This window comes from Pinus tabuliformis, chromosome J (genome assembly GCF_031772625.1).
Source record: "Pinus tabuliformis cultivar Carrire ecotype Pingquan chromosome J, CPIR1, whole genome shotgun sequence".
NCBI classification, from domain to species: Eukaryota; Viridiplantae; Streptophyta; class Pinopsida; order Pinales; family Pinaceae; genus Pinus; species Pinus tabuliformis.
Window position 1 is genome coordinate 531,978,615 of NC_142295.1, and position 72,089 is coordinate 532,050,703.

The 72,089-nt window shown below is 38.9% G+C and overlaps 1 protein-coding gene and 1 pseudogene across 2 annotated transcripts; one reads left to right on the plus strand and one right to left on the minus strand.

Moving 5' to 3' along the window:
* Positions 1–12,238: 12,238 nt before the first annotated feature.
* Positions 12,239–52,150, plus strand: LOC149228108 (kinetochore protein SPC25 homolog). Of its 2 annotated transcripts, none has more exons than XM_089378048.1 (7): positions 12,239–12,609; positions 12,879–12,944; positions 14,767–14,913; positions 34,725–34,838; positions 34,956–35,066; positions 35,243–35,365; positions 51,702–52,150. In XM_089378048.1, exons 1-7 carry the CDS (start codon positions 12,459–12,461, stop codon positions 51,785–51,787), a joined length of 798 nt encoding a protein of 265 aa, XP_089234174.1. In that variant the 5' UTR covers positions 12,239–12,458; the 3' UTR covers positions 51,788–52,150. The 2 variants fall into 2 exon arrangements, with proteins under 2 accessions (XP_089234174.1, XP_089234175.1); XM_089378049.1 differs by having other exon boundaries at positions 12,241–12,609; positions 34,971–35,066.
* LOC149228109 (uncharacterized) lies at positions 21,354–21,984 on the minus strand (annotated as a pseudogene).
* Positions 52,151–72,089: the final 19,939 nt, after the last annotated feature.

A 72,089-nucleotide genomic window follows, 5' to 3' on the forward strand; every position in this document is an offset into this window, starting at 1 on the left:
TCATTCCCTATTCAAACTCTTTGTCCATTTCCAAATTTCCAACCAAGCCACTAATATATGAGGGGAAATGTCAAAGTTAAAGCTCTACATGTTATAGAAGCCCCCAATACTAATTTTATTATAGATATGTTCTATTCTTCAAAAGGAAGTGGGGTGAATTTACTTCGATTTAATTACATCTTGCCATGAACATGGGCAATGTATGACACTCCAAAGCCTCTTGTCAGCAAGGGATTTCACAAAATGATGAATATTGTTTAATCCCTAACACATATAACTTTTGGTTTGGCAAGCCTTTGCTATTGTATTAAAAGAGAAGCCACCTTTATCTTTCTTCCCCTTCATGAGCAAATGAAATCTCTCTCTCTCTCTCTCTCTCTATATATATATATATATATATATATATATATATATATATATATATATGTGTGTGTGTGTGTGTGTGTGTGTGTGTGTTAATGATTGCCAATATACAAGTATTGTGTCTAACATTGTTTTTTTGTTTGCTAGTCTAAAACCAGTTTCATATCACACCTGGCTTGGGCCACACTAACCCTTAGCATGACTAGATTTTTTCCTATAGAGTTTCGAACTATTGACCTTTACACCAGATAGTGCCTGAACAGAACACCCTGTCACTATCTGCTCCATGCCTCGTGGGCTATGTATAACATTGATTTTACTAAGGTCAATTTGTCACTTAAAAATAATCACCTCATGCACCAACTCGAGGTATATTTAATAATTAATAATAATAATAATAAATCAATTATTATTATTATTTAGTTAATGATTAATTATAATTAATATTTTCATACACATTGCATATATGATTCCAACATGCTGTTAAAAACACCTTTAACTTGATGTCAAAAGCTTACACATGATGTGAATGTGACACTAACATGCTACATTATTTTATTGCTTTGACAATAATGATATAGGGTGATGTCAAATTGACATAACTTACAATGCCCCATATGCATTGTGTTTCTTTATCAGGAACATCTGAAAAAAATGTTGATTGACAATAATTTCGTCACAAGGGACCTATATTGAAGTTGCGCATCTTGTAGCACAATTATTTGTATTTTTGCAAGTCCATTGTCTTTTTAAGATCATTATTAGGAGTGCATATTGTGAATAATTTCATAAACAAAAAAACTTATGAGATGGAGATAACTTATAGGGTGTCAACTACCCCAAAAGATTTGTCAATTTAAAAGTTGGATTTGGAGTGCAAGTTGTTGAGTTGATATGATAACACCCCTGCCTACTTGGTTACTAACATCATCAACGTTTTAGCATCATACTTGTGGGTCACCTTTAGCTCATTATTGTTATCATTTTTTCTCCCAAAGACAACCTTGCAAGATCCCCCACTTTTTGCTAGCATATTTGGATGGAGGGTGAATCAACCACCAATTGGTAACCCAGTTAGACTTTAACCTTGATTGGACTAAAGCCAAAGACCTCATGATGAACTCCACTTTGAATCTATGATTTTTAAGTGATTGAGTTAAACCACTAGCCTACATCCGTCTTAAATTCAATCTACTAAGCATTGAGAGGGATTAAATTTCTTTTGACTCTAAAAGATGTTTGCACCTCAAGAGATTTGATCCCTCTCGGTGCTTGGTAGATTCAGAGTTAAGATGGATATAGGATGGTTTAATTATTATTAATTAATCATTATAATTATAATCTATTTTTATTTTATTTTTTATGCAATTCGAGTCATTCAAATTGTTTAAATTAATAATTACTATTAATAAATTTATTATTTTAATTTTAATTACATATTTATTTAATTTGACCATGTCAAAATGTTTACATAACATAACGTGATAGATCATTACAACATCTCTTCATCATGGGTTGGAGAGCGCTTCTCAATGCAACTAGACTAGTGGTTGTTATATGACATCCCCATGTTGAAATTTTATTCATATGTCGGTCATAGTTAGTGTGATAACGTCTTCCCACTTTCACATATAATAAGTTATTTTTAACTTCTTATTATTATTTATATATATTATCCATCTACACATTCAAATTTTATTACAAAATAATACTCTTATTTTCATAACAATATTAATAATAACTATAAACCCCCCATTTAATTGTAATAATGATGCTAACCATGAACCATGGTTAACCCCTCCTCCCCTCCCTCTTCCCCCCACTAACAACAAAAAACAACACACTATAAAAGGTAAAAAGAAAAACCAACTTATTTTTGGCATCTCAGTTTACAATTGTTGTGGATCTTCACAATTGAAGTCTAAAAACACATCTTACCCATTCTACCACTAGCATGAGTCTCCAAATACTTTGAGTTTTGCCACATTCTTTTCTTTTACCAACTCAAAGAGGAGTTTTAGGACATGCAATTCAGCCTATATAACAACCATTGATTTTCCATGTAATAAAAGGACATTATAAAGACAAAATAAGTCCAAGATCATGGGACACATATTCCAAGTTGAATGGAGGGAAAACATTAAAGTGGGTATCGCTTGTGGTTAATTAATGGCTATGGAAATTGACATTGGCTTGGCAAAGACAAAAGGGAAATAAATGCCAATTAATTGGAGGAACAAAGGAAAATAGGAGAAAAGGAAGATGAATAGACAAGAATATGCATGTAAGGGAAATTAGAGAGAAAATAAAGGAAAATGAAAGAAAAGAGGAAAAGGAAAGGAAGAGGCACTAGACATCAATGATAAACAGACATCTGAGAAACAATTGACAACTTTTGATCAGTTTCAGTTTTAGAAAACTTAGTTTTGCTAAGGAAGAAATCATACTCCAAGAGATAGAACAAGCAAGGGAGAAAGCAAACAAAGGAAAAGCAAAAGAAAGCAAGGGAGCACGAGGAGAAAATTGGAAGAACAACTACAACATGAAGATTTTGCAGATAACATGTTGCATGTGTGATTTCCCTACTAGGATTTGAATGCATGATGCATGCATTTGGTTTACATGATTACTTTGTAGAAATTTCTACAAATCAGCTAGCTCTGATACCATGTAGAAATTCTGATTGTAGATTAACTTGATTATGCAATATAACTAAAGAAAAATACTTAATCTACTTCTACAATCAAACTTGCAGAAGCTTAATAAATTTGAGAAAGATCAAGCAGAACACATATAACAGAGAATAAGAATCAATACACATGAAACACAGAAGAATACTCTAGGGAAAGCCTCAGCTAAAAACCCTGCTATCTGTATTATCATACAAGTGGAAATATCTCAGGATTACAAACAACTTTAGCTCTCAGTACAATCCCTCACACTGCTCATAGACATAATAGACTACTCATATGTCTTCTCCTCTGCCCTCCATGCCTCCTATTTCCTTGCGCAGTATTCCCTGGGCGATCCAGCTGTAACCTTGTGTGACACTGATCTCACACACTGCTCCAACACACTGTAAAACTGCGCAAATCTCAAGGAAATGAATTCCTTCGGCATGCAAGATATTTTCTTATAGGAAAATTCTTGCAACTGATAGTACACTATCCCTGCCTTTAATCTCAATTGGGTCTTTGTCTGAACTGACATGCATGAGTTATCGATGAGAGAATCTTCAGTTATCTGGAGCACACTAGTTTGATGCATGCATGCATTAACTGACTGAACTCACAATTAGTTCCTCAAACTGTTTGGAACTAATTTAACTAGACATAACTCAGTTAGCCGAGCTAATTAATTACAACTCAAATACAACTCATCCTTATCTCCTCAATTAAGGGATAATCTCCTTAATTTAAGGGATAATTGTTGCATGACTTCACAGAGACTTCTAGCTTGAATTTCTCCAACTAATTAACTCATGATGAATTAATTAATTATTTTTCAAGCAGCTGGAGAGACTAAATTCGAATTTCAATTCTCAACTTTATTTCAAGGACAAATTAAAATTGGAATATTCTTGTTGCCACATTTCAACACTCCCTCTCGACAAGAAAGGGATTATTTGCCACCCCAATCCTGTCTCTATGGAACTCGAATTTACACTTTGACAATGCCTTTGTCAAAATGTCAGCATCTTGCTCCTCGGTCAAAATATACTGCAACAACATGATCCTCCTTGCCACATAGTCTATGAGATGATGATACTGGATGTCGATGTGCTTGGACCGATCATGAAATACTAGATTCTCAGAGAGTTTGATACAACTCTGATTATCACAATAGATCAAAATTGGATCCATCCTCTGATTAAACAAACCAACTAGAATTTTCCGCATCCAGATGGCCTCACATGTTGCCTGACTTACAGCCATGTATTTAGCCTCTACCGAGCTGAGTGCAACTGACCTCCATTTCTTGCTGTACCAAGAAACTGCAGCTGACCTAAGGTTGAAAATTCCTCCTTATGTGCTCTTCCGATCTAATGGACTCCTTGCCCAATCTACATCAGTGAAGCCCTGTAGCTTCACTCCCTCTGTCCGTCTGTACCATAATCCATATTGAGATGTGACTCTGAGGTATCTCAAAACATGCTTAGCTGCCTTCCAAAACATCTTGGTAGGCTGAACCATAGCTTGACTCAGCTGGTTCACCGCATGGCACAAATCTGGTCGTGTGTTCACTAAGTACATCAGTGAACCCACAAGCCGCTGATACACAATAGCTTCTACTACTTCTCCTGAAGTAGCATCCTCCTTCCTCCAGTTACCTGCTAGAGGAGTCTGCATGGGCTTGCACTTATCCATGTGGAATCTCATGAGTATCTCACTGGCATACTTGCCCCGAGATACAAACAACTCCCCATCCTTCTGCCACACTTCCATGCCAAGGAAGTAGTGCATGAGACCCATGTCTCTCATGTCGAATTCTCTTGCAAGGTCCTCCTTGCAAGACATGATCAACTGATAATCACCTGTTAATATGAGATCGTCAACATAAAGAACAATGATCAACTGCTTACCTTTTACCATGATGTGGTACAGGTTTGCATCCACTTCACTCTTTGTGAATCCCAACCCTCCTTAGGAACCAAAAGTTCCTCCACAGCCTGTAGTTGGAGCTCCCTCTCAAGGGAAACTCGCATGGCCTTCTGCTCCTCAAACTTGAGATCTCTGTGAACCACTGTCTCCGACTGGTAAACAAGTACACCTGATAGTTGTGGGGTGTATCAGTGTACCCCAAAGTATCCCCAACTCTGCTGTCGGCTTAAGTTTCTTCCAGGCATCCTTGGTCACATGGAAATATATCGATGAGCTAAAGATCCTGAAGTGACCCACATCTGGTCTCTTCTCGGAGAAAGCTTCCTCTGGTGTCTTCATCCCAAGTATGCGATGCAGGCTTCTATTCTGCAAATAGATCGTTGTGTTGCATGCCTCAGCCCACAAATGAAGTGGCATGCCTTGGTCATGTAGCATCACCTGTGCTGCCCCTACAATCGTTCTGTTCTTCCTCTTGGCCACCCCATTCTGCTGTGGTTTATGAGGTGCCGTCAACTCCCGTTTAATTCCTTCTGCTGCACAAAAGTCCTTAAACTCTCGAGAGACATACTCTCCACCATTGTTGCTTCTCAAGGCCTTGATCTTCTTCCCTAACTCTTTCTCAACCAAAGCTTTGAACTCACAAAACTTTGAGAAGGTTTGGTCATTCTTCTGCATGAAATAAATCCAGCATTTATGAGAAAAAACATCAATGAAAATCACATAATACCTTTGCTTCGTGGTGGATGCTGTCGAGAATGGTCGACACAAATCAGTATGAACTTGCTCTAAGATCGCTTCAACTCAACTATCTCGAACACGAAAGGAAGACTTGGCGTACTTTCCCAAGGTACAGCCTTTGCATGTGTCCACTTGCTCAAGTTTAACTTTGGGAATTCTAATAGAGATCTGTTGCATTATCTTCAAGGCCCCATGATGCAAATGGCCCAACCGCCTGTGCCATAACACGCCAATGTCTTGGCTTTGCACCAATTCTGCTTTCAAACTTAATGCAACACAATCATCCACCTCTAGTTTATAGAGATTCTTCACTCAAATCCCAATCCTCTTGGTCTGACCCGTGGCTATGTGTCTCAGGAACACCTTTCCTTTCATCGTAGCCTTTGTCCTCCAACATCACGACCGGTACTAAGTTCTTCTTCAATCCAGGCACATACTTTACATCAGTCAAGGTGAGAGGAGCTCCATGCTCCCTCTGAAAAGCAACCGTGCCTTCTCGTAAAACACAATACTTTCCATCATCACCCATCTCTATGCGCATCTTGAGGCCTTTCTCCTCCAAGGTACTGAATAAACTTTTATCGTCGGTCATGTGGAATGAGGCTCCACTGTCTAGATACCAAACACAACCCACCATCGGTGAAACCATGCATGCGATGAGGGAAAAATCCAATTCGAACTGAGAGGCTAATGCCTCACCTTTTTATCCTTTCGAGGATCCCTTCTTGGATTTCTTCAATGGGCAATTAGTTGCATAATGGCCCATCTCATGACAATTAAAGCATTTCACTTTAGATTTGTCAATCTTCTTCCCTCCATGAGAAGAACTCGATTTGGAATGGGAAGCCTTCCCTTTCCCTTTCCTTGCCTTACTTGCTAAGGAAAAATTTTCTTCATCATCATGCTTAGATGAAGAACCACCTCTTGTGCTTCTCCTGCATCAGATCCGACCACAGTTGTTCCCAATCTGGCAGTTTCTCTCTTCCATTCACAAAGTCCTGGTAGCTATTCCAACTCTTTGGAAGACTGAGGAGAACAAGACTCACCATATCATCATCGGTTGTAGTTATTCCCATACTACCAAGCTCATCTCTACAGGTGGTGAGCTTGTTCATATATCTAGAAATAGTATCACCCTTCTCCATCTTGATTTTCCGAAGCTTATCCTTGAGCGCTAGTTTCCTCTGGTCGCTACTGTTCTGATATAGGTCCTTCAATGTCTTCCACATTGAAAACAGAGTCTCCTTCCCATGGAGACTCGAGATAATATGGTCTTGAACTCCCTCCAGAAGAATCCGTCTCGCCTTCGCCACACACTTCTTCCATTCAGCCAATTCTTGTGCATTAGTTGTAGCTGGCTTGGGGATTTCTTGATCAATGAAATCCTTCAAACCATTATCTTCTAATACCGCTTCCATGCGATCTTTCCATGCTATGTAATTTGAGTTTCCATCTAGAGCATACTCGAGTCTCAAGCCATTGAACACCATTGGTGAACTTTGAAGTATGATAAGAATTCGATTTTGTACCTGCAACCGAGAATGTCAAGCTTTGAATTTTCCCTTCTTAGTATACTATTCATAACTTCGATCACCTTTGCTCTGATACCATGTAGAAATTTCGACAAATCAGCTAGCTCTGATACCATGTAGAAATTCTGACTGTAGATTGACCTGATTATGCAATATAACTAAAGAAAAATACTTAATCTACTTCTACAATCAAACTTGCGGAAGCTTAATCAATTTGAGCAAGATCAAGCAAAACACATATAACAGAGAAGAAGAATCAATACACATGAAACACAAAAGAATACTCTGGGGAAAGCCTCAACTAAAAACCCCGCTATCTGTATTATCATACAAGTGGAAATATCTCAGGATTACACACAGCTTTAGCTCTCACAGCTATCCAACTCTTAGTACAATCCATCACACTGCTCATAGACAGAATAAACTACTCATATGCCTTCTCCTTTGCCCTCCAATCCTCCTATTTCCTTGCGCAGTTTTCTCTGATAATCCAACTGTAACCTTGTGTGACATTGATCTCACACACTACTCCAACACACTGTAAAACTGCGCAAATCTCAAGGAAATGAATTCCTTCGGCATGCAAGAGCTTTTCTTATAGGAAAATTCTTGCAACTGATAGTACACTATCCCTACCCTTAATCTCAACTGGGTCTTTGTCTGAATTGACATGCCTGAGTTATCAATGAGAGAATCTTCAATTATTTGGAGTACACTAGTTTGATGCATGCATGCATTAACTGACTGAACTCACAATTAGTTCCTCAAACTGTTTGGAACTAATTTAACTGGGCATAACTCAGTTAACTAAGCTAACTAATTACAACTCAAATACAACTCATCCTTATCTCCTTAATTAAGGGATAATCTCCTTAATTTAAGGGATAACTGCTGCATGACTTCACAAAGACTTCTAGTTTGAATTTCTCCAACTAATTAACTCAAGATGAATTAATTAATTATTTTTCAAGCAGCTGGTGAGACTAAATTCGAATTTTAATTCTCAATTTTAATTCAAGGACAAATTAAAATTGGAATATTCTTATTGCCACATTTCAACATACTTTGTTTCCATTTACATGTGGTTTGCCTGGATTGACAGTGGTTATAACCTTACCTCACCATTCCCTGGATAGCCATGGTGTGATGGGATTCATTATTGGTTGAGCTTTAGATTGTCGAAAGATTTTGGGTCCAAGTGAGGTGGTCTTAGGAAAATCCCAAGGGTTGGGGGTGGAGATGGTTTTCTCTGGGAAGCCTTTGACAGGTGGGTGGAGCCATGAAAATTCCTCTGGGTATGGTGAAGAAATATTGAGGCATCAAAGCTTGTGTTGGTTTGGTGATTTATATATCGGTTTGTGTGAAATCACTATGATTGAGGGTTGAGGTGGTTTGTCCTCTAGATGCCCTGGTTGGTTTTGTTTTGGTTTATCCCATGAGATCCCACATTCATGCTTGGAATATGGCACAGGGGTGATTGGATAAAATAAAGATTTGGTTCAGCCCAATTTATGTTCGGATGGTACGTGGAAGTCTTTGAATTGGTTGGCATTTGCATATATTATGTGTTATTTCTTATTGAGATCAATGAGCACATCCATTGGTTATTGTGCTGGTTTTATGACTGGTTTCTCATGGATTCATTCTGATTAAATGTTGGTTATAAGCACGGCATATTCCAGTTGTATAATGTGATTTTGTTATGGATCTCTCTTATGGCTTTATAAGTTATTGAATGGTTATGTGAATGCATGGGCTAACTAATGTTTGATGCAGCTAGCTTGAGAAGGCGTTGCGCCTTCTTGGCGATTCTTTGATGAAGCTAAGGAAACAATGAACATATGTGCATTCATGACCTATATTTACTATGTTTATCATGTGTTTGGAAAGTTTGGGAAAGATCTTAGCCTTAGTATAGATTATACAAACTTATTGTCACCATAGACTAGATTTTGGAAAGTTCTCGGTTGTTCTCGGTAGTTGGTCTGTAGCTAGACCTGAAAATCTGGAACAGGGCTTTTGGGTGCATTCTATTAACTAAGAAATCTTGGCTATAGCCACATAGAGGAAGGCCTGTGCATGTGCCTGGAGCCTTCAGGCTGGATGCACAACTTGGCATGTGTGTGATTGGCCTTTGAGGTCAAGTGAAAAGATAGTTCTAGCTCAAGGTAAGATCATCAGTGGATGTGGTCTGACATCTAGGTGATCTGGTGTCCCTGGGAGGTTGCAATAAGTTTTAGTATTGTAGACCCCACTTCCATAACTGTAACTTGGTTGTTGGGTCATGTCATAGTAACTCTCAGCTCATGTTTACCCTGAAGAGCTTATAAAAGCGGGTAAATGCAGGGTGAGGTGTTACAACCTAGTTATCATTATTTGAACCCAAATGCTATTTGAAATAGTAACTCACAGAAAGAGGAATAAACATAATTCCCTTCACATCAAATGGTCTTTGGTATCCTTGACTTTCCCCATTGAGAAAACCTTATGATAAGAATGATCTATCTCGATTTGCCCTGATGGTTTTGAACTAAGAATGTGCAAAAACCCTTCACATGAAGTGGGATTTTTTGAGATGCTTACAAGGAGTAGTAAGTCATGTTCTCAAAAAGAGTCTTATTTCTTATGTTTCACAATGGCCATTAGAGAGTAAGAAGGTGTGCTCCATGATCCATTAATAAGGGTTCCTCTACCTAGTTCTCAAAGGTGTCTACAAGGGTAAGACTTTCCAGAATTTGCATCTCTTACCTACGTTCAACCATGGTTTTAAAAATAGCCATTACAACTTACAAAAGCATTTGCTAATGTAACAATGTGTTTGAATACGAGGATATCGATTAATTCATTCAATGGCCTATGTTTTCCATTGCTACCTATCCATGGATCATCCCCTGTTCAAATTATTTGTCCATTTCCAATTTTCTAAGCAAGCCACTAACATATGAGGGGAAATGTCATAATTAGAGCCTTACATGTTATAGAAGCCCCTAGTACTAGTTTTATTACGGATATGATATATGCTTCAAATGAACGCATGGTGAGTTTACTTTGATTTAATTACATCTTATCATAAACATGGGCAATGTATGACACTCCAAAGTCTCTTGGTAGCGAGGATTTCACATAATGACGACTATTGTTTAATCCCAACACCTATAACTTTTGGCTTGGAAAGCCTTTGAGATTTTATTAGAGAGAAGTCACCTTTATCTTTCTCCCCCTTGAAGAGTAAATGGAAGCACCTTTTCCTTCCTTATGTGTGTGTGTGTGTTAATGAGTGCCAATATACAAGTATCATGTCTAACATTTTTTGTTTGTTTGCTAGTTTATGTCAGTCCTGAGATAACTGCATGACTAACCTGTGGCTTGAGTAGTTGCGATCGAGGGGCATCTAAGTAGTCAAAATCACTCGGGGATTGCACCCTACCTGGGCCAAACTAGCCATTAGCATGGTTGGATTTTTGCCCACGAAGTTTCGAACTGATGACCTTTACACCACAAAGTGCCTTAACAAAACACCCTGTCACCGTAAGCTCTACGCCCCATGGGTTGCGTCTAACATTGATTTTACCAAGGTCAATTTGTCACTTAAAAATAACCACCTCATGCACCAACTGGAGGCATATTTAATAATTAATATTATCAATAATAAATTAGTTATTATTATTAATTAGTTAATGATTAATTATAATTAATATTTTGATACACAATGCATATATGATTCCAACATGATGCTAAAAACACCTTTAACTCGATGTCAAAAGCTTACACACGATGCCAATGCGACTCTAACATGCTGTATTGTTTTATTGTAAGATGCCCCATTTGCATTGTGTTTCTTTGTCAGGAACATTTGAAAAAATTGCTGATTGTCAATAATCTCGTCACAAGGGACCTATATTGAAATTTTACACCCCATAACACAATTATTTGTATTTTTGCAAGGTTAATGTCTTTTTAAGATCACTATGGGGAGTACATGTTGTGAATAATCTCACAAACAAAAAACTTGTGAAATGGAAATGATTTATAGGTGTTAGTTGCCCCAAAAGCTTTGTCAATTTAAAAGTTGGATTTGGAGTGCAAGTTGTTGGGTTGATATGATAACACCCCTACTTAGTGTGGTACTAACACCATCCACGACTTTACTATCATACTTTGTGGGTCATCTTTGGCTTGTGATTGTTATCATTTTTCTCCCCAAGAGAACCTTGTGAGATCCCCCACTTTTTGCTAGCATATTTGGATGGAGGGTGAATTGATCACCAATTGGTAACCCAATTAGAGTTTAACCTTGATCGAACAAAACTAATGACCTCATGATGATCTCCACTTTGAATCTATGCTTTCTAAGTGGTTGAGTTAAATCATAAGCCCAAATCCATCTCAACTCTGGATCTACCAAGCACCAAGAGGGATCAAATCCCTTTTCACTCTAAAAAAAGTTTACACTTCAAGAGATTTGATCCCTCTCAATGCTTGGTAAATCTAGAATTAAGATATATCTAGTTTAATAATTAATGAATATAATTATATTTTTTTAATGTAATTTTAGCAATTCAAAATATTTTAGTTAATAATTTTATTGTTATTATTATTATTTTTTTGTCAAAATGTTTATAAGACAGTACAAAATCTTTTCATATTGAATTAGAAAACACCTCTAAATACAACCAAATTAAAAATTATTATATAACATTTCTATATTAAAATTTTATTTATCTTTAGAACCTTAATATAATAATGTTACCTCACTTTCATTCATATATATATATATTTTTAACTTCTTCCTATTATTATCTATATAAACTATCCACATATTAAATTTTTTATATTAATTTAATTAATTAAATCAATATTTAATTAACCATAATACTCTTATTTTCATAAGAGTATTAATAATAACGGTAAACCCCCTAACCGTGAATCATGTTAACCCCACCTCCCCGCTCCCCAACCAAAAAACAACCCACTATAAAAAATTAAAAAGAAAACCCAACTTATTTTTGGCATCTCGGTTTACAATTATTGTGGATCTTCACATTCTGAAATGCCCGCGGAAAACTATTGAATTCAGAACATTAACGTATTTCAAATTTATTTGTCATTTAGTATCCGAAACTGGGGGCTCGATCACCGCACCAGCAGCGATGTCACTGAAACAGAGGAACTAGTGAATGCCTCCTTTCGCTGTAGCGGTTCGGTCACTTATCCATGCGCAAAAATGCATCAAAGAGCAGAGAAGTTCAAACAGGCAGCGGAGAGCTGCAAGCAACTTGACGCAATCGAACGAAATATAGACTTATGGAAGAATTGTGTATTCCATTCTTTGAAACGCTCTGAAGCCACAGCAGGAGACATTGCTGACTACCAAGGTCTCTTATTCTACCCTTTTAATACTCTTCTTCTGCATTTCTGTGAGTAACTTTTTCACAGATCCGTTAGTTTTCGTTATATTTTGCCCCCAAATTTTGGGGTTTTGAGACCATTTGTTCTGCTGGTTTCGAGATTTATGCATGACCAATTGGCAGAGTGGCGGTCACTAGTTCAAACTTAGATTCCCATTGTCTCAGTATTAGATAACATGCGACGATCTCAGTTAATATTCTGTTTTTGTTGAGATTTTTTTCTTGGTTTCTTTCAGAAAAGGTTGGAGGACTTGAAGACCGTCTCAAGCTACTACAAGACACCTATCTTCACACTAAAACAGGTGAATGCTTTGCCACTAAGCTATCCGTGTGTTTTTTTTTGTTGGGTTGTGTTAAGAATTCTGTTCTGCTTTTGTTGAAGGCGAAAATTATATGTCCCAGTAAACCCTTTCTTAGGCTCCCCATGCAATTAAGGTCCAGGGTCCTATTGCATTTACAGCTCTGCACACAGAGCAGAGGCCAGTTGCAGTGCTGATTTTAAGGCCATGATTCTATCAGGTTCCTGTCACATTAAACCGTCGGATGATATCAGCATCATCAAGCGTTGTTTTTCCTTCCAGAATATTGTGAGTATAATTGGTTGTCATCTTGTCTAAGGATTTCCATGCTATTTGAGGTCATTTTACCAATTATGTATAGTGAGGTTTCGGTTGTCAGGCTGTCGATAAAAACACTTTCAGTGTTCAGATCTGGGTTCAAACTTCAAAGTCCCCAAGGGCATGTTGCCACTTTAATATGGCCAAGTTGATCTTCAATTGATTCTAAGAAAACAGGTCCCATATACCATGCTGCGATGTTGATATGGCCATTCGATCCACTCTGCCATGTTATTATGGCCAATTCGATCCACAATTTGATTCGAAGAAAACAGGCCCTATAAACGATGTTGCCATGTTAATATGGCCAAATGTGATCCTCAATTTGATTCTAGGGAAATAGGTCCCATAGACCAAGTAGGTCCGAAAGGATGATAAAAGATTTCTTATTATTATTATTCGAAGTTGTGTTTATACATGTTTCATTCCTCCTTACCTATGCTACTTAAGCATATCAGATCCTTTTATCTCTGTGCTGTGCTAGCCCACGGCTTTGGAGTTTAATTAGTGAATTTTTCTGCGGCACAAAGATTCAGTTTTCTGGGTGTACATTCCCTGGAACTTCCTATTCCTATATTTTATTATTAGATTATGTGGAAGTTCCAGAAATCTTTTTAGCATGTGCCCTTTTGATATGTTGTCCGTCATGTTAATCTGAGTAAGTTTTACTCATTCATTCCACACCAGCCTTACTTATTCATTTGTTGTTGACTGGTCAACCCTTCTCAGAGTTGTTAAGGTCTCACCTGAGTTAGCTATGCTTGGGTGGGTAAGGAGTTGCTTACCTTCCAGCTCAGACAAGGAACAATCTTTCACTTCTAGCTAAGTGGTGATCTCATATTCACTAAAAGCTAGTGAGAATAGTTGTATTAACTGCCTATCTTTGCATTATGCACTTTGTTAACTGCAAGACATTTACATTGAAGGCAACTTGATTTGGATAATGGTTTCAGATGAGTAAACGTTTTACTTGAACTTTCAGTGGTAAATCCCCAAAATTAAATTTGTTTACTCATTATTTGTTTTCTGAAAGGTCAATTTCTTTCATATTTTGGAATGTCCCCGTAAAGTGTTGTGAGTATCCACATTTGAAAAGCCCACTGCGCAAATCAATTAGGTTCAGATTCTCGAGTGCAATACAGATTGTCACTGGTTATCGTCATTTTATAATATGGCCTTTTGTATTTTAATTACCTTGAACCAAAGCATGGTTGATGGAGGGAACATTCACAAGTTAATTGTGATATTTGAAATTTAGACCCACTTCATTGCATATCTTTCATACACAGACACCAGTGAATGCATTTGATGATGATAAATAGAGAGCTCAATAAGTGCAAAAGCTTGGCTTTCTATTATTCCCTATTTACTATGTCAAAATTTGGGTCAAATCTCATTAATAGGCGAACTGCACCTGCATATTTGTAAAATGTTGAAGTAGAGACCTGTCTTTACGTTTGGTGAAAGCATATCAAGAAGCTTTTGGTTGCCATTTTTTTCTTTGCAGTGAAAGAAACCAAACATGAACAGTGGTTGAGCGATTCAGAGGCACTTTCATCTGCCAAATGCAGAACTAAAGATCTGAAGAGGACGATACAAGTACTGAGTGAACGGAGGCGTGAACGTGAAGATATAATTTCTGAACAGTCGAGTGGTATGCCTTCTAACTTTTGCAATATCTCTATTAATAAAACTAAGAAGCAAATAAAGTTTGCTATATCATGGTTGATCTACATCTATTACAAGTTTAATCATATTTTAATCTCCCCTATTATCTCCCCGTTTTACAATGATATTCTTTTCAACAGCAATCAGGAGAAGTGTGGGAACTAACTGTTGCTAGAAGCTATGAATTTATGTGCAGCACATATGCATATTTTGTCTTTTCAAGTTCAGTATATAGCTTTACCTTTATTTCTTGCTATTGCTAGTCTTTCAGTATTTGTTACTGACTACAATTGTGCCAATTTTATGAATTGCTTTCAAACACTTGTTTTTTCTTCTATTACTCTTGAAAGTTGTTTCTTTGGCCAATTTTTCCCCATTATAAAAGAAATTATATTGATCTTCTTACAACTTACAAGGGCATTTATGCTACTCATATTACAAGTCAGAAAACCAATAAGTGCTGGTTAACAGAGTAGCCATAGGTGAAGGGTATATGTTCTGTCAAAGGCATCTGTGAGCTTTTGACAGAAGTCGAAAATTAATCTCATAAACTAAGTAATGGTGAGATGTTGGGTACTCATTGATAAATTAGAATGCTTTGTGCAAATATATTTTGTTTCTCCATAGAATTTCCCGAGACTACATTTGAGCCATATTAAGCCCAAAAACGAAATCAGCACTTCTGAAGGCAGGTTTATTTGTTCAACATTTTGCATCTAATTTACAAAAATATGCCACAATCATGTTCTTGGTGTGCAGTGACAGAGGCTGCAAGGCTCTTCACACTGTAACAAAATAGAGGACAAAATTCACATAAATCATCTGTCTTGTGTTTAACAGCTTGAAATATGAAAATTCAAAATACTTCAAGGACAGGACTCATTGCCTCCCCCTTGTGATCCCAATGGCACTTTAGGAAAAGGGGACCCTTTCAGTAGTTTGGTGCCTGAAGTTGCTCCGAAGAATGTGAGAGTTGTCCTGAGTTTACTCGTTTTAATAACATCAATGACTTACCACCATCAACACAGAAACATGCTTCATTAGGCAATTATTAACCAAAAGAAAATAACATCATTATATGCCCTGGCTGAAGACATCTTGATGTTAATTGACTGCATAAGATGATGGTGGAGGGACCTGTTGAGATCAGTTCTCCTATGTCATTAACACATCTTTTGTTGTAGAGGGAAAACAGCTGCCCACAACTTTTTCTCTAGCAGCATGCCTTGCTCAACTTCTGTTTCCAACTAAACTCACCCATCAGGTGAGGCAAGGTGAAACGAGAAACTCCTGAATGGTTTCACCCAAGCTAGTGGTGGGGAAAACCCGCAGACCTAGGATATTCTTTGCTCAAGAGCTGTGCTATTTACATGATGCCTTCCGGTGGGGAATCCTGCATGTTACCCCCAACAAGGGATTGGTTAATTAGCAGAAGTACGAAATGTTGGAAACAATCCGAAAACTTGATAGCTAGAAGAAATCTGCAAAGAAACTATTTTTTTTTCTTGGGAGAGAAACTCCATATAACATCCTTGAGACTGCGCTACGGACAGTTGGCATGGTGGTGACATGGCTTGGTACAGTCATCTGGTATGGCTGATAAGCACAATGGTGCAGTAGTCAATGTAATATTATTGAATTCTATTTCTGGTTAAATAATTATTTGCATTGAATCTGAATGGATATTGCTTGGTTAACTCCATTATTGTTAAGTGGGTATTATCTATACTACTAGACGATGGATTATTAGTTCACATACAAATGGATGTGATAATTGGGGCCCACACTGACATAAGCGGACATTGGGAGCAGCTAGAAGCCATACATAAAACTTACTAGGAAGCTAAGTAATAGAACGTTTAGAGTCCTCAAGCTGGCCTTTTTATGTAGTGGTAGGAGGCGAGTGCATATCAATATAATTGTTCACCTTAAATCAATAGTTGCTTTCTCCTAAAGTTAGCCTAAATTAGCACAATTTGTGCCATTTCATTGGATATGCTATTTTGTTTGTAATTAGATTGCAAACCATATCTACAGGAGTAATTAAAGCTTAGAGATGAGTCTAGGACTTCAGGCCAATGGCCTCTATGAGTTATAATGTGGATTAATTATATGTTTTTGTTTAATATTCTCCCAAAGGAAAAAAACTGAATTTATTTCAACTTTTGGAAAAAGGAACAAAATTATATTTTCTAGATGCTATCTGCATTTAGTAAGAGTAGCCTCTCGTTTTATATGCGTAAGAAAATTTGAAAATATAAAAGAAACTTGAGAAGTCAAGAATGATAGTAATCACTCAACTTCTCTTTCTTTCCTTCCTTTCTCTGGACCTTCTACCATCCCCCTGAGTGGGGTTCAACTAGAACCTAAGTAATCGGATTCGTCCCCCCCCACGTGTCATGAATTGAGTGAATCAAAACGATTCTTGAGGGACATGTGTCTGATTCGAGGCAACTGCATGTCTAAAAATTGGGAGTCATGTCCCACGAGAATCAGATTTGCTCCCAAAATGAATCCGCGCTTGATAAAAGGCCAATTTGGGCCGATTTTCTTCACTTGCATTTGTGGTTTTGGAGTTGTGGGACTGTGGGAGCGACCAACAAAGGAGATTGGGGTGTTTTGGAGGTGGTTCAAGCAACATGCATGTGGATTTCTCTTCCTTTTTTTTCTTTCTATTTTTGCTACAACAATGTTCTTGTCATTTTGTTTACATTTATTTATTTATTTTTACAACAGTCATGGCTCAATCAAGGGCAGCAGGGAAGGGGCAAAACAAGGGGAGGAATATCCCCATTGGTGATGCCCCCCTCTTTCAATTTCATCAGGGTTTACTAGCATTCCATCTGTTGGAAGTGGGGCTACAACCACAACTTCAAATGTTGAAAGAAACATCAATTTAGCAGGACAACAAGCTCAAGAAAGTAAATATCCATTGTGGAAGTATGTTACAAGAGATCAAGGCCTAGGCAACAAGTTAAAGGGAGGAGGCAATGTTCTTTGGAGATGCAACTTTTGCAAACACCCAATTAAAGAGCACCTATGTCCATGTGAAATCACATTTGTTGGGCTTACCATCTTGTGGAATTGGAGCATGTTTAGGAGTGATTGCATCTAAGAGGAAAGAATTAGAAAGAGAGGCGAATGTTGGTGTGGCAATGGTGGCGACATCATTTAAGAAAACAAGGATGAGGATCCCCTTCCATTCTTGAGGAAAAGCAGTGCTAGTTATCCTTTTGGGAGTTTCGATGGGGGTGTAGGTCAAGCAACAAAAAGGAGGGTAGTGGGTCTAATGGACAAGATATTTCAACAAGAGAGGTGAGAAGAGATTGACCTCACCATTGCCTTCTTTTTATGTCTCAACTTCGTATCATTTAATGTTGCACGATCACCTTTATTTATTGAGATGTGCCAAACTCTAACTCAAGGGGCTCCAGTGGGGTATGTGCATGGGTTAGAGAAGCTTAGAACTACATTGTTTAGTAAGCCAAAGGAGGTGGGTAAAATGCTTGAGCCTATTAAATCAACATGACCAACATCTGAGGTTAGCATTGTTTTTGATGGATGGACAGATGCAGCACGCCATCCACTCACCAACTTCATGGTGTCTTCCTTGAGTGGACCAATTTTCTTGAAAGTAGTGGATGCATTTGGAAAATACAAGGATGCACAATATATGGGTGAATTGTTCGTTAAAGCTATTGAAGATGTAGGTGTTGATTCTTGTATGCCAATCCTTATAGACAATTCACTTGTTTACAAGTCTGCTGGCATGATTGTGGAAGCTAAATATCCCAAAGTATCTTGGAAACCTTGCATTGTCCATTCCTTGAATTTAGCTAAATATATTGCTTATGATGTACCTTAGATTGGAATTCTTATTGAGGATGCACATCATATCCGCAACTTTGTACAAAATCATACTGATTTCCTCAATATCTACAAAGAGTACACACATTTATCATTGTTGAGGATTGCAAATACACAGTTTGCCTTTGCATTCATCATGCTGAAGAGGTTGAGGGAGGTGAACACTGCTCTTGGGTCCATGGTTATTCCAGAGTTTTGGTCTTTTTGGAGAAAACACAGATCAAGCAACCTCAAAAAGAGTCAATGACACATTATTAGATGATGCTTGGTGGGATAGGGTAGATCTTACTATTAAGATCATTGACCCTATCATTGCTTTGATGCGATTTGCAAATATAGACCAAGCCATCCTAGGAGAGGTTTATGAGGGATGGGATTCCATGATTGAGTCTATGAGGACCATCATTTTTCAGAGTGAGTGCCTTGAGTATGAGACATCAGTAGAGGCCTTCTTCACCACCATACAGGATATTCTTGTCAGCAGGTGGGACAAGAATTGCACACCTTTGCATTGCTTGGCTCACGCATTGAATCTATAATACTATAGCCATGAGTGGCTGAATGGTGAAACTTCATGCAAATTCCCTTCTCACACGGATGGTGAGATTTCATAGGAGAGGAAGGATGCATTGAGACAAATATTTTAGGATATGAGGTGGAGGATGCCTTTGCAGAGTTTTCCACTGGCACTGGGTGATTTGCAGGCTATGATGTTATTAGAGACAGGGGGCTAAGAAGCCCTATTATTGATGGGCAACTCATGGGGAAACATGCCCTTTACAAGACTTAGCCATGAGGCTCCTCTCTAAGGTTACTTCATCCTCTTATTGCTAGAGGAATTGGAGCACATATTGGAATTTGTATAGTTTGAAGAAGAGTAGGCTTGACCAGTCTAAGGCAGAGACAATGGTGTATGTGCACACCAACCTTTGTCTTATTTATAGGCAGAGGGAGGAGTGGTTGAAGGGAAAGAGAAAGATGTGGGATGTCTTTCTTGATGACATGGGTTTGGACAACAATGTTGAGTTGGCATTGGCCAACTTGGATCTTAATGACCCAGTGCTAGAGCTTGTCACTTTTGATGATGGCAATACTCTTGAGGGGTCATCCTCCACACTGACAGATGCAAAGATTACATTGAATACAGAGGAGGAGGATGTAGAAGAGAGCAATGGTGGTACTAATGCTGATTTTGATGTTGATGACTTTGAGCTATAGGTAACACTGCAACAACCAACGGCTTATGGGATTCTTCGGTTTTGGGTTCTAGTGTTTACGTTGTTTTGTATTTGCTATTTTCTATTGGCATTCCTAGTCAGGAGTCCTTGAGACTCAGTACCCATGTAATACATTTTGATTTTGATGACTTAATAAGAAAGTTGCAGTGTATGGTTAATTTCTTGTGTTTATTGTTAATTTCTAATTGTAAACTTGTAACATTGATGAATCATGATTGTATGCATAATGTTACAAACTTACCATGTACATGTATGAATCTATGATTGAATTTGTTACTTGCATCATTATGAGAATTTGTGTAATATCATAATATTATGTATCTATTAATTTTTTTAACATATATATATATGTATATATATAAATAACGTGTCCTATGTGTCCTGTTTCGGGGGTCTCCATGTCCCTTTTTCTTTTTTTTGCATGCTTTTTCACCTAAGGGCATGTGTCCTGCAAGTGTCTTGTTTTGTAACATGGCAACATTTGAATTTTGTATTTTCATAATCCAGAATTTGGTCCACTTAATGAGCTGAATACGATCATGTAGACCCTTACTTAGGTCTATTTCCACAGAGATTTTGGTGAAGGTAAATAAGCTTTTCTCCATTCTTTTGGCATCCATCTTTTTAAATGACCCAAAAGTGTTTCCACTATCCTCGAGAACCTTGTGATGTCAAAAAGTAAGGGGAAGATTTGGCAGCCTCACCCATACTTGCATTTTTGAGACCACCATTATTGTGGAATCAAAATCAGGAAACAAAGGGGTGATGAAAAGTGTTGCTCTTCCCCAAAACTAGGGCCCTTCTTTCAATACTCTCTCCAAATCTTATTGAGTATCAAATTGAATTATGAAAAAACCTTTGAGCATAGGTATATGTCGCAGTTGTTGGTTCAGGTTGCAAAAACCCACTGATGCAAAGCATCGAACCTGGGCCAAAACCCATTGAATTCGCAAATCGCTGTTTTGGATTGAAGAGGAGAAAAAAAGTGATTTACATTTGTTAGGTTTACCTCCACGGTGGGCACTTGTTGCAATTGTTCAACAATGTAAGGTCCTAGATTGTATTGTGGCAGATTCAATGGGTTAGATCCCTTGCCTTGAGCCGCATCCTTATAGGAGATTGAACCTCTTAGGTTCCTAGATCCCAAAGCACCCATCTTGCTTCCCTTCGTGAAGAAGATGCTGCATATCTGCAAGAAAATCTAGCTGATTCTCTATTCTTGAGATTCATCACATAATCCAAACCATAGACCAGAAAAGGAAGGACTTCCCATTAAGGTTCTTGATAAAAATTTGAAAGCCCTTCCCTTGTTCCAACTCTTTCATATTTGAAGAAGAAGTGTTACTTTGAACCCGACATGCATCCGATCATATTACATATCATATGTCAACATCTCATATTGACATATCGTGCAAGAATAATGCTGCGCAAGTCATGGAAGAAAGCAATTTGAATGATACATATGATCATAATGCATTTGCTTTGCATATTTTCTTACTTTGAACTCATTCTTGCACACAACACATTGCATTGCCACATCCTTTCTGTTGACCGTCCCCTCCTCTAGAGCATCCACCAATGCTTTTGACGCTGAGGGCGGGCACTTCTATTGGGGTTTTCTCTTTGCCAATTCTTGCAACAACAAATCTAAACGGGGGTTGAGTAAACAATCCCATACGTTCCCTCGCATCATTCTCCTCAGGGCCACGAGGAGGAATTCATTGGTGTGCATGTTGCCGTGGCGAAGAAAGAAGGGTTGAAGGGTCGATGTGAAGCAAACCTAGCAAGGGATTGCAAGTCGTGGATTCATCTTCTTTCACTCCATGATTGCCATTCTCGAGTTCTCCCACGAAGCCACCATAACAGTGAGGGCAAATTGACTTGCTTGCACTACAGGGTTGCTTGATTGCCATGTTGCGTTGATGGCACCACCAGTTCCTGGTTAACGACATCGCTTCCAATTATATGTGTAGATGTTAATTATTCTTAATTGGAAATGAAAATGTCGCAATGAATAATAAAAGATCATAATTAAATAATTGTTGTAAAATCTAAGAGTTTCTACCCATAGCCCATATAGATTAAGTCAAGTTAAAGCTCAAGGGGCTAGTTAAGGGAATGTAGGTCTCATTTGTTCCATATGATTGTTCGATAAGGAGGAGTTTCCGATCTTAATGGAGGTGCTAATCCTTGAATCTTGCTTGCCCTTAGACAAGGAGGAGCACTTGATTGTAAGGGATGTGTTGATCTATGACTCTTGCATGCCCTTGGACAAGGAGGAGCACTTGATCGTAAGGGATGTGTTGATCTATGACTCTTGCCTACCCTTGGACAAGGAGGAGCACTTGATCTTGATGAAGTTGTTGATCTCTTAATATTGCTTGCTCTTGGATGGGAGGGGAGCACCTCATCTTGATGGAGGTGTTGATCCTTGATTCTTGCTTTATGTTCAACAAGAGAGGAGCACTTGATCTTGATGGAGGTGTCATCCTTGACTTTTGTTCCTTTCGAAGAATGCTGGGTTACTTGCCAAACAAATGGATCCATAGGAATGGTGCGAAGGTTGAGTGTTGAGATGTGCCATTAGTGGAGAAATATCATGGGCACTGTTTGTTCAATGAATTTTTGTGAGTCATAATATTTTTATAAGGGTTTGCTTGCCAAATCATGCATTTTGCTACAATGTTGCTATGTCTTGCGTATCTGTTGATTTTGCTACACATGCTTGGGTGTTATAATATTTGTGAAGACATTGTACTTTGTCACAAGGGCCAATCCACAATGTAATGGGAGTTTTTGACATTTGCGTTTCACAAAGGCTTGAGAATCTTAGTGAACTATTTATAAGTGATTTCAATTTATACACAGATATGTAGGTATAAACATGGAATTAGGGCCTCTAGTATCATGTAAGGCTCACATGGGTTAAAATTTTTATTTGGAGATTGTCATCTTGCTTGTGTTGTTCTGTGTACCTTGTTGCCTATTGTACGATCCCTTGCACTTGTTGTGTGAATGCATCGCTGTACGATTGCTTTTGTGGTAGCTCCTGTACCATCTTGTACAAATTTCCTTTGTTGTGTTCTACGTTAACCATATGCGCTCGACTTAGTGGCTGCGACCTTCTTACGTGTTGTCTTGCTGCTCCTCGTGGCTTCGTAGGATTGCGTACACTTTGCACGGTGGCAATTTTTTTCTTTGACAGTGGGTCGATCTGGCATCTGCAACTTTGTTTGCCGACCATGCATTGACAATCTCCTATGTGGTAGGATATTTCTCAGTGGTTGTTGGCTATGGCGAATGCTCTTTTATTGGGTCCTACACTCTACAACGTAGGACCCAATTAGGCTTCATTGTTTGCAGCTTCTGCCGTCTGCTGTACGTGATTATGTATGGCTGTCCTTGTACGACCGTGTTGTCTTAGCCTCCCACATGTGTTGCTCATATGTGCAAATTTTCAGAGATTGGTCTTGTTGCCACAAAATTTGGTAGGCCCGGTGCAAAGCTTCACTGTGCATGCACCAGACCTTATGACAACAAAGAGAAAGGGTTGCCATTGTCACTTCAACAACCTTTCTCCTACTCTTTAGTGGATTTAAATAAGGGAGGCTTACCTAAATCACCTAAAAGATACTTTAATACTAGGGCTCAAGGTGATGAGTTAATGGTCTATTATTGGGTAGAGTACTGACAAGGCCTAAGATGGCCTAGGTCTTCTATGCTATGGTTCAAATACTCTACACTAAGACCAAGAAGTAGGCTGCTATAAGTGCGGAATTGTAAGGTATGCAATAATACGGCATTCAATATCACATAACAACCCAAGGAAAGGGTCCAAAAATGATATTCAATAATAAGGAGCAAGACCTTCAAATAGAGGCTAGGTTTAGGCTAGAGGAAATGGTCCTATGGCCGTTAGATCTGCATAAACCAAAATAAATAGGGTGATGTTAGCCCTATTTAGGAGGTTTAGTTAATGCTCTATGCTAGATTTTGCTTGTAGACAATTTATTGATGCAAGCCCTAGAATATGAGTTGTCAACATGCATTCAAATGACACTTTTATGCATAAATCTACCGTAGAAACTCTATTAGGTGTTTCTAGCCCCCAAGGGGAAGTGATAGGTTCCAAGTTAGCCCATCAATCCATAGGTGTGTGTGAAGATGGTGGCAACAGAGTGGGCATGTTTAAATTTATTGTATGTTCTATGCTTAGAGTAGTTTACTTATTTTTCTTATTAGCATGCACAGATTAGCAATCACATGTACATTACGTAAAGTGCAGATAGAACATGAAACGATCGACAGAAAACAAGCGAAGACAAGAGACACAAGATGTGGCGGCTAGCCAAGGACAAACCCCAATATGGGGAAACCCTTTGATCAAATCTTCTTTTATCTTCAATAATTCATCAGAGAGAAATAGTACAAAAATCTAATTTACATCAGCAACAACAAACCCTAGATCAATCCTAAACTAGGGCAGTCAATATCTTGCAAACCGACCGTCGGATCACCTTGATTCCTTCACCAAAAAATGCAGCCTTCCAAGGAGAGTCAAGTTCACCTACTGCGTAGTCCAGAGAGAGAGAAAGATGGTCAACGCTGGTCAAACTTTCGATTTGCAGTTGCAACCCTAAAATCTATGTCCTTCCTTCCACACGTGTGAGAGAAGAGTCTTTTTTGCGCAGGAGAGAGAAGAGACTCTTTTCTGTGCAGGAGAGAGAGAGAGATGTGATGAGAGTGAAGTGTGCAAATGAGGAGAATACTCCTTGTATTTATATGCAAAACGTTGGGGTTGAATAGATGCGACTGTTGGGCTTTTGAGCCTACATAAGTTGCTGGCCGACTTTGACAATTAGTCCATAATCAAAATAAATTCATATCTCCATAAATACTTATCGGAATCGGATGATCTTTAGATCAATCCTACACCTCTCGACGAGAGGAATCTAGTAAAAATATTATCATCCATGAATAAGGTGACCCACATGAAGTTTGGCCCTAGTTGCCAATTTTAACACTCCCTCTCAACTAGGGAGAACTTCATCTGCAATCTGTTGGACTGTCACTACTGCCCACCCATCAAATGCACTGTCCAATATGGCTTGACCCTTCTTGCTCTGCTCTGCTTTGCTTTGCTTGGTTCTGCTCTGCTTTGCTCTGCTTGGTTCTGCTTTGCTTTGCTCTGCTTGGTTCTGCTCTGCTTTGCTCGAATTATGAAGAAGAAGAAATGATCGAGGATGTATCATACCATCCTCCATTGACCTGAAGCCAATCTCAGAGTGTGTACCACTCTCACTGGTCCCAGACCGGTATCATTGATCCCAGATCAATGAAGGTCATCCTAGCATAGGGAGTACGGTAGATACACCGATGCGTCCATCGGTACTACTATGGTCCCTATCCTCATTTCCCTGCTCATTGATCAGATGAGAGGTACTTCCCATGAGTCCCAGACTGCATGGGTAGGATGCCTCGACAGGAGAGCGAATCATCTTGTCCACAAGAGAGCGAATCATCCTGTCCCACAAGAGAGCGAATCATCCTGTCCATAGGAGAGCGAATCATCCTGTCCACAAGAGAGCGAATCATCCTATCCACAGGAGAGCGAATCATCCTTTCCCACAAGAGAGCGAATCATCTTGTCCATAGGAGAGCGAGTCATCTTGTCCACAGGAGAGCGAATCATCCTGTCCACAATCACCATGGAGAACACATCATTTAGGCCCACAGGAGAACTAATCATCCTGTTCCATAGTCGCCACGGGGTGTCACAGGGGAAGGTTGAACCTTTTACCCTGTACCAAGTGCACTAACAGGGGATGGTGAGTCACCCTGTGGTCATGTGTCGCTCCAAGAAGTACCTCGCGCCCCCTGGAGCTCCTAGAGCTTAGTCCATCATACTTGACCCTCATCGAAGGGTCTCTAAACGACACCAAGTCGTTCTCGGAAAGTCAGGAATTTGACCTTTCCTAGGGGTTTTGTCAGAATGTCGGCGACCTGTTCATCTATACCGATATGTTGGAGCCTTATTGCTCCTCGCTACACCATATCTCGAATAGAGTGGTACTTGATATCGATATGCTTGGAGCGATCATGAAATACGAGATTTTTTGATAAACGGAACCCGCTTTGGTTGTCACATAGAATCATGGTGGTATCCAATGTAAATCCAAATAGCTCACTGAAGAGCTTTCGCTACCAGACTGCCTCACAGGAGGCCATGCTAGCGGCTATATACTTTGCCTCGACAGTGCTCAAAGCCACCGACTTCTGCTTCCTGCTCATCCAAGATATCGAAACAGATCCCAAGGAGAAACAACACCCGGAAGTGCTCTTACGGTCCACCACACTGCTTGCCCAATTAGCATCAGTATATCCAAGTAGTCTCACATCTTCGACAGTGTATCTTAACCCATGAGTGATTGTGCCATGAAGATATCTCAACAGATTCTTGGCACCAATCCAATGTATGTGGTGAGGTTCAACCATATGTTGACTCAACGTGTTGACTGCAAAGCATATGTCTGGACGGGAGTTCACTAAGAACATTAATGCTCCAACGAGTTGACGATACTCGGTGGCATTTCGTAAAAGAAGTACAACAACACTACCTCTTAACTTTTTGAAGTGAAGCTCCATGGGGGTAGTTACGGGCTTGCAGTCCACCATACCGAATCTTTCCAATATCTTCACCAAATATTTTCCTTGAGATAGGAAAATTTCCCTTGGCTTTTGCCAAACTTCGAGTCCTAGGAAATAGTGCATCAGTCCTAGGTCCTTCATTTCAAATTCAGAAGCCAACTCCCTCTTACATTTGTGAATGAGAGGGTCTGCACCTGTTAGAAAGAGGTCGTCAACATACAACACCAGTATGAGAGGTTTGTCATCTTCAACCTTGAAGTAAAGGTTGGGATCGGCTTCACTCCTAGTGAATCCCAACTTCATCAAGTAGCTATCGATCCTCTCATACCATGCTTGGGGTGCTTGCTTCAGCCCATAGAGGGCCTTCTTCAACCTGCACACATGAGATTTTCGATCATAAATCTCAAATCCTTCGGGTTGCTCCATGTAGACCTCTTCTTTGATTGAACCATGCAAGAATGCAGTCTTAACATCCATCTGATGTAGTTTCCATCCTTGTGAAGCCGCAAGGGCTATGATCGAGCGGATGGTGGTATATTTGGCAACAGGTGCAAATATCTCGTCATAGTCTATACCTTCCTTCTGGGAGAAGCCATGAGCGACAAAACGAGCCTTATACTTTTTCGTACTTCCATCAGTTGCATGCTTTATCTTGTAAAGCCATTTAGAAGTGACCATTGTCTTATCCAGGGGTCTGGGAACCACTTCCCAGACATCATTCTTCATTATAGACTCATATTCTTGGGTCATTGCATCCTTTCATACTTGATGCTTGACGACATCTGAGAATGATGAAGGCTCATTTTGAATGATCGTTCTCATGATGGTCAGGTATCCCTGATACCTGTTTGGTTTCTTACTTTCACAAAAGGTTCCTTGGGGTGCAACATGTCCTTCAGCATCATCAAGTGTCCCCCTTAGCCATGAAGGCCTCTTCCTAGAAGAGGAAGGCTCAGGTGGAGGAGGATCAGTAGGATCCATGGGTTCTTCCACATTGGGCATTGTTTCATCATCTTTTTCTCTTGGTTCCTTGGTGTCAGCTTCTTGAGAGCTCCTCACAATAGGAAGATTGTTCACCTTGCTGAGAGCCATATCTTCGTCAAAGGTGACATCATGACTAATCACGACTTCCCTTTGACCGGCTACATAGATTCTATATCCCTTAGTATTTTCACTCCACGAAGGTTCCTTTCTTTCCAGATGCACCCAATTTGTTCCTTTTCTCTTTCCGCACATGAAAATATATAGGGCTTCCAAAAATTCTAAAATGAGATACGTCAGGTTTCTTATTAGTGAACATTTCTTCGGGAGTCTTGGAACCCAATGCTTGATGGGGGCATCGGTTTTGTACATATATGGCGGTGTTTGCAGCTGCAGCCCATAGAAACTTCAGAAGTCTTTGATCATGGAGCATAGCACGAACAACTTCCACAATCGTACGGTTCTTCCTTTCCACCACACCATTCTATTCAGGAGTGTACAATGTAGTAGTCTCCCTCTTAATGCTAGCCTCTTTACAAAAGTCATGAAACTCATTAGATTCATATTCAGTCCCATTATCAGTCCTTAAGATCTTGATCTTCTTTTCAGTTTGATTCTCGATCAAGGCTTTGAAGTGTCGAAATCAAGAGAACACTTCGTCCTTTTACAAGAAGTATATCCAAGTCGTCCGGATTTCCATTTGTTCCTGGCAGCAGCGGGTGCATTTGATGGAGGCACAACATTATTGCCTCTCACATGGTCCAACACTCCCTAATCTTCCAAAGTCAGATCGAGAGACATCTTCCATCCGTGATAGTCAGACTTCTCATGGAGCTTGTCTTCGACGGGGAAGAGTGTTGAGGACCCCATAGTTCTTTTAGGATAGCCTTGCCAATCTTCTCTTCGATGATTGCTCTTGCTCTTGCTCGGGCTTTGTCTTCACCTCAGCTCCGATACCATGTTAAGTTATGGTATGTTCTATGCTTAGAGCAGTTTACTTATTTTTCTTATTATTATCGACAAATTAGCAATCACATGTACATTAAGTAAAGTGTAGATAGAACATTAAACGATCGACATAAAACAAGCCAAGACAAGAGACACAAGATGTGGCGGCTAGCTAGGGACAAACCCCAATATGGGGAAACCCTTTGATCAAATCTTCTTTTATCTTCAATAATTCAGTAGAGAGAAATAGTACAAAAATCTGATTTACATCAGCAGCAACAAACCCTAGATTAGCCCTAAACTAGGGCAGTCAATATCTTGCAAACCGACCATCGGATCACCTTGATTCCTTCACCAAAAAATGCGCCTTCCAAGTAGAGTCAGGTTCACCTACTACGCAGTCCAGAGAGAGAGAAAGATGGTAAATGCTGGTCAAACTTTTGATCTGCAGTTGCAGCCCTAAAATCTGCGTCCTTCCTTCCACATGTGTGAGAGGAGTCTTTTCTGCGCAGGAGAGAGAAGAGACTATTTTCTGCGCAGGAGAGAGAGAGATGTGATGAGAGTGAAGTGTGCAAATGAGGAGAATACTCCTTGTATTTATATGCAAAACATTGGGGTTGAATAGATGCGACTGTTGGGCTTTTGAGCCTACATAAGTTGTTGGCCGACTTTGACAGTTAGTCCATAATCAAAATAAATTCATATCTCCATAAATACTTATCGGAATCGGGTGATATTTAGATCAATCCTACACCTCTCGATGAGAGGAATCTAGTAAAAATATTATCATCCATGCATAAGGTGACCCACATGAAGTTTGGCCCTAGTTGCCAATTTTAATAGCACGACTTCAAGGTAGAGTGCCATACTCAAGTGACCAACTAATGGTGGTCCAACATCCTGAGTGTATAGATGTAAGGAGGGAGTAGTTGTGGAGGCATGAGTTACCCCTTTCATCGACTTGCTTTTTTCACCCCTTTGGCATTCCTTTTACTTAATGATTATGCTTTACTTTGGTGCATGGCTTGGGAGCCTAAGCTTGCATTTTGAGATTTAACATTTAATACCCCTTAATGATGGGGTAGTTTATTGCTCATCTGGATTGGGACAATACAAGGGTTACTTTTATAAATAAAGGATCATGTGCTTGAGGAATTGGGTGATGACTAATGAGGGGTGTAGAGCTCATACTAGGCTTTTTCCCACGCTCTAATCAAATGTCCTCGTCATCTTTTGCATTTTATATTTTTCTTTCTTTGTTGTTTTCTTATGCTTTTAACTTCCTTTTAGTTGCATAAGCCTCTTGGGCTAAGTTTTCTGACCTAGACTCAAGGATGAGGATGAGAGGTTGCCAACCCATTGATCAATGACCCCTAGCTCGAAGAATGGAGATGAAATGATGGGAAAGATGGAAAGTGGTAAGTATGGGATACCATGGACATGTTACTTCAATCAAAGCCTCCCCAATAGTGTCCTTCTGAGAACCGTAGGCCTCAGAGGATTTCCCACTAGACTAGAGTCAAAGACTACCCTCCCAAGTGAAGTGAGGAAACAAGAATATTGTCAAGATTGGTTAATCATGCAGATCACCCCTTGATTCATATTAGTATGTTCGAAACATTAAGTGAAGGCACATGATTACAAAATGTTTAAAGTGCCTACAAATGGATGACTTACCTTCTTTCAAGAAGGAATGTTGCATGGGAGAGAAAAATATGACTGAAGTGAGAGGTGGAGGATCCTGACATCATGTCATCTATTGATCAATAGGGCTACTAGTTGGTTGGTTGCCTAAGGAGAAGAAATTTTTTCTCTTAGGGGTTGTTCACTTTTTGGTGGGTAATAGGTCCCTCAAAGATTGAGATATGATACCATGTTAATTTCTCTAACTTTAACAACCTAGCAGATTCCTTGCTATAAAATTTAATTATTACATAGATCTACTGAATAAAGGGAATTGTTACTACCCAAATTGTACATAAGTGATAAAAGCTCCAATCCACAAGCATAATTTGATGGGCACCTCCCAGAAAGATCACCCATTGTCAAGTAATCACAAGGTGATGTCGATGGTAACCTTAGCAAAATAGATATTTTGGATTTTAAGGGTTTTTTGTAAGAAAAGAAAAAAGGGTTTTTTTTGTAAGAAAAGAGAAAAGGTTCATGAGAGGATATGAAGATTAGTGCTGATAGCTTTAGGGCATGGAGTCAAGGTGAATTGATTGGCAAGATGAGATTGTGAAGAATGCCCTCTTAAGGTCGGTCACCCTACTTATATGGATTAAGGCAAGAGGCTAGAACCCGATAGTTTAAATTAACCCCTTGGCTAATCAAAGAATACCATGAAGTCATGACCCTAATAGGAAGGGCTTCTCCATGGCAAACAATGTTCCAACCACAAAAATCAACAATTACACAAAATAAGATTACGTACCCTCAAGAGGAGCGCTAAGTGTATCTTGAAAGAGAACAATAATACCTTGCTTGAATTAAGAGAAAAGTGTGAGTGCAACTCTAGAATTCCTCTTCCAAGTGACAAACTCGCCCTTCATGGATCAATTTTGTAGACTTATGGTAGTCATGAGCATTCACAATGATGCCTCTAATGATTACAAAAAAATGACCAAGAAAGAAACGTTTCAAGAGCCAAAAACATTCACCACATAGAAAGAACCCCTAACTCCAAAATTTCTCCGAAAAAAGATTACAGTGCAGGAGCCCTAGACTGTTGTATTATAGTTTGTTAATATAACAAAGTTGGGCAGTTAAATTGTAAAAATTTGTCTATATATGTGCACGTGTTGATTTATTGCTATTTATTGTTCGATGTGCAAAGTAGTTTGTTGTGAAATAGTCAAGGAAGGGGTCCAGGAGCAATGAAAGAGGGCTCTAACAATTTGCTATCAAACCCTCACCAGAACACCAGAACACAGAAGCTTCTTCGACAGTATTTGTCTTTTCTAGAATTGCATTTTTGGGACAACTATGTATATAAGGGCAGTGACATAGGATCTCCACATTGGCAAGTCATTTTGACTTTAAAGTATTGTACTCTCCCTCTGCTGAACATTTGATATTGATAATAAGAAGAATTGATCAAGGGTTTTCCCCATCTTGGGGTTTTTCCCTGGCTTGAGCCATATTATTGTGTCCTCTTGTCTTGTCTTCTGCATTTGTTGTATATGTTCTTTCTTTAGTTACTGTCAATATGATAATGATTCTTGTGTTTGCTAATGGATTAATGAATGGGCTAATATGGAATATTGAAGTAGCTGACCTAAGGAAAGAACATGTTAACTCAAAATTAACACGGAATAAGCTCTTCAACCATATATACAAACTTCACATTTTTTTCAGAATTTTAGGGTTGAGGGGATTGCAATGTTTCCATTGGATTTTGTCATGTATGAAGGTATCAAACTAGCATTTACTCAAGAGCACCAATCCCTCTATGTACCTTGATGTTAGTGGCATTGATTGTTGAGCTCCTCTATCATCACCCTATTAAAAATGTACCCATCATTCAAACAAAATCTTGAATTGAAATGCTAAGCATTTTTTATCTTATTTTAATGCTTAGAGGGTGATATTGATGACAAAGATCCCATTATAGGCAAAGATTTTGATGATATGTAGGTATTTGTTGTAGCATGATTTTTTAAGATGCTAGAGGCCATTTAGGTCTTGTTTTTTGATTGATTTTTGGCTCAAAGATGGATTCAATAAATGATAACTTACACTTATTTATGTATAAATTGTTTGGATTCAATGGATACACATGAATATATGTGGTTTTCATTAAAATTTGAATATTTTGTGTGTTTTTGGTTGACTTTTTTTTATTGGTTCTGGTCCAGTTCTGACCGGTTCCCGGTTTGGGGGGCTACCTGATGACTGGTCCGGTTCTGATAACATTCGTTTTAAATTTAAATACCATCCTTATTTAAGCATGGGTGATGTTCCATGAACTAATTTGATTATTTAATCATAGTATTCAAAACCATAACCGGTGACCGGATCAGTCCACCTATCAAATCGGGTTTCAAACCAGAACCGGTCAATTGGGACTTGTCAGATTTCAATGAACCAATCTTTAAAAAAATACATGAAATAATTAAATTTTATTGAAAAAACTATTTTAAGCTTTTAATCCTTGATTCCAAACCAATAGAGACAAAATATGCAAAGTTTGATCATCTATATACCATATAAAGGTGACTATATCAAAATGGCACTGATTGCAATACATATCAGCAAAAAAATACACAACCAATGAGGCTCTAAATGGCCTTTAGAGTCCAAAAAGAAGCTACAAGCTATGGGGCCATTGGCCTACTACAAGTCTACATATCAGTGATCAACATAATCACTGCTCATCATGATCAAACTCATCACCACTACTAGACATGCGGTCATCAACATGAACTATATAAACATCATTTGGCTCAAAGTCTAAGGACTCAAATTCCTTTGCAACCTTAGTAGTAGTAGTAGCGACAACAAAACCAGACATCAAAACTACAAATAATTGACCAACATGATCACTCAAAACTCATCATTGATTCAACACTATTAGAAATCGGACCATCAACAAGAGCTACATAAACATCATCTAGCTCAAAGTCTTCAGACTTGGATTGATCAACCTTGTAATATGGTAGAAATTGAAAAAGTTTAACATGCCTAACCAATGATTTTGGTTTGAGTGAAGGGTTCATCTCCTCAACCTTATGATATGGCTGAAAAAGCTTAGCATGCCTCACCAATTATTTTCCTTCTAGTGAAGGGTTCATTTTTGTTAAAGCCATGGTAGAGGAGTTCAACAAACAATACCACCAACATCACCAAAGGTCAGCAATCAATGCCACCAACATCAAGGTACTTAAAGGACTTCATGCTCTTGATCAAATGCGAATCTCATACCCTCACGCATGATAGAATCAAATTAAAACATTGCAATCCCCCAAATCCTGAAAACTATTAAGTCTTCTGAATTTTGAGTCAGAATTAAAATTCTAGTTTCTCCATATGAAATCCAATGAGGTCGAGACCAGTCTCAAACATCTCGAGTCATTTCATGGTAATGTTAAAAATTTAAGTAAAAGGATGAAATGTCACTTTATCCTTTTACTTTAATTGCCAACATTGCTAGGGTTGAGATGTGTGAGGAAAATGAGAGGGGAGGCATGTTTTTAAAGGCTTGGAGAGACTATTTTTGGAGGGAAACAGAGCCTAGTTTCCCTCAAAACCGCTTCAAAAAGCACAAAATTGCCTTCTGTGGGGTCTGCGGCCGACTTGACAATAAACTTGCTGGTTTATGGGAAAACCAGTCGGTTCCGTCATAAACCAGCTGGTTTATGGCCTGTTAGGCCCAGAAACCCTAGCCCACAAGGTTCAAAACTGATTTTTCTACCGGTTGGATGGCTCAGTCTAATGAACCAGCTGGTTTGACTGGTTTATGGTTCGAACTGGATGGTTTTGAATAGTATGCATTTAATACAATTTAAGGCTGAATATGCTGCTGTCTACTCTTATAAGTTTTCTGTAATGATAAATATATTTATACTTTTGCTTCCTAACTTCGATACAAACCATTTCTCCTCTTAAAATACATATACCTTGGATATTGTGTTTCATTTTGATATTTTGTTTTTTAAAAGGTTCATTTTGATATCTTATTTTTTTTTTAAAGTTCTTTTTGATATCTTGTTTTATAGTTAGTTGTTGTGTTAACTCATACAGTAGGTTGAGTTTTAGAATGATACAGACTGAGGTTCAACTAAGTTTTGGGCTTATGGAGGTGCTGAAGACTCAGTTTTTGTACATAACATTATATGTAGCATTAAAAGGATTTTGGTTCACGATCGTGTCAAACACAGTACTTGTTAATAGTTAGATCAATTTCATTTCATCTGAAAAGAAGACAATCCAATAATGACTATGGCTTTTAGTTTAGTCTTATTTATATTTCTTGTCCTTCCATGGAAAAAGCATTGGCAGCAGCAGATGAAATGAGTAACATTAATTTGATATTAAGGAGAAGGCAACATTATTTTAGACTTCTAGAAATGTTTTGATCTGTATTAATTTTTTTTTTCTTTTTGGTTGGAAAAAGCACTGGCAGTACTTGAGGAAAGAAGTAAGACTGATTTAAGATTGATAAGAGGGCAACAAGAGGCTGTGGCATGGTACAATAGAGCGCTTGGCTTTCGTATTGAATCTGGACAAGGTAAGTGACTCAGGACTAATTCCGAGAAGGATCTTTATGTGTTTCAGTATTATATATATATATATATTTTAGTAAGTATCAAATTTAAAACGTGTTGAATCTAACGTGGACCTTTAGTTTATTTGAATGTAGGCATCAAATTCATTTTTGTCAATATTGACTTAGCGTGCCCGGATCGTGAATTTTCATTTACTATACGTCACAGCAGGAGGAATGACCACTATACTTGTATGTTGATGCTAACCACTCCGAGTTACTTATGCATGAACTACTCTTTTAGAAACAAAGATAAAGGTTGATCACCATTGCAGATGATTTTTTGACTTTTCTCTGACGAGTCTTATGACTTATGATCTGAATACTAATGAACTGTAATGATACTGATTGCTTTTTTATGCTGGCAGTATTAGACTGTGATCCATACTTGGAAAGCAGCAGAGAGCTACTTGATGAGTTAAATCAGACCAATGATCTGTTCAAGTTTGTAAGGGTTATGCGGGAAATGTTCCAAACACTTTCTTTGAAAGGTATGGTTCTCTAGTTACTTTTTGGCAGTACATTTTTCATAGAAAATGCATATTTGTATTGAAAAAATCGTTGATTTTCCTTGGCAAAGTTGCATACTTGCTGCTTTATAGCTGTTGTGTAGATGTATGTATGTCTTTTATTTTTGTATTTTTGAGTATGTCTGTGAATTCTGTTGTTTGTTTAATTTTCTGGCTTGCTCACTTTGCAATTTAAATAGAAAAAATTTCCTCTGGATTCAACAAGATAAGCGTTAATTGCAGGAAAAGTAATGAATTATTTTAGTGTATGTTAGATGTGAGCATCCTGATAAGAGTGCAAAGCTAAGGTGATAAATTGGGTAAATGAGATTTTACCAAAGGCACTAAAATCATGGGTGTAGAAGAGGTTATGTTGTGAGTTAAGTGTGTGTGGCAAATTTCCAAACATCTAGAATTCGAGAATTAAAATGCGACTTTTCAAAATGAAGATGGTGAATTAAAAATTGTTTCCTTGGGTCTTGTCCTTCCCATCCATTGGTTTCCCATTATATTTTAGTGTCCTCCAATCTGGTATTGCTGTCGACCTTTTCCCTTTGAAAGATTGGTCCTCTCAACTTGTCATAAGTAGTGGCCTTACATCTCGGGCCAACAAAAACAATGATATCGAACATTGCTTGGTAGAATAAATTGTTCTTGGCAATGCTAAATGGTATTTATTGGGTCCTTGTGGAAGGTTCTGACTACCCTAGCGGCAGTTTCAAGTTTTATGCTACTTTTTCTTCCTCATTCTTTTCATCAATAACCCAATGAGCATGTCACATGATTTTGGGTTGATTTGCTACAAATATCAACTTCATCTCCTAGGATTCTTGCAAGGTGGTATTCAAGTGACTAATGTGTTCAAACATGTCCTTTTCACATAGCTTATGCTATCACTTGAAATTGGAAGTAATCAACTGAAACATATGGGCAAAGTGCTCATGTGTCGTCACACATTGCCTCTCAATTCAGACAAGTGCTTGCAAACCTCAAAGGGGCATCCCTTGTGATCTGAAGGCAAAAAGTCTTCAATTGTATTATGCAAAAGACATCAAGTCCACAATGTGCACTTGCTGAAACATCAGAAACTATTCATATTTCTGCCTTAAACACTTGAGAATAAGAAGTAAACTTTAGATTTATGAATTATAATGTAAAATCTATGTTTTCCCTTCATAAATGAACTCCAACAAAATAGTTGTAGGCCTGTCAGTGAAATACTCAAAATCTCTGAAATAATTTTTTCTTTGTGATTGGTGATCAAATCCAAAGGGCATAGCACCAAATAAATAAAAGAGAGTTGATTGGGAAGGCAGTATACCCTGGCGCCATTAAACTCAGAATGCTATCGATATACTTATAAAATTCAATGAACAATTGTGAAATTGGTTGCGAGGAGAGTGATCATCTTTATTACTGATGCTGAGAATACATGATTTATTACAATAAATTAAATGACAAATCTCAAGGGGACATAAAGTCATTGCACAAGATCTCTGTCCCACACTGAAGGATAGATACAATTGTGTAATTGACAATAGGAGGCACTGATACCAAGTTTCAATCAAAGTGTACACTTTGGCATGGAAGGAAGAAGAATGTAAAACACAGAAGCGGAATAGTGAAAAGAACTCAAGAATAACCAATCCCTTGTCCCATCGAATTTCCCATCTTGTATAGAATGACAATGGAAGTATATAAATGAATTTTCCAAGACTATCTCATACCCATAGAAACCTTAAAAGCATGCTAGATTAGTGCATAAGGGAGCACCTAGCTTCAGGTGGTCTGATCCTCACCCAGTGACTCTTATAGCAGCATAAAATCCTAAAAAGTATGCTCTAGCGCTGATCCATAATGCACTATAGAGATGAAAATACACAAGAGAGAAACTCTTGATATTTTCCTTGTAGTCTAAAGAAGAAATTGTTTTAATATTAGAAATACTTAATTTTCAAATGATTGTCGAGCGTGCATTGTTGAAGAAAAAAGTACCAAGGAGGCATTTCCTAGTGCATTTGCCTTTTTTTTGGCCTAGGAAAACACTTTATAACACCTTTTTAGCATGTGACTTTATGAGTTATATTAAAGTCATGTTATAAAGTCACCTTATGTGGTACTTTATGTACTAGGTACTTTTTAATGTTAAAGTCATTTTATAAATTTAAGTTGACTTATGTGGAAAAAAAGTACAGGGTACAAATATAAAGTTATAAAGTGACTAGGAGTCATTAATGAGGGGGATGACATGAAAAGGGGATCAAGTGATGGAATGATCTCCATCATTGATCTAGAGGGCTGAGATCTAGTCTCAGCCCTTGATTAAAAGGGTTAGGGTTCACCTATCTAATGAGAGCTAAGAAGGGAGGAAAAAGGTAGAGAGCTTATTGTATTCTTCATGAGCATTTTGGAGAAGAAGAGCAAGGAGGAAGAGGAGACTTTCAAGCAGAGATTGCAGGTTTGCTGTGAGAGAGCAATGGCTGCTAGAAGGAAAATATGCTACAGCTGTGAGAGAAATCACCCCAGGGCAGAGTTTCTAGGAAGCCCAGGTCTGCATTTCAAGGAGGTTCAGGTCTGCGAAGTCTGGAAATTTCAACTGAGTTTGACAGTGAGAAAACAGGCGGAAATGCTAGGAGATGCAGTCAGTTTGTGACTGGAAACTCAAGGCTGCAAGTGTGCTTCCAGTGGGACCATATCAGAGGTATTTAATGCTGTGCAGTGGCTAGATTTACAAGGAACTAGCAGAGATACACAACACTGAAATTAAGGGCAGAAATTTCAGTCTAGTGGCCCAAATTTCAAGGGAGATAAGTACCTCAGTTTTTGTATTTCATACTGTCCATATTTCCCTGAGAATTGAAGCAAATAAAATATTCCTTATCACTAGTTTTCCCCTTGTGGGTTTTTCCAGTGTCAAGTTTGACCAAAAACAAGCGTGTCTAAATTTCTGTGAATGCTTGTCTTTATTTTCTATCTGCTGAAAAATGAAAAGTGTAGAAGTAGCCTGAAGTGTTTCTTTTAAATTTGCAAATAGTTGTTTATCAACATTTATATGTGGGGCCCTGGGCATTAAACTACATGCAAAATAACTGAAACTGGGATGGGCTGCAGATCTCTAAATTTCTACATGCATTTCTTCACAACTCAAGAGATAGGGTACCCTCATCAAGAGGGGTTGTGGGCTCACATAGTAAACCCATGAATATAATAAAATAGTTTTGAATAGGTCAGCTTTAAGGCAAACACTAAACAACTAATACACATTAATAATGAGCTTGACCATGGTTGTTTACAAAAGAGTGTGTTTATGAATACCCAAATTGATACAAGGTTGACAAGGCTGAAATACAAAAGAGAGTGGGTTTATGTATACCTAACTCAATTACATTTTCAAAAGCTTGAATGCAGTTGAAAAAAATATGAAATATAGTTTGAGAGTTGGCTTATGGATACCCAACTCAAATATAGTCTCAAAATGGGTTTATGAATATGCAATTGGGATACTCCTGATTGAGCTTGAATACAATTGAGAGGGTGTGTATGCACTAGTCAGTAGGTGTATGAGTAGCCAGTGTGAATTTAGGTTGGCCTTGGCCAAGATACACAACCAAGTTGGGTGTTATGGATACCTAGTGCAAAATAGGGTTCGCCCTATTTACAACATCCATGTTACTATGAGCAAGTGGGCCCTGGATGTAGAAGTTTCCAGCCCTAGGTGACTGCTGTCCTCGTGATCTCAATTAAACAAATAAATTGCTCAATTCAGTTAATGCAGAAATTAATTTCAGAATATAGCATCAATCACACAATAATTGGAAAAGTAAATTGTCGAAGCATAAAATAGTCTCACAATACATAGGTAATTTCTCCTTCAAAATTATATTTTCATTCATCGTTCAAATATTACAAGGAAACCTTCACACTCTGCCACACTAATAGTTGCATGGATAATCAAAATCAGATCTACACAAAAAGCAAGAAGAACCAGCTCACATGGAAGATTGTATGACCTATTGTACTGCTCCACATGATGGTTCAGCTCTATTGTATGGCTTTATACAACTGTATAGATCTACCATACACCTTTGTATGATTTACTGTACGGATCCATACGGTTGTACCGATCTGCTGTGTGGATGGGTGTTGTACGGCCTGGTTTCCTTTGCTTTTGGCTCCTCTCTTGCTCTTCAGCTTTTCTCAACTAGTTGTTGTTCCTGTTTGACAAAAACTCTATCCAAACTCTCTATCTTGACTTGTCTTTATACTTTTAGCTGATGCCTTAATCTACCAAAACTCTAATGTCTTGGTGAGATGTACGATTGAGATTCATGCTAGTCTGAGACTTGAGTGATTAATGCATTATATACACTTTATTAGGGTCAACAATTAAATATAAAACTTTTCCATTTTCCCTAAAATGAATTACAAAATAGAGTTATGCTTCCAAATATCTCAAACCACTTCTATCTTTTCCACACTAAACTTGTGCGAAAGTTCCTATTCATGTTGTATTTCTCAGCATTGGGGTGAAGGCATTCACATCACAATAGAATTTCACTCCATAATGCTAAACATGGACCATATAGTGAAGATATAACCGTCGCCAAATGGCATATCTCCAACATCTTGATGTTGATTGCTTGGATGGGCGCTTCTGCATAGGTTAGGTGTCAAGCATGCAGAGGATGTCCAAAAGTTTCTTTAGGTACTTGCTTATGTTGAGTAAGTGACTTTTATGATTTATTTCCTAAGTTTATCTTAGGAAAAGAACATTAATTAATTAATGTTGGCAATTAAGCTAATGAAAAATGAATTTAATTCTTTTTAGTGAATTAGATCTAATGTCTATCGTTGATCTAAGTGGGCTAGGATTTAATCCTAGCCATCGATTGCTTTGGAGATTGAGGGTTAGGGATTTGGCTTAATGAAAAATGTAAAAGAAGTCTATGAGAGAGGAGGAATATACATCCATTCTTGGGAGAGTGATTTTCTCAAGCGATTGAGAGACTCAAGACTGAAGAGAGGTGAAAAGTGTGCAACTACAAGATTCATATGGGCATAGGTTTGCAGATTGAGTGCACAAGAGGAGGGTCAAGACTCATCTGTGGATAGGCTGAGGGTGTGTTGCGTGGAGGAGGTTGAAATTGTTGAGGCCAAGTTCTAGCAGGCAAGCCAAGAGTTTTGGGAGGTCGAGAGGGTTGACACTAGAGTTGGGAGGAGGCCAACTTGCTATAGGGGCATCGAAATTGTGAAGGACAACCAACACAGGTGCAAGTCGAATTTTTGAGGGGGCCAAATTTGTAGGCTCTAATGCTGTATTTTCTATGTATTCTCTGTGGGTCGATTTTCTTTTTAAAAGAGGCCCTAATTTCCCTGAATAATAGAAAAGTGAAGGAGAATTTATTCGGTGAATTTTTACTGTATTTTGTGACTGATTTACTAGTAATTTTTTTGTTGTAAATTATTTAAGTTAAATAGCAATGTCTTTTTTATTTAACAATTAAAAAAATATTGCTGGGGTGAATTTAATTTATGGGTATAAAATAAATTGCTGAGAATAATAAATCGGATGTGATATTGAAAAATTAACATTTTATGAGAGCACCAAAACTTAGATAGAGATGATTGATTTGTCACAGGGGTTTACAACGATAAAGAATTTTCCAGCAATTATATTTTTTTAGGGTTTGAGTATTTGATTTGGAAGTTGTGAGAATGACTACAGTAGGGTTGAGGTTTGAAGATTGGTTGGAGGGTGCCTCCAACTACAATCCTTGGAAGGAGAAGGTAGCATTGATGTTGATGGAGAATGGGATCTAAGAGTTTGCAGATCAAGAATTCACCCCTCCTATCAATGTTGCAAAACTGGCCACCCATAACCAAAGGGATTTGAAATCCAAAGGATCATTCTGGATGGGGTGAAGGATGATGTGATCCCTCATTTTTTTTCAAAAAAAATTAGCTAGGAAAATGTGGGAAGCTCTAACTAAATTGTGCCAGAGTGACAATCACAACAAAAAAATTGTGTTGAGGTAAAAGCTCAAGAGCAGCAAGATGTCTAGGGCAAATACCATAACATCTTATCTCAATAGGATCACACAAGTTGGTGATGAGTTGGTTGCAATTGTGGAGGCTGTGTTAGATGAGGTGCTTGTAGGGGTGACCTTGAATGGCTTCACAAAGCCATGGGATCCCTTCAATAAGGGTATTGTGGCACGAGAGAAGCTTCTATATTGGGAGAGGTCGTGGGATGACTTCATCCAAGAGGAGATTCCAGAGGAGTCTATACATGGTGGCCAACAAAAAGGGGATGATGAGAGCCTTGTCCTTGCTAGTTAGACAAGGAAGGGGAAGGGAAAACCCAAGAAGAATGTGAGTGGGGAAACTGCGTCATAGGATGGGAAGAACGAGACAAACAAAATTAAGTGCTTTGCATGTCACAAGCTTGGCCATTATGCAGGTCAATTTTGTGAAAATTCCACAACAAGAATCCCTACTGTAGCACACTGCTGTTACTTCTCCTACTTGTTAATCCATACAAGTTATCTACTGTGTTCTACGGTAAATATCGAAGTAAATACTACTGTAGCCTTCACTCTGGATGCCTTTAGGAAAACTTAGTGAGATTACCTCACTTCACTCGACAAATCCCTCTGATCCGACAGCTGAACTGACTATCCTTGGCTACAACTGCGATGCCCCTTCGCAGTAACTGCGTGGAGCTCTCTGAGGCTCCGCGTCAGCTCTGCGCTGGGTCTCCTTGCCTTCTGGAGCTTTGACGTCAATCCTCCCAGTTGATCCGGCAACTCCTCGGCAAATTTCAGACTTTTGCTGGAAGGCAGCTCTGCCTCTGAGCTGGCCCTTCTGGCTCTACGTCAAGCACTATGTGGGCCCTCTTGGCCCAACGTCAGTCCTTCCTGGGTTTGCGCTGCCTCCATTGGTGCTTCTCTGCCTCTCTGCTGAGTATTCGGGGTTTCGGAGAAGATCCTCCAACCCAACTATCCTTGCCCCTCATCTGCAAGAAATCTTCTCAATCGAATTCCCTCCTGAGAGCTTCTCACTTCAGAAATTCGATCTTTTGATCTCTCGATGTATTTTCCAAATGACCCTTAAGCCCCTTCTTATATCTTCATGTTGGACAACCAACGACCTAGATTAACTCCTAACCAAAGGCTCAGATCGTTTTGACTTGATCTCCTTCTTTTTTTACAAGTTACACCCACAACTAGATTAATACCCATTAATATTTTTTTTTCTTAAGTTTAGACTAAGGAATTCCATTTAAAATATTAATTATTTTAATAAAATCATCTTTGGGTGGAATTTCCCAAAGCAGTTTCTGGGTTCTTCGGAATACATGTGCCCAAGCCTCCTTGCAAAATTTGAGGCCTAGAGCACATCCGATGCTACCCCAAATCAACGAATTTCTGAACAAGAAGTGCAAGGGGAAGTCAAAGATTGTAGCTTGAACAGATTCATAGATCAATGAGTTTACCGCTAGGTTTGAGGAGTTCTCATTGGTGTCTTGTCTTTTTGGCACCATAGCCACAGGTGTATGGTCCTCAACAATGGTGCTTGTCATCATATGATGGAGTTTTGCACTAGTATTTCAGAGGGAGACAAAGCTACATGTGGAGCTTGGCAATAATGCCATGTGTAGTAGAGGTAGTTGGAACTATTAGAGTCAAGAGAGCTTTTGGAGTTGACAGAGGTACTATATGTTCTAGGGGTGGCTAAGAAACTTCTAGTAGTCTCAGGCTCTCAATCATGGAGGATAAGGGGTATGACGTTTACTTCCAAGATGGATATGTACTTGTCAGGTTGACAGCTTCCAATTTGAGCACAAGACATGTGATTGGGAGCAAAGAAGGGAACTTATACATATTGAAGTGTTAACTTGTACGTGCTATAGTTCATGACAATGATTGTTTGTGCGAGTTATGGCAAGGGAGGATGGGTCACTTGCAACACACAACCTTAACTATATTGAGGGAGATTGCCACTAGTCTTTTAGAGTTCAATGTAGAGCAGCAGGGTGTGTGCAGGGGTTGTGCACTTGGCAAGTATGCGAAGATGACCTCTCCTAGTAGTGACAACAGGTCTAAGGGCATATTGGATCTAGCGCATTTAGATGTGTGGTCCTATGTTAGTTTCATATTTGAGTGGTTAAAGTTATTGTGTGACCTTGATAGATGACTTCTCCAGGAAGATGTGGATCTACTTCATGAAGACCAAGTATGAGGTCTTTAGTCAATTTCAAGAGTTTAAAGCTGTGGAGAACTAGACATGGAGGAAGGTTAGAGTTTTGAGGTTTGACAATGGGGAGAACTAGTCATTGGAATAACTCCAATGATTTCAAGAATTCTTGCAAGGAGGCAGGAATAAAAAAGCTTTGACGATGCCTTACAACCCACAACAAAATGGGGTTTGCAGAGAGGAAGAATAAGGCCATTATTGGAGTTGCCAAAGTTATGATACATGATCAGGATCTGTCCATGTTTCTTTTGGCAAAAGCTTTGCAACAAGGCAATGCACAATCAAAACAAGAGTCCTCTCAAGGTCTCGAAGGGCAAGATTCTCGAGGAAGCATTCACAAGGGTGAGATTGTAGGTTGGGCATTTTTTGTATCTTAGGGTGTTTGATACATATCCATGTACCTTCAAAGAAGAGGATGGCGTTGGAGCCTTCAACACACTCATCTTTGTTGGTTACAATGAAACTTCAAAAGAATTTAGGGTCTAAATTCTACCGTATTGGAATATTGTGGTGAGCGGGATTAGGTTCAAGGAGAGCCAAGCCTTTAGGATGTCACATGAACCCTTTTTAGCAATAGTAGAAGATAGGGAGTGAGAGGCTTTGAAGTTAAGGAGAGACCAATGACCCCAACAATAGGGACTTACTCTTTAGATTAGAACGGGGAGTGGAGGCTCCTCCTACTTTCGTTAGGAGGAGGTCGAGATGGCTTGAGCAAACATTGAGAGATGCTTAAGAGCTTTTGGTGGATCCTTAGAGTACTTTCAAGGAGAGCAGACCATTGAGATAGTTTCCTAGTTATATATCGCTTGTGAGTGACATCATTGATTTTAAGCCCAATAGTTATGATGAGGCAGTGGGCCAGCAAGTTTGGAGGGATACTTTTTGGAAGAGTATGCTTCCATCATGAAGAATGATGTGTGGGATATTGTGATGAGGCCAAAGGGGAAATTAGTGGTTAATTTGAAGAGGGTCTATAAGATTAAGCATGCTACAAATGGTAATATTGAGAAGCATAAGGCTAGGTTCGTGGTGAGAGGGTTCTCCCAGAAGGAGTGAGTGGACTATGAGGAGGCACAATTCTCTAGCTAATAGCACCATGAAAGAAAAGACTCCCTTTAAGTTCAATCTTCTATTACAGTAATTGATCACAAAAGGCTAGCAACAATCAAAAGTTCCAACTTATGTGCCCGCGTTTGTCTGCAATAGAATGGATGGAAGAAGGCAATAGTCTCATCTTATGTATAGGTCGATACCCATTTGCGGAAAAGCTGAGACTCATCTGCTGAAGTTGCTATTAAAGCCCCAAAATTATAAGAGTACCAACCTCTTTTGGAAATCTACAATACGCTTAAGCAAATCTTACTAATTCTCAAAATGCCAACTATAAATATTTGACAATTTTTTTGAGGATTTATATGGTTTCTAAGAAAATTGGCATTTTTAAAGTAAAAGAATTTTATCCTATAGAAATTTGGGCAAATAATTTTTAGAAAAAAGGGAAATTAATGAATTATTTTTGGATAAGAACGGAAAATTAGCCAAATGGTGACTTTAGCCATAAAATTTTCCTTGTTCAAAGCAATGGTTGAAAATAACTAAAATGAATCAGTGGGTAAACCCTCAAGTTGGGAGCTTAACCATTTGCACAATAGTTCCAAAAGGCACATAAAATACGCTTAAATAGTCTCAAATGAGGCACAATTCTCTAGCTAATAGCACCATGAAAAAAAAGACTCCCCTTAAGTTCAATCTTCTATTGCAATAATTGATCACAAAAGGCTAGCAACAATCAAAAGTTCCAACTTATGCACCCGCATTTGTCTGCAATAGAATGGATGGAAGAAGGCAATAGTCTCCCATATGAGTACAAGAATTGCTTTGCGAAAGATCAATGAGGGCACACTAGTCAAGTTAAATATAGAGAAGAGATCTACCAAAAATAATCTTCTCAATTTGGTTACTAGTTAGGGTTTGAAATAGAAACCAAGAGCATTGGAATATGTGATGAATCTTCTCTAAGGTAAGAGAGGATACTTTTATTAATGTTCAATAAATGACCACAAAAGTAGGTTACTGAGATTGAAGGATACATCCAGTACGAGTACAATGTGGGAGTGTAAACACAACTCTTAGAAAATGCCAAAGCTAAATCTAGGATAAATGATGTAAAGAATAAATGCAACAATAGACAAACTCATAAACATTTATATAATTGGATGAAAAGTCTTTTTGATGTAGAAGACTAAGTGAATAAGTCCAGGGTTGGAGGTCGATGATGTCAAGAATGCTCGAGTTTGATAGTTGACGACGAGGGGGGTGACAATGGTGGTGGCTCACTATCAAAGTCCTCTGGATCCAATGAGCAACCTGACTCCATGATCTTGGGGGGCATGCAGGATCGAGGGATCCTCCTAACATCCGAGGCCAAAGCAAAAAAGGTTTGGATAAGTCTCTGGTTGCTTCATTGGGGTTGGGGAGGGGCCTGTTGGTTTTGGGGTGGGCGGGGAGGTGCACCCTATTTGGGAACTGTTTGGAACTAATCCCTTTGACGCCCTAGGTGTGAGTGAACTGATGTGTTGTTTGACACCTTCATAACAGTCCCAAGGATATTGGTTTGCCTCCCAAGGGGTGGGGGAATGAGGTGAGACTTGATGTCTCACTACTCTGCTATCTGAAATACTCTGGATCTTGGCTCGCTACTTGCTGCTTTGATCATGAATCAACCTAAAAATATGATGTGATTGTTCGAATCATCCCCAAGTGAGGTGGGGTATGTAGGATTTGAGATATGTGTCTGAAAATCTCCTTGATGACAAGGGCTAGGCATCTTTGGTCAAGATAGCAGACGAAGGTAGAGAGGGATCCTCTTGAATCTTTATAGAGGCAGTGATAGCACCCCCTGATCTTGTAGTATACGGGGCACCTAAAGATGAGGTGTTGCTCTGTCTCTTGCTCTTAAAGGTGACATACCTAGAAGATCCTATCAAATCGTAGCAGATCCTGTAAAATCGTGGTATATGGTGGTTAGTCTCCACTCCGAGTCGATGAGAACCAACCCAAAATTGGCCCAAAGGGATCCTGAATGAGTGCATGCAGTGTTTGGTTGAACAATGATAACATCTTGTAACTCTAGGAAATGTTCAAGGTAGGAGGAAATTTTTGGGCATAGGTCTTGAATGTACAATTTGTAGATATCCTCTTTGATGAACTAATTCACCATCTGTTTGGGTGACATGAGATGACTCGATGCAACAAGGGAGAATTTGAAGGGGGGAAGATGCTTTGGGAAGATGGTCAGTGTATGGAGAAGTTGAGAAGCATTTGAGAACCCTGGCCTTAGGAGTGAGCCAGAGCGATGGCCTTCGACAAACAAAGTGCAAAGTAGGGGTACCAGTCTCTTGATAACTGAATCTTTGAAAGATCTAACACTGTGGAGGAGAGAAACCAAGCAAAAGATGAGCACAAAAGGTCATGTGAATTGTACTCCCATGTAGATGTATGATGTGGTGACCTCTATCTCTTCCCCTCAAAAGTAGAAATTCATATCTGTAAGTGTTTTCTTTGAAGCATTGAAGATCATAATCTTGGTTTTACCTAGTTTGATTGTCAACTGTCGAAGGTCACAAAAACTGGCTAGGGTGTCTATTTGTCTCTATAGACCCTCGGGAGTAGATGCTAATAGGATCAAGTCATTTGCAAAAATGAGCAGTGAGATCAACACTTGATGTAGAAGGGAACCGTCATCCTCTTGGGTGAGCTCATGGAGGAAGGATTCCAGCTCATCGATGTAAATCTCAAAGAGGGTCGACGAGAGGGGGCACCCTTGTTTTTCCCCAATGGTCCTTTGGATAAAGTCAGAAAGGCCATGTGCCATCCTGAGGTGATCCAAAATTGACTTGTATCTCATGTTGGCTACTAGATGGGTCTCATATATGCCAATGTATTGAAGTCTCTAGAGTAGTGCCTCCCTAGGCACAAGATCAAATGGATAATGTGTCTTGCCCAAGCAGGGGGGAAGTTGGAACAAATCACATAGTTGAATGGATTAACAATATAAGCCTCAAGAGGTTGGATGCCATGCTTCAGGAATTTTGCCTAAAAGCCTTCCTCATCTATTGCTTTGTTGGTCCTCTAAGGAGGGCGCACTAGTTTACCAAGAGTAGCCACTAAAGATTGCTTGGAATAATTTCAAGTGGGGTGTCTTCTCTTACCAAGGTCAAAGTTGAAAATAAAAACCTTAAGTGGAGCACTACCCTTTTCTAACAGTAAATTGTAGCTACTATTAGTAGACCTCAAGTGTGGTCCCCTCTTCTTGGCTCAAAATTGATAGAGTAAAGTCCAAAAAAATACAATGGATACGATTCTAGAAAAAAACCCAATCAACATTTTTAGACATAATGATTGTTGAGAAATCTATGGGTAGCTAGATTAGGGTGATTTCTCTTATTTTGATAACTGCTTGTGATATTCTTTTACTTAACTTGATGTACTTGTAATTAGATTCTTTTTTCATTTGATTATTATTGTGTTCTTATCATCAAACAACTACCAAACTATGAAGATAAATGAGACAAGAGGACACAAAATGTAGGCTGCTAGCCCATACCAAAACCTCTCCTTTTGAGAGGAAAACCAACAAAAATTCTTCTCTTCTTATAGAATCTTCAAATGACGAATTCCAAGACCTAAAACCCAAGACAAAGACCCCTCCAAGGCCAAGTCAAACTCTCCTTTGATGAGCCTTCTCTTCCACAAAGTCAACTCAAGTCAAACTAGCTTCACACTTCAGATTTCAGCCGCTATTTCAGATTTTCGGTCAATTTTCAGCCTCTACTGCAGAAACCCTAAATCACACATGTGGGAAAAGATGGTGAACTTTGCTCCTTTCTCCTTTGCTTGGTTTGATCTTCTCTCCTTGATAACTCGACCTTCAAACTTTGTCCTTGTGAGCCCCAAACTTTAATCTTTATGGTGTTTGAAATTTTTGGTCTTGTTGTAGTAGAATGATGCCCTAATTATCTTCGTACGTGTGGTAGGAATAGCCCAAAACATTCCTCTAAAACTTTGATCTTATCATCTCTTCCTTCTCCTCTTTTTCACTCTTCTTCTTGGCCCCTTTCTTTTATTCAACGTGCTTCATTGGAAGATCTTGGATGATTCCTGATGAGGTCGAGTTATTCCTTTTACATGATACAACATGCCCAATAGGGTCTTTTACATATTACAATGACTCTTTGACTCGAATTTATGAAAAAGCCCTAGAAACACACAATGGGTGCTTGACCTATAAATAAAATGACCTTGAGCATGAAACCCATGCTCTAAAATAATAATAATTTTTTTCTTTTCTCTTTACATGAAATACATGAAATGAAGATTACATAAGACATTATGAAGACCGAACCTAGTTACATATTTCAACAATGAAAGCCCTAGTTTAGACCTAATTTTGCATTTGACAATATGAATTGAAATTTCTGGGTTTTTTTCTTCTCAAATCACTAGATAAAGCCATCCATGTATAATAATTTTTTAAAATTAGAGACTCTAAAATTAGACTTCTTCAATCATAAAGGGTATTGAGAAACCTAGTTAGTTTCCAAGAAAGTAGGTGTCAAGATATATGAACTTTCCAAAAATAACAAATTTGAAATTTGAAGAATAGCCTTTAGGGAAACCACCACATGCGTACTAAAACTACAACTTTTTCCTGAAAATAGCAAGTTTCAAAAAATAGAAACATTCTTGAAATAATAGATCTAAAAATTGAAAAGTACCTGTTTGACACTATCATTTTCCCATGCATGCACTCCAAGTGTTGCATGTAACATGCATGCATGGGAATCTTGCTAAAAATGGAACGAAGTTTGATCTAAAATATTGAATATGGTGTCCCTCTTGTCGGTTAGAAAATCTCTAGAAATAGAACTCAAACTATCTCAAACTTTTGGAAGCAATAGATGTACTTGCAGAAGTCATTGATTTAACACTTAACTTTGCATGGTAAATTCTGGTGTCAAGAATTTGCAAATCTGCTTTTAGAAATTTGTCTTGTCAAGAGTTTTGCCATATCATTGAAATGGGGCCTTTGTCATGTTGGTAGTGTGGCTATCAAATCTAGGGTAAAAATCAACATGAGATAATGCTTGTAAAAATATTAGACTTAGAAAATTGTTTGCTCTGTTGATGTTTGTAGCTTGTGCAAGTACTTCTGCACAGGCCTAAGCGTCTAGGCGTGCAAGAAGTCATCCACAGACCTCCTTAGGACACTTGCTTAAGTGTGAGCAAGTTTCTTTTGTAACTTAGCCTAAGTTTTGACTTAGGAAAAACACATAATTATTATGTTGGCTAATTGAGTGAAATTAAATTCAGGAAAAGTGAAATAATTACTTTAATGATTGTGTTTTAATCTCAACCTTTGATCACAAGTGAGGCGAGATCTAATTTCGGTCGTCAATCACTTTGGAGATTAGAGTTAGGGATTTAGCTCAACATAAAGTTATAAAAACAAGGCTAAGGAGACTGAGAAGACACACCATGCAGCAAAACAAGACATTGAGAGAGGCATCTCAGTGAAGAGTGTGATACTCTAGTATGCTAGGTTCGAGTAAAACCTCTCACTTCTCGAGAGGAAACCCCGATCAAAATTCTTTTTCTAGATCCTCAATTGATAAGTACCAAACCATGATACAGACCCTTGACTCTAGCATCCTCCCAAGAACCTTGTCATTAACTTTGATGCGCTGTCTCTTCCCTTCCTTGCCTTTCTTCTTGATCTTGAACTGCTCTCCTTGGTTCCCTCTAATGAAACTCGGTCTCTATCCTTCATAGTCCTTTTTTTTGACTTCCTCTAGAGAAACTCAGTCTCTAGGATGTCACTGGCTTCCTCTAGAGAATCTCGGTCTCCTAGAAGAATCCTTCCTTCGCTGCCCTAGGAGAAACTTCTCCTTCACTGCCTAAAGAAACTTCCTCTTCGCTGCCCCAAAAGAATCTCTTCTTCGCTGCCCAAAAGAAACCTCCTTCTTCGCTTGTCCAGAAGAACCCTTCTTCACTGCCCCAGAAGAATGTCTTTCGCTGCCCCAAAAGAAACTCTTTCACTGCCCTTTCTTCACACTTCTCTTCTGCCTCTTCTTTGTTCTTCTGCTTTACTTTTGCTTCGCACTTTTCCTTCACCGAATTCAAGTCAAGTTGCTTGATCGAATGTGTGTCTTCAAGTGAGGCCAAGTTAGGCTATATATACACTTCTTCTCATGTCCTTTAGGCCGACATGACTGTTGGAGGTTAGGCCGACTTGTTCTAGCATGTTCCTTCATTGTTTGTAGGTCGACTTGAAGAGGATAGATGACAAGTTCTTGGAGGATACTTTACATAGACAAGATTGACCTTTTACAAAGTGTAACATGACTTCATTACATGACAATGACTCTAACATTTTATGACTAGATGACAAATAAATCCTAAAGACTCTCAATGGGAGTCTTGACTCAAAAACAAAATCCCTTGCTCATGAAACCCATGAAGCAAGTCAATATAATAATTTTATTTTTCTTATTTACATCTCATTACATAAAATCATATTTACATGTCATTATGAAGACCGAACCTAGTTACACTTTTCAACACATGATTCAACTTCGAACAATGCATCCAAATAACAATAAACTTCATCATTGAGCATTCTTATAATTTAATTAATAGAAAAACAGTAGACTGGTATTATTGGGGTATGTCTCGAAATTCCTCTGGGGTACAGCCGGGTACTTGAACTTGCTCCAGGGTATGGTGGGGTGTGGAAGGGTATGGGATGTGTGTTTTGGGTACGCTGGTATGGTATCAAGTGTGGGTACTCTGGTACGTTTCCATTGTGGGAGTGTTAGCAACATTTTTTATATTCTCCTAACAATCAAATCATTTCTATTTTATGGATGTTGAATAGAGATCATAATTCATATGCTCTGGATTTTCATTTTACAACTTTTATTCTAAATGATTGTTTTTCTAATTTGTGTATAGCTTGTACAACAAATAATTAATATTGTTATCTGCCTTTTCTGTTTTGTAGATCAAGACACTAGTAACAAGGTTGGAAGTAATTTTCTGGCTCCAGATGAAATTAGCCATGAATCTGGCATTCCTGTTACCCCTTAGTTGTGTGCAAAGTAAAGAAGCACTGGGTAAATTCTAGTCAGGGAGTGACTGGTTGATGGAAAGGAGCAATCCTTTTTGGAGAATAAGCAATGTACTATATAATGAAGCACCAACATGCTGTTTGCATGGTGTAAAATATAGTGTTATAAGTGATAATTCAATTATGTTTCTTTTCACATATTACTCCTGGCCGGGGGTGTTGGAGAATGCTGACTTTTCTGGTATATTGCTTTGTGAACATGATATGTACATTATAGAATATAAACCCAAAAATGTTTAAATCGAGTAGAATGACTTCAACGTCATTAAGTACTATTTTTACACATTATATCAGATTACAGGATGATGCATATTCCAGTTTAATGTCATCTTTGAAGGGAAATGTTGGTTTGAATTCTTTGCAAGCATATTTTACTTTTATAATCAAGAACGATTGCCCTGTTGAAGTCCACACACGATAGTACTTGATACTAGATTGTCTAGGGAAAGATAGAGTGACATTAATAATGTAATATAGATGACTGAATGTTTTACTGAAAAATATAGTACATTCTGCCAATTATATTAAGTAGTTGGCTGCCCACAAATAAAGTTGGTAATACTCTTAGTCCCTCTGGGATTCTTGTGTGGTCTATGTTTTTTGATTTATATCACACGAGGTTGAACCTTATTTTATAGTTGCCAAGAAATTTTGGTGGCTGGCTCATTATAAGATGCATAAATTCCAAAAGACTCATTATTGAACGTGTTATTTAACCCTCAAGCTTATTTAACCCAGATTTGCATTGTTGAGAGGAGTATCAAAAACTAAACTTGAGACCACTTCGTACAGCCAGCAAAGAGAAATCTGTACATAAATTGGACTACAAATAACTGATTAGTCTGAATACAATGGATTTTGTTGCCTTGCACCATATTTAATTTTTTGTTACGTGGAAACGTTTTGGATCTTCGTGCATGTATCTCCAGCCAACTATGAAAATGCTCAAGGTTAGTTTTAAAGGTGCTTGAAAATTTGACATGGATTATGATATTCAAAAGGTGTCAAGCAAAATATCAGAGATAACTTAACAGAAAGAGTGAACCTTCTAAACATTACTTGCATGAATAATCAACCTCTGCAAAGTGGTTTTAAGAATTCTCAGAGTGAATCCTCCTGTTGTAGATTAGGGGTGCTAAGTCTTTCTGCATTCATCTGGTGGGTTGCACCCCTAGCTGCTCTCTAGCAATTATCTTGGCTCCTTTAAGATTATTAACACTAGGTTCACAACTAGTAAGGATATGATGCGGATGTGTGAGCAGAGGCTTTGTTTTGAAAATGGAGTTGGTTAATGTCTTTAATGCCATCTAGATAATGTTAAGACATGCAAAATTAATTTATACAGGCAGGGCACTTTTGCAGAGCTCACTACAGATGTTCAGAACGCTAATCCCAATGGTTTTTAGTTGCTGAAAATGAAGATTTATGTGATAAATTGGAGGCACTGCAATTTGGACATTTGGGCCATACTAGTCCAATGATTACATAAGCATGCAAGTTCGGGGAGAGCATTGAGATTAATTAAATAGTTGCAATAATTCTATTTTATTTCATTGAATTTATAATGTAAATTCAATTGTATTTCAGAACTTGTATATTGGTTGTTGCCAAATCATCCATTTGTCTATTTATAGTAGATATAATAATCGTTGTTTTGTCTGTTATAACCTAAAATTTGGTTTATATATATAGAATTTAGGAATAGAAACTGAAAATTCCTGTGTAAATGTGATGGTGCAATGTATATTGTTTACATGCAACCTGAAGGTATTTGTTTGTTTGTTCTCTTTCATTGTAAAACTAATTATAAATGGAAATTATTGAACAAATGCATAGATGTGAAAGCAAAATTCATCCCATAAATGTAGTGTCCAATGAAGGATAAACACAGGGCACACCCACAATAAAATGTTAAAAACGGAGCTAAAAGCTACTGCTTTTGATTTTTCTTATGTTTTGAAACCTCTATGGGAGGGGAGTGCCTCTCCCTACATGGATTGCAGAGTCCTGTCATGAAGCACATTGTGTTACATGACAGTGGTCAGAAAATATGATCTAGGATAAATAATCATGAATCAATGCAAGAATATCACTGCTAATCTAGAATGCTGCTAATCATTGCTCAGACCATGCTCCATTGCGCTCAAATAATTAAGAAGATGTTTTGCCGCTACTGAATGTTAGTGCCTTCACTCCACTGCACTGATTCAAGGTGTTCATTGCAAAGCACATCTTGCGTGGTGTTGACCAAATACACCAAGGAACTTGTTAGTTACCTATATATTGTAGGATCCACCAACTCTTACATGAAACTGTCACCTTCTTCATATTAGTGATCTTGGGTGTTGCCTTAGGTTTGCAATCCTCCATCTAAAACCTCTTTAGGCTCTGAATTTCATATTTACCTTGCCTAAGGAAAATCTCCTTTGGTCTCTTTGCCGAACCTCCAACTCCAAGACATAATGCATCATGCCAATGTCCCTCATCTCAAACTCAATTGCCCATTGCCATGTGTGCTTTGCACCTTGTAATGAACATCTTAGCACATGTAAAAAAAGTCGTCTACATACAACACCAAAATAAAAGTCTGAACAAATATATAATATAAATTAGAATCTGCTATGCTTTTGGGGAATCTTATACTCTGCATATAGCCATCAATCTTGGATACTATTCTCTCGTTTCTTGCTTGAGTCCACACAAGGATTTCTTAAGCTTGCACACATGGGACTCCCCATTTATCTCAAATCCCTAAGGCTCCTCTATGTACACTTCCTCAATGATCCCATTAAGGAAAGTTACCTTCACTTCCATCTAATGTATCCTCCATCCCATATATGAAACAAAAGACATAACAACTCCAATAGAAGTGTACCTAGTGACTAGAGCAAATGTCTCCTTGTATGTTGCTCCTTGTCTTTCAGTGAACCCTCTCGCCACAATCCTCGCATTGGTTCTCAATGCTGCCATCTACATCTTGCTTGATCTTGTAGAGCCACTTGGAACTCACAATTGACTTCTCCTTTGGTCTTGGCACTATGTCCAAAACATCATTCTTCATGATGGAGGTGTGCTTGTTGAAGAAAGTAACTAGGTTCAGTCTTTATAAATATGAAATTTACTTTTGATTATTGTATTTTGTAAAAGAAAGAAAAATAATAATTATTATTACAGAGCTTAGGTTTCTTGCCCAAGAAAATTATTTTATAGATCAAGCACTAATTGAAAGTGCTTATAGGGTCGTCCTAGCTCAAGAAGTCAAATAGGGACATTTTCATAATATGAAGACCCCATCGGGCATCTTGTAAATTGTAAAAATAATTATTTTTGTATTTTACTAAACCTTCCATGACCAAGTCGGCCTGCTAGCTTGTCAAGTTGGCATAGAAGCTGGAATTCGTACCCCTGGAAGACCTATATATAGGAGACAGTTCGACTTCATTTGGATACATTCATTTCCTCCTCTCTTTCTCTCCACAAGTGCGAAGGAGGAGGCTGAAATTTTGCAGCTTTTCGCTAGGGTTTCTGCTGCTTGGCTAGGGTTTCGTTGTGAGGATTCGATCTGATGAAAAAGGGCTAAAGGAAAGGGCCAACAAAGGCCCCTTCTAGATCCAAAAGACAAATTAGGTCAAGCGAGGCAGCTAGAGGCAAAGAAGAAGCAATTTTAGTCCACACGTGCAAAGTAACAACTGTTGCTGGGGGGTTGAAGTTGTAGATCTACAGATAGGGCCGAAAGGCTATGGCTGGAGGTTGAAGTATTGTTTTCGGAAAATATTCTGCTAGGTTTGGAAAGCAGTAAAGCAAGCACATTAGTGAGAAGTTGATCTTGGTCTTGGAAGGGCTTCAATGTTGGTCAAGGGTCTTGGTATGTCTCAATAAAGAATCTAGAAGAAGAGATTGAAGGGTTTTCCTCTCAAGAGGAGAGGTTTTGCCCTGGCTTGAAGCCTACATCTCGTTGATCTTCTTCTTTTGGTAGCTGTTTGACGATTGAAGAACACACTTTAATAATAATAATAAGAAGAAGATAATCCTAATAAGTAAAAAGACATCACATGCAATTATCATAGTTAGAAGAATCATTAATGTCATCTTGCCTTAGATTCTCTAACAATCCTTCACCATGGTGTCTTGCCATACTTGTTGGTTTGTTGCAGCTTGAAAAATGGAAGGCTTGGAATCTAGAATGTTGCTAATCATTGCCATATGTAGGAATTTACAGGGTAAGTTCTTCAGACAGAACACCAAAGGACACCGCTCACAAACAGATCACAGATCAATACACCAGTACTTTTGACGTGGTTAAAACCCTCAAAGAGGGAAATAGTCCACGGCCTGAGCCAACGCGGCCACTTCAGGCAATTTATTAATAAAAAAATGAAAATTTACATAAGCTTCTCTCATGGACAGTTACCCTACAAATGACCCTCCATGCTCTTTAAATAGAGATCATGGACCAATCGGGTGTTAAGCCATGGATCAAGTGTCGGTAATACCAAGGAGAAAATGAACCATCGGATCACTACATATTGTGACGTCGGATTGTAAGTTACAAAATGTACATAGTAAAGAAACACACTTTACCTAACTCTATACTAGACCAAGTTATACTTAACTATTTCCTATGTGTCGGAATATTCTAACATCCCCCCTTAAGAACAACTTGGGATAGGATTGAAGGATTTACAAATATGACACAATAGGAGAAGGAAGGAGGCACTAGAGCCTATCCCCCCTTAGTGACAACTTCCTGAACTCCAACCATAAATCGAAGTTTAGTGAACTTCGCCTCTGTGAGAGCCTTTGTAAAGATGTCTGCAACTTGATCATCTGTTGAACAATATTGCACTTCAAGAACATGGTCGTGGATGAGCTTTCTGATGAAGTGCATGTGCAGTTCAATGTGTTTGCTGCGCTGATGTTGGACTGGATCTTTGCATAGTTGTGATTATCGCACCAAAGTGTAGTCGGATGTTGCTGCTGAAAGCCAAACATTGATAGGATCTGACGAAGCCACAAGGCTTCCTTACTAGCTTCTACGACACCACGATACTCTGCTTCTGCTGAAGAAAGAGAAATGGCACCTTGTTTCTTGCAAGCTCATGTAATAGGTCCTGAACCAAGAGTGAACACATAACTTGTAGTAGACTTCCGATCATCAGGGTCACCAGCCCAATTGGAATCAGTGAAACCAACCAGTAGAGGAGATGCTTTAGCACTGTAATGAATCCCAAACTGAACTGTACCTCGAACATAACGAAGTATTCTTTTAGCTGCTTTCCAATGATTTTCACGTGGGTTTTGCATAAACCGAGCAACAAGTCCAACGTCAAAGGAAAGGTCAGGACGAGTATGGGTTAGATACAAAAGTTTTCCTACAAGTTGACGGTATAAGGTAGCATCAACTTCAGGAGAAGTACAAGTGACTGAAAGTTTGACTCCAGACTGAAAGGGAGAAGGGGTTGGCTTACAGTCTTCCATGTGAAAATGGCGTAGAATATCACAGACATACTTGGACTGGGAAAGGGAAATACCTTCCTTGAATTGCAAGACTTGAAGACCAAGAAAATAATGTAAGTGTCCTAAGTCTGTCATTTCAAATTTCCTTTTAAGGCTAGTCTTCACATGGTTTATAAGGTTGGGATCACTACTAGTCAGGATAAGATCATCAACATAAAGAACAAGAATGCTAAGAGACTTGCCCACTTTCTTGGTGTAGACAGTATTGTCAAAATGACACCTAGAAAAGCCATTTTCTAAAAGAAAGTTATCCATTTTGGCATACCAAGCTCGAGGAGCTTGCTTGAGACCATAAAGGGATTTCTTAAGCCGACATACAAGGTTGGAGTCTGTTTGTATAAAGCCAATAGGTTGTTCCATATAGATTTCTTCATGCAAGTCCCCATGCAAGAAGGCGGATTTAACATCCATCTGATGGACTTCCCATTTGAAAGAGGCAGCAAGGGAAAGAACAAGGCGGATAGAGTTCATTTTGGCAACAGGGGAGAAGGTTTCAGTGTAGTCAATGCCTTCAACTTGTGAAAAACCCTTAGCAACAAGACGAGCTTTATGTTTATCAACTTTCCCATCTGGTCCATACTTGGTTCTGTAAACCCATTTGCATCTAACAAGTTTTTGTCCCTTTAGTAGAGGAACAAGATCCCATGTATCATTTGCCAATAATGAATGATATTCTTCATTCATAGTTGCTTCCCAATCTGGATGGCCTGAAGCTTCTGTAAAGGTGTCAGGATCATAATTCACTGAAGCTTGAGCCAGTAAAGAAGAGGCTCTATCAAACTGAGAACGTGTATGTCGCTGATCTATAGGATCACCGGCAAGATCACCTGTTGCATCCTGAGTAGCACGGACCCATTTTGGAAGCTGAGGAGCTGAAGGAGGATCCTGAGAAGGTGGGGGAGGATTTTCATCCTCGCTTTCATCATCTGAAGAAGAAATATTTTCAAAAGTAGAAGAGATAGGGAGAGGTGGCACATCCGCCGAACTAGGCTCGTAGGCCGATATATTTTCAGCAAACTTTACATGTCTTCTAATGATAACATTTTTGGACTTAAGTGGAATAAGTCTATATCCTTTGACATCTTCAGAATATCCAACAAAAATACATTTTTCACTCTTAGGTTCTAAAGCTTTATGTTTCTCATCTGGAATATGGGCCCATGCTTCACTTCCAAAAACACGAAAGTGACTTACATCTGGTTTAATTGAGCTCCATGCTTCTTCTGGAGTGATATTCTTTAAAACCTTAGTAGGAGTGCGATTTATTATATAATTTGCACAGTTAATTGCTTTTGCCCAATAATTAAGACTAAGTCCTTTAGATTGAAGCATACAATTAGCCATTTCCTTTAAGGTGCGATTCTTCCTTTCAGCTACACCATTTTGTTGTGGAGTATATGGAACAGTATGTTGCATTTGAATTCCATTCTCAGTGCAAAAGTTGATGAATTTGTTGTTAACATATTCTCCACCATTATCAGATCTTAGCTTAAGAATTTGATGTCCAGATTGTTTTTCAACAAAGGCCTTAAAGGCCAAGAACATGTTAAATACTTCACTCTTGAGTTTTAAGAAGTATACCCAAGTGCGTCTGGAGAAATCATCAATGAAAGTTAAGAAATACTTGTAGCCAGAGAATGAAACAACTGGAAGTGGACCACATAAATCACTATGCATGAGCTGTAAAGGGGCTGAGGCGTGCCAAGAGGCATGTTTTTCAAAACTGTCCCGATGATGTTTTCCGAGTACACATCCGGAACAAACACCATCTCAGCAAGATGCCATTGGAAGACCTGTCACCATATTTTCTTTACATAGATTCTGAAGAGAGCGATAGTTTAAGTGACCAAATCGCTCATGCCAAAGTTTGCTCACTTCATCATTATGAGAAACAAATACCGAGGGAAGATTTGGTGACCCAAAGTTGTGAAACTTATACAACCTTGTAGAATCATCAGCAATGCCAGTAGCTAAACTCTGTCTAGGATCTCTTAGGTCTTTAATTACAACATCGTGAGGTGAAAATTCAACGATTTTACCTTCCCATGAATGAGTTATCTGATATACAGATAAAAGGTTGCAGGATAAGGTTGGAACACATAATACATCATTAAATTGACCATTGTCTATATGAACAGTTCCAGTCCCTACAACACTAAGAGATCTATCATCACCAACATATATATTTTTGGTGTTACAATCATTTAAAGAAGAAAACATGGCTTTGTTTTTGGCCATGTGATAAGAAGCTCCAGAATCAATGAGCCACTCATGAGAATGAGAAGAAGAAGATACATTTAGTGCATAGCCAGACCGAGATGCTTGACAACCACATGCAGAAAGTGCCATTCCTGAAGATGAAGTTGAAGTTGAAGAGTGCTCCAAATGGATATTATGCTTCTTCATTGCTGCTTCCAAGGCTTCCATCTTCTTAAAGCATTTGGATTCTAAGTGGCCATCTTGATTACAAAAGTTGCAATGTATATCAGTCTTCTTCCCTTTGTTTTTATTTGTCTTATCATTTTGTTGAAATGATTTTTCATTTTGAGGGTAAAATTGCTTAGGACCCTTGTTTGGTTTATGACCATTCCTTTTAGGATACAACTTCTTAGGATTCTTTGAATTTGGTTGCTGCTGGGCGGCTAACGTTTTCTTAGAAGAGTTTCCAAGATGAAGAAGACCAAGGTGTAAGAGTTTTTCTTGTTCTCTTATTAAAGAATCACAAAAGGAATCAAAGGAAGGGGACTTGTAGGCTTGTCCTTGAGAAATGAAGGCTTCTCTTGTAGAATGGAAGGTGGAAACAAACACAGAATAGGCTGGTCCCAACTTAGTAAGAATGGAGTAGATAAGGCTACTATCTTCTTTCTTAACCTTAACACCTTCCAAGAGAAGTCTAAGGGTCTTGAAATTGGACAAAAAATCTTCAATGCAAGAAAAATTATTGGGGTCCAATGTCAGCAACTCATTTTCAAGTTGATGGGCTTTAAGTTCATTTTTAATTCCGAAAACTTTAGTGATCTGTTTCATTGCTTCTTCAGGAGTATCAAGTTCTGCAGTATGGAATCTAAGATCTGGAGAAATAGACATCCCTATCAACCCACGTGCTTGATCTTGCCTATTTTCCCATTTAGCTGCCTTATTTTCATCTTTCGGTTTGGTTTCTTGGCTTGAGGCTATTCTGTAGAGACCTTTACTTCTAAGTAAATCCACAATGTAGGACCACCATTGGAAGTAGTTGGTGCTGTCAAGAATAACTTGGCATGGACTTTCCATTTTAACAGAAATTGAAGCTATAAACGCTGAAACTAAGTGTTCCAATGGAAAGATCTCGAAAAATTAGGCTGGTTCAAAAAAACGGCTCTGAAAACGGCTTCCGGATGAAGAAATTATGGCTTTTTGAAGAAAATTTGATGAAGATGCCGACGAAGTGCGGGAATGTGCGGAAATGAAAAATCCGCCCCCACAAAAAGGAGACTTGAACTCAAGATCTCTACTCTCATAAATTAGCTTTGGACCAAGTGAGCTAAACAAAAAGTTTGAGAGAGAGAGAGAGAGGGGGGGTTTGAAGCTTTGGGTTGCGTGTTTGCTTTGAGAAAGCTCTTTTTCCCTGCAAAACAAAAAACACAAAACCCAACACAGACATACAAAAAAAACGAACCTTGCGGCTCAAAGTTAGCTTTAGCTGGAAACTAAATATTTTCCTCAATGTTTCTGATTTTCCAAGATCACACTAAGGCGGAGCAGAAAAGAGCATACGCATGAGAAAAATCCTTCCTTTCTGTTTCTGATTTTCCCAGATCGCACAGAGTCGCGGGGCAAAGAGCATACACAGAAATGAAAGGTATAGATCCGGTAATAAAAAAGGCTAAATAAACCAAAACCGAAATAAACAGAGAGAAAATAACTGTAAACTGTAAATAAACACTGTATACCTCCAGATCTTAAAAATGACGTAGCTAGGGCTACTAGAAACCTTTTCGCATGAAACAAAAGGGGTTCCTCACTGGAACAGATGCTCCCAACACAGTAGAGTAGTCCTCTCGGCCCGAAAGTAGTCAGAAACAATAGATCTAGGAAACGACAGTCGGATGCAGTTCTACCAGCTTTAGATTTGGATCACCAACGGACGCGGCCCTCAAATAGCTCTGATACCATGTATGAATTTACAGGGTAAGTTCCTTAGACAGAACACCAAATGAAACCGCTCACAAATAGATCACAGATCAATACACCAGTACTTTTGATGTGGTTAAAACCCTCAAAGAGGGAAACAGTCCACGGCTGAGCCAACGCGGCCACTTCAGGCAATTTATTAATAAAAGAATGAAAATTTACATAAGCTTCTCTCATGGACGGTTACCCTACAAATGACCCTCCATGCTCTTTAAATAGAGATCATGGACCAATCGGGTGTTAAGCCACAGATCAAGTGTCGGTAATACCGAGGAGAGAATGAACCGTCGGATCACTACATATCGTGACCGTCGGATTGTAAGTTACAAAATGTACATAGTAAAGAAACACACTTTACCTAACTCTATACTAGACCAGGTTATACTTAACTATTTCCTATGTGTCGGAATATCCTAACACCATATAGTATGTAAACTTCTTTGGAGGTGTGTTCTTTCCAAGAAGTGCTCCTAGGAGTCTCAACTTTCTCTTAAGCATCCCTCATTGTGTGACCGAACCATTGAGGTTTCCTGACAGAGGCAGAAGGGGCTCTTGTCTTCCCTTATTCACTCGAATGCTGCCACATTTCCCTAGAAATCATTGGTGATGCTAGCTCAACATTAGAAGCTTCCTACTCATCTTTCGTCAGTGGAATATGATCACGAGACTTCTTGGTTGCAAAGTGTTCTTCAAACTTTACATCCTGGCTTACCACTGCCTTCCTTTGTTGTGGAACATAGAGCCTATAAATCTTTGTAGCCTTGTTGTAACTTACAGATAAACCCTTTGCGTTGGAGGGTTCCATCTTGGTCATATTTTCTATTAGTTCATGGATATAAATTGGACAACCAAAGATGCATAAATGACTCACCTTTGGCTTCACACTTGTGAATGCTTCCTATGACATCTTTTCCTCCAAGATCCTATAAGGACACCAACTTTGGATGTAGACTATTGTGTTGCATGCCTATACCCAAAGACACATCAAGTCCTAGTCATGTATCATGGCCTTAGCAACCCTTATGATGGATCGATTCTTTCACTCGACCACCCCATTCTATTGTGGGTGATATGGAACTGTTATCTTTCTCTTAATTCCTTTCTCCTTGCAAGAACCCTTGAACTCCTTGGATGTATACTCTTCCCCTTTGCTAATCTCAAGGCTTTGATATGCTTCCTTGTCTGGTTTTCAACTAGAGCTTTGTGTTGGAAAATGTAACTATGTTTGGTCTTCATTAATGTAATTGAGTCATCATGTAATGTACTTGTCAAAAGAATAAATAAAATTATTATTATTATTGGGACTTATTAAAGCATGGGTTTCATGCTTGGGTCACCATGTTTTAGGTCAAAGTCCTCATTGAGGACTTCTAGGATTTATTCCGAGTCTAGAGTTATTTTACATTTAAAGAGACCCTTCTTGGGCTTTTGGATCATGTAAAAATGTTAAGTGTTGAGTCAAATATGAATTATGTAACCTCTACACCATGTCGGCCTAAGAGAAGATCAAGTTGGCCTAAGGACCTTATTCAACCCCACAAGAAGCCTATAGAAGGAAGTTCATCAAATTCATCTGGAGCATCATTCACACACAAGTTCGAATTCTCTTGTAGCTGGGAAGAAGTGTGAAAATCTCTTGTAGCTAGGCAGAAGTGCAAAGTTCTCTTGTAGTTGGGAAAAGGTGCGAAGTCTGTTGCTGGGAAGCCAAAGTGAATGTGAGTTTGGGGAAGTCTAAGGAGACAAGGAAAATTGAAATTTTGGTCTCTCTCTCTCTCTCCCTCTCTCTTTGTTTTGTGTCCTGGATTGGGAGATCGAAGTCTTCCAAGTTTCACTGTTGCCAGAAGCCGCGAGTTGCCGTAATTTGCTGCCTAGTTGCAGTTGCTGGAAAGAGGTCAAAATTCTAGGATGCTGATTTGGTGTGGAGGGAAGGTCTAGTCTTGGTCTAGGGTGGAGAGTCTCAAATATACTATTGAAAGGAATAATTATCTTGACCGGGTTTTCCCCTCAAGGGGGGTTTTTCCCTGACATGTGCCTACATCTGGTGTCTATTGTTTTATGTGCTGCTGCTTTTGGTAATTGCTTGATGAACTAAAGAAAGAAGATATAAAGAATCATAATAATAAGAAACATCATAAGTAATTATCAAGAACAAGAAAATATTTATTGCCTTTCTGATTTTCTAACATGGTATTAGAGCTTTGGTGAAGAAGGAAGAAAAATGCAGTCTCAAGCACTTGATCCATTCATAGGTACTATCTTAGGGAAGGAGTCTATTATATTCAAGGAAGATGTCTAACTCAATCAAGGGTGAGAACAAGCTTTAAGGAGCCTCTAACTTCAGGGCTTGGAATAAGAGGAATGACCTAATCCTTGAGAAGAACAAGGTGTTGGACTTGGTAAGAGGAAATGCAAAGAAGCCTACAGAAGAAGCCAGTGATGTCGACAAGTGAAATACATGGAATTAGAATTGGTGGCCATGACTCTGATGGTAGAAGCGATAAGGACAATATTGTCCCATTCATAGCCAACATCGATCATGCTCAGGAAATGTATGAAGCCTTGTTGAATCTGTTTACTATTAAGAACATTGGTCAATTAACAAGTTTGAAGAATGAGCTAAGGACCACGAAGATGACTAAAGAAGACACTGTGGCAACCTTCTTTGTGAAGATAGCTAGACTTAGGGATGATCTCTTGGCCATCGATGAGATTGTTCTAGACAAAGAACTTGTGATCACTTCTCTTTTAGGATTGCCACCCTCTTGGGTGCATTTGCTGCAGGTCTCAACAACTGGAAGGTAGCTCCCACCTTTGAAGAATTATGGACAACTTGTAGTAAAAAATAACTAAGGATCTCTATGGTTACCAATCATAAAGGGGTATAAAATGCATACGTTTCTCATCATAAAGGAAAGAGATTGAAGGGACCAAGGGAGAAAGTTGGCATGTCCAAGATGGAGTGCTATCAATGTCATAAGAAGGGTCACTACAAGAGTAACTGTTCCAAGTATCCAAAGAATAAGAAGAGAGGAAGTGATCAAGCTAACCTTGCTATAGAAGGAGACTCAAAGAAAGTCAAGCCCGAAGAACCGTACATTAGGGACTTACACTATTAAGTCCTTTGCTTGTAGCTTTATATATCTTGTTTTATATGTTTTAGAATTTATAGGTTTTTAACATATTTTGGAAAAAACATTTTTGTATTGTTTTTATAAGTTTGTAGGTATCCCTATATATTTGTAGGGAGCCCCCAACAACTCCCAAAGATAAGTATCTCATGTCTTTTTAGTTTTTAGGTTCATGTATTCATTTAGTTTAGATTATATTAAATACTAACCACCTTTCTCCCTCTATTATCTTGATTAAGGAAAGCATCTGCAAGGAGGAGGATATCTCAAGAAAATGTTAGTCAAGAAACAAAGGTATGCTTTAAATATATTGATTGAAAAGATTATTCATTTGATGATATATTACTAACTTTGTTATGACTAGGTGTATTGGAGCTTAGTGATTCTTGTTTGGGTGATTCATCTCTTGATAAATCTATCCACCCACTCTTAACCGATTTTGTAGAACCCTAGATAGGCTCTGAAAAACCCTAACCAAAGGGCATGCTAATGTGAATGTCTGAAATCCTAAAGTTGCTTAGGGATATTATGAAATGCTGTTTGAAGTTTTTATTGATGATGTCATCTTTGGGATTTTGATATGATCAGGAAGACCTAACTTGTTAGAGTTGAATGACAAAGTCTAAAATACTGAACCCTTAAAGTATTGGTAATGTTGGTTTTTCTATGTTTCTACATTGAAACCTTAGCTCATTAGGGTTGGGTGGAAGGTGTAAGCAAGATCCTTATATTGTCTTAGAAATGATTTCCTTGGTATGTGTGTATTTGTTTGATCAAACCTGAGTGTAATCAAGATGGTTGTGTCTAACTCTTATTGATATTTGTGAAGTTGGGTTTGACTAACATATGATATGAAATGTCTTTACATGATGATGAAATATTTTTTTTTTGTAAACTTGGCAGATCTCTATTTATTTCTATTTTCAAAAGAGCTTTTCACAACCATTTGCTGCTGCAGGTGGTTTTCCTGCCCGAAGGAAACCAGGTATCCACCTATCAGCTTTAAATCCTGTCCAAAATTTAAATGAGTTCATTGCTATCCATCTAGCAGCATTGTATTGACTGTCTATTCTACTGACTCTACTTATCAAAATAAACATAATTATACTGTTCATAGTGAAAACCATTTTTGAATCCAACTAGTTCACTGTGTCACTCCTCATTATAGGATGTTACTGGTGCAAGTGCCTTTGCACTTGATCCTGGCATCTTGCTTCGCTGCTCGATTCTCCATTTCAGGTCTGTCAAAGTCTGTTCAATTCTACCCAGTGCTAGATTGTTTTTGTATGCTTGGATCTGGATTGCCGCTATCTCCCGTAATAGTTCTGCACGGACTGGGTCCTTTTCTTTGTTCTGATTCTGTGCCTCTGTTTCTTCTCCCGCTGCATGCTCTTGGTGTAGGGTCATGGCCCGAGCCACCACGTTCTTCATAATCCAGTATTGTTGTATGGTTTGCTTGAACAGTGAGTGCCTCCCTCAAGTGGACCTTGGGTCTGGCACCATGCTTTCCCATTCATCCATGGGGATATCTTGGTATTTGAGATTGTCTTTTAAATCTCTCTCCCAACTCGCTATCTGAGCTTTGACTTCTGGTGGATTTCCTTCCATGTAGGCGTTAATGATTTTCTTAATGTGTTCCCCATCAGGTTTCCTGCCTCTTTTTTTTGGTTGTCTAGTTGTTCCCTCCTCCTTCTTGGTTCCTCTGTTTCCTCTTCTGGGGGCCATTTTGCTCCCTGTTTGGGTGCTGCTGTCTTGCATCTGGTGTGTTTTGTCTTGTTCAGAGTTCTTACTCCAGTGTATTGGATTACCTATCACAAAATTGATGCATTCATCAGCATTATGGTTTTGACAGAATTCAATTCCCCAATTGCTCTTTTTCTTTCCTTTGTTTGTGCCTTCTATCTTCTGGTTTCCAGCCAGGGTTTGTGTACCATCTACCTCCTTGTTTCCAGGCGGTTTGGGTTTTGTGACTGTTAATTTCTTTTTCAGGGTCAGGTTTCTCTTAGGTTTTCTTCCCTTAACCCCCCCTTTATAGCTTTCTAAGCCCTTCCATTCCTTTCTCCTCAGTCTTGAGTTTTCCTCCTCAGATGGGATCAAGGTAATTTTCTTTTCCCACCTTCCCCGGGGTTTCCCAAACGTATCTACGAGGTCCCTGGTGTAGCTCCTCTCTTCCCCCTTAGGACGCCTAAATTTCGGCCTTCCTCTGGTCCTTAGGCTTTTCCCTTCCCAGGTTTCTTCCCTAATAGCCACTGTCACAATACCCTCCATTCCTACGAGCCTTGCCTGGATCGAGAGCCTTCGGGGGATATTGTTGGCTGATTTTGCAGGCTGGCCCTCTCCCTTTTTGGGTGTTAACTCTTGCCTCCCTTTTTCTCGGTTCAGGGATTGCCTGTGGTCTGCAGGAATGGTGCCAACTGTTCTGGGAATTCTGGAGGCTTTTCCCTTGTTTTTTCCTATCTTAAACCGGAAGCTAAGTTGATTATCAATCTTCCTACTACAGAGACTCATGATGCTTTCAAAGTTGGGGGGTGAAGGGGCTACATACCTGCTTGCCGCGCGACTGCTTCTTCCTGCTGCTGCCTGCGTCTTCACTCTGCTGCCACCTCCCTTCTCGCCACCTTTCCTCGTCTTTGTCTGCATGCAAAGAGATGTTTGCGAGTTTTCTTTGGTTTTAATCTCTCTCTTACTCTGACCCTTAACCCTTACTGGCATCTGGCTGTCTTGGTTACCGGCACAGATCCCTTTAAGCTTGTCTCGGGATGCTGCCCTCTTGTCCTTTCTCCCAATGTCCTTCATTAATTCCCACCTTCTCCCAGCTGCTCTTGCCGTGTCACTTCTGACCTCATTCTGCCACTTGGTGTCCTTCCTCTGCCCGCCTCTCTGTTCTCTATCCTACCCTCCTCTCTGTCAGTTTGGTTCTTTCTCTCCCTCGTACTCTCGGGGTGCGTACCTTCCCTGCCCTGCTCCATCAGCTGCCTGATCGCCTATCTTCTCACTTCATTCTCTGCGTCTATCCTTTCCTCCAGCTGTCCTCTTCCTTCTTCCTGATCTCTCCTCCGCGGTCTCTCTAGATTTCCTCTCCTGTTCGTATTTCCTTCCTTATCCTTTTCGAGTAGTTGTCTCAGGTCCGCCATTTCCTCCTTCTGGCTTAGCTCGGCCTCGCTTTCATCCAACGACCTTCCTCCATTTCTACATCCCCAATTCGCCAAGCTGTCTGCTGGTTCATTGCCCTTCCTTCTCACATGGGTGGGAAGGATGTAGGCTACCTTTCGTAGTAAGTCGCTTATTTCCTCCACTAACCAGGCCGTTCTCCAACTTTGACTCATTTTTTCTGCTGAAGTGCCATTCTGTAGTTGTTTCATGATGTCTACCACTAGTTTCGCATCTCCTTCCACCTGCAACTTTTGGTACTTCTCCCTTATGGCGATCTCTAGTCCTCTTCTCAGCGCATGAAGCTCAGCTTCGTTGTTGGTTGCATTGCCGCAATCCATCGCGTAAATTCTGAGTGTCCTTCCCCTGTCGTCTCTAAAGACTCCTCCTATCCCTGCCTCTCCTGGGTTACCCTTCGCTGCCCCGTCGAAATTCAACTTGATGAAGCCCTGTTGGGGATTACTATAGTAGTTGCTCTCTTCCGCCTCATTATTATGGTATTTCCCTACTGTAACTTTCATCATGCTTGACTTTAGTTGCAGGTGAGCCATTATTCTTGCCTCTGTCTGGTCGACTTTCCAATCTTCCTCGTACCATTTCTCTGTGAGAATGGTCTCCCTTATATTCTGGGTGATTTGGTTCCATATCTCGTCCTTTGCTCTACCATCTTCCTTGAAGGTCAGGCGGTTTCTCTCTTTCCAAATGTTCCACAGAACAAATCCTAATGAAAGTTTCCAGGCTCTGTTTAGGATTGTATTTTGGTAAGGTTTGTTCCGCCATTTTTCTATTGTTATTTTGATACTGTTTTTATCTCTGTCACTGATTTCAAAAAGATCCTGGTGTTGTCTCCACAGGTTGTTGCTAACTTTGCAGTCGTTAGTTATGTGCTCCATGGTTTCTTCTTGTACTTGGCAGAGAGCGCAATGCGAAGGGCCTTGTGTTCCTTTTTTCCTTAGCTGTTCCCAGGTTAGAGCTTGCCCGTGACTCAGGATCCAAGTGAAAAACGCTACCTTCGACCAAGTTTTTGTTTTCCAAATGCTGTCCCATTTTTTGTTTCTGGGTTTATGTTATATCCTTATTTTAGATAGTATTCTTCAGCTATTGTGAACATTCCTTTCATTCTCTTTCCCCATCTGATAGTGTCCGTCCTTGCTTTGGCCACAATTTTTCTTGTTTCCATTTCTTTTTCATATATTCCCCATTGAGTTGTTTCTGGCGCGTTTGGCTAGTTTTCCTTTTTTTCCACCTTCTCCAGTATCTGTCCATTTTTGGGCTCCAATAGTTTCATACTGCACCCCTCTCAGTTTGTGTGGTGAACTGGTGTATCTCTTGGAGTTGAGGCAGTTGGTTGAGTTTGTCTTTCTGTTGCCAAGCCTCTTCCCAGAAGTTTGCTTTGTTCCCCTCTTATTTCCCAAAAATTGTGCTCTCTTATCAAATCCCTGTTGGCTCTTGCCAAATTTCAGATTGCTGAGCATTTTTTTATTTTTTATTTTATTTATTTATTTTATTTTTAATTTAATTTAATTTATTTATTTTATTTTTTATTTATTTTTATTTTATTTATTATTATTATTATTATTATTATTTTTTTTTTTTTTTTTTTCGTTTGGCTTCTCAACTTCTGGAGACCTGGGCATCTCATATTTTCTTTCCCATAGCTTTTTCCACAGGTTTTCACCCCCTTGTATCCATTGCCACCAAAGCTTTGTTCCCATTACCTAGTTTAGGGTATATGGGTCTCTCATTCCTAGACCTCCTTCTGTTAAGGGTTTTCATAGCCACTTCTAGGGTAGAAGCGTCCACTTCTTTATCTTGCTCGACCCTTGCCATAGAAAATTTTTAAGCATATCTACCATTTTTTGACATATTGTTTTGGGTGTAGCTTGGCTAGTCAGTTGATATATCGGTAGGGATTGAAGTACCGATTTGAGCAAAATTATACGACTCAGAGTATTGAGGGCCCTGAAAGTCCAATTTTCCATTTTCTTTTGCAACTTCTTCATCAGGATTCCCCAATTAGCAATTCTGTTTTGCTTATCATTTAGCTGGATGCCTAAGTACTTAGTTGGGAATTTGCTGATTCTAAATCCCATGGTTCTTGCAAGGAACACTTGGGAGGCATTCTGGGTGTTGAAGAAATAAATTTCCGATTTTTCTTTGCTTACCTCTGTTCTCGAGGCCCCTGTGAATTCTTTAAGAATTTCCATTATTTTTTTTGCTTCTTTAAGAGTTTCCTGTCCGTATAACATAACATCGTCGACAAACTGTTGATGAGTTAGAGGTAGGTCATTTCCCCATAGTCTTAATCCCTTTAGTTGTTCGCTGTTAACTTTTGCTTTTATATGTCTTCTAAGTCCATCCGCTGCGAGGATGAACATGAACGGTGATAGCAGATCGCCCTGCCTGAGTCCTCTAGATGGATTGAAGGCTTCTGTTGGAGATCCGTTTAATAGAATTGACATTACTAGCATTGTGATCATTGACATTACCCAGTTAATCCATATGTCATCAAAGTCATAAGCCTTGAGTATACGTTGCAGGTATCTCCAGCTTAATCTATCATAAGCTTTTGCGAGGTTGATTTTTATCATCATTCCTTTGGTTTTTGAATTCTTCAATGAATGAATTGCTTCTTGTGCTACTATTATACCATCTACTATTTGTCTGCCTTTTATGAACCCCGTCTATTCCGGGGATATCAGCTCTGATAGTATTGGTTTGAGACGGTTCACCATGATTGTAGCTAGAATTTTATATATCACATTGTAGAGCGCTATCAGATGGAAACCTTGAGGTTCTAGATTTTAGACATCTGTTATCACTCAGGTTGTCCTTAAAGCTCTAGAAAAGGATACGGCCGAGGTAACCACAAACCACTTTGGATTGCAGGTTCTAGCCAACCTGCAATCAGAAAGGGCTCTCTCTTTATGATTTAGCTTTGTTTAAAAGGATTTTAGGCTAGGTCTCGAGTTCAGAGGGTTTTTTGTTTTGTTTTCGGTGGGAAAATTGATGTTTTCAGACAGAGAGGCAAGGCATAATCTGGAAGTTTCAAACCATTGGGCGTGGAGTCGAGGAGTGTGACTGCTGGTGCTTTCACTTGGTCACAACAGAGGGAAAATGGAGCAAGACAGCTGCGCAGGAAACAATGTTTCAGGTCTAAGTGATGGAAAGAAATGCTAAGCGATGAGGGGCAGTTAAGAATCTCTCAATCAACTTAGCAGCGGGAAGTAACAAAGCGCTACCTAGGGGCAATTAAGAATCCCTAGATAATTGGCAAACACAGGTGAATCGGGGTAAACATGAGCCAGAAGGAATTCATATTCATAACCAATTCATTCAGAGGAAAACATAAAGAAACAACAGAAATTGAGCATAGAGAGTATTTAAACTAATTCTAAGCTATTCTTTCTTTCTGCCATTTAGATAGTGATAACAATAAAACAGAGGTAAGATGCACTAATTGTTTTAGGCTGCAGCACAATAATTCCACCTTCAATCTCCAAAACATTCATTTACAACAAACAGTTTTCTCTCCAAGCTTTCTGCAATATTTTATTATAGAAACAATCAGGTATACAGTGCGGGTCTCTAGTGAAAATTCTAAATTGACCAACCCTTAAAACAATGCTGAGGGTGGTATATATAGGGCAAAACTATCTACAAAGTTCTTTATTACATCTTGACCTAATCAGGTCATAATTAACTGACCTAACTCTACCAAAAATAAATGCATGCAATAACTCGTGCTGCGCTGGGGGCGGCCGTATCAAAAACTGAATAACTTATGTAGTCCTTGGTGCCTTGGTGCAGTGTCTTTTGAAATAAATGTGCATGGGTTTCTGCTTCTTTGCTGTCCTGTGCTTTGAATGCCTTAATGGTGATTTGAGGGTAAGGATGGGCCGATGATGCCTGATTTGACTTTCTGGGGGCTTCATTAATATACAAGTGCTTCGAGCCCCTAAAAAATCTTTGCTGATACTCTTTGGCGTCTTTTCTTTCTTCTGATACTCTTTGACAAAATCTGGACTGCTGTTCTGATGTGTTGCGGGTCTAATCACGCATTGATGGCCGCTGTTCGGCCTCTGTATCCTCTGAAATTGTTTTCTGCTCCTTTCGGTATGCTCTGTGAAGAAAATGGATCATTTTTGGGCCTTTCGGGCTTCCTGGGGACTGTGTAACGAAAGATTCCCTGAAGATTCTCCATTTCGGCCTAAAAAATCCTGCGATGAGCGATTTGCGCAAATCGCTCATCAAAAACTGCCTCAGAATCGGATACCGGGGCTTCGAAGTGCGA

Excerpts from the sequence above, each read along its gene's own strand:
- LOC149228108 (XM_089378048.1), top strand. The coding sequence starts at position 12,459 with ATGCATCAAAGAGCAGAGAAGTTCAAACAGGCAGCGGAGAGCTGCAAG. Across the intron at positions 12,610-12,878 it reads AGACATTGCTGACTACCAAG|AAAAGGTTGGAGGACTTGAA; the intron begins GTCTCTTATTCT and ends GGTTTCTTTCAG. Across the intron at positions 34,839-34,955 it reads TCGTATTGAATCTGGACAAG|TTTATTTGAATGTAGGCATC; the intron begins GTAAGTGACTCA and ends GTGGACCTTTAG.